We start from the raw sequence: 72,089 nt of genomic DNA, 5'->3' as shown, positions 1-72,089 counted from the left end.
TGTTCTCGTTCGTTTTTCTGGCTTGGATTTTGTGATTTTGGACATTGATTATGAGGGTGCAGGCACCTTTTTACACACAAGGTGGGAGATGGTGACGAAGGGTAAAGGTGATCCTGTGGCCAGGTGGAATTGAGGTTTGAAGGCTCCATGACCCAGGTGCAGTTGTTCAGTGGGTCATGGTCATTTGTGAGGGAGGGGGGGTTGTTGTTGATAGTTGCCTTGCCCTGCAGTGTGATGGGAACTCTGACATTGTAATGGTGGTATCCTATGTACATGTTGTGTTCTGCTGATCAATGACTGTTCATGTGTTGTGTTTTCCTTTCAGGTGCGAGGGGATAGTTGTGGTTTGACATGCTGGGGTGTACACATGGTGAATGTTCACATGTGATGTGTAGGGAACACTAATGGTCACTTGAGTGCACATGCATATGTGGAGTGCATGTCCTTGCAGAACCACACACTTGCACTCTGATGCACTACATGTACTCCCACCCTTGCATATCCACGTGCACACTGTTTGCCTTCTGGTGCCCACTGTGTCCCTGCAGCACATGTTCTGTGACCGATTATGGATCCTGTACATGCCTAATTTGCTGTTTGATGTGGTCTGTCACTTAGACGTGATGCTCAGGGTGTGCATCACACACAATGGCTGTTCACTGTGCTGTGCGCTGAGCAGTGTGTTCCAGGAGTAGGACACTGCACACATGAGCTGCAGTGTTGATTTTGCAATGCACAATGTGCATGTAGACAGGCATTCATTGTTATGTTATGTCTACAACTCTTGTAATGCATTTGGAAATGACTTATTTTGGGTGGGAGATTTTGTTGGTCTGTCATTTCATCTGTTTCCGGGTCAGGCATCATTGTCTGATGCAACTGTACATTTAGGACATGGCAATGTGTACCTTATCGTTACTGTGTTGGTGTATGGGTATTGCTTGCCATGTAATGTTGTGGTTTGGGAGGGTTTGAGTGACATGACAGTGATGGCCATGGCCTGTTTTGCAGGTGTGTGTGATGCACACCTTGCATGTCAGGGTCATCCGCTTCTCAGAGCAACTAGCTGGGGGTAGATTTCTCTCCGCTGCAGGGCCCTCCCCCTAGAACAGACTTCCTGCCTCACTTGAACTTGAGGGGAACCATCTCCAGTTCTGGAAGCACCTCAAGACCTTCCTCTTTGCTTCTGCTTTCTCTCTGCCTCTCCCTTGCAGAATTCTTCACTGGAACTGCACTGGAGCTGCAACTGGGCCACTCTCAATGACCTCGGTCCCTGGCCCAGCCACTCTCCACTTGCACTGCCTCCCTGGCAACCCCTGCACTGCGGTACTGTCTCTCGATCCCTACAGCCCACCCTTCCCAGCACTTGTCTGCACTTACCTTTGCAGTTGCCACCAGCCGACCTATGTATTTTTTTTTGGCCTACTTCCCCTGTACTGCACCCCCCCCCTTCCCCTTGCACTTTTCCCTTCCCCCTACCCCTGCACTTGCACAATCTCAATGACACCTGGCCTAGTAGTACCGTTGTCTGTCTTCCCTTGTTCTCCCCTCCCTGCCTCATCGCGCCTTGAAATACTTGTGTATGGGCCATATCATGTCATATGTCATATGTGTGCCTTTTGGTCACACAGGATAGCTTGTGTTTAAGTAGCTAGGGATGCAGACGATGTGGCACTTCCATGGCAACTATCTCAGGGTGGTAGGGTTGTGACAGTTGACTGTCTCTTTGTCATCATCGATTGTCACCTGGTATGTGCCAGGCCTGTGTGCACTCCGCAGGGGTTGGAGTTTAGATGAAAAATGTGGCCACAAGCTGGGTCTGGGCTTCCTCGCCACGTGCCCTGTCCCCTCCCATGGGCAGCGCCTGTGCCTGTGGTTGGGGAAGTGGGGGCACCACCATGTCCACCGGGACGCCCTGCCGTGTTGCAACATTGTGCAGGACACATGCTGCAACAATGATCCTGCACACTACTGGTGGTGCATAGAGTAGTTGCCCACCAGAGCGGTCAAGGGAGCTGAAACGTGACTTGAGCACTCCGAATGTGCGCTCCACTATGCCCCTGGTTGCAATATGGGCAGCGTTGTATCTAACCTGGGGTGGTGTGGTGGGGTTCCGGATTGGCGTCATCATGTGTTTGCTCAGAGGATAGGCACTGTCCCCTGGGGAGGTGATAATAGTTGAGATTATTAGGGTTTGGATATTTGTCTTTGTGTGACTTGCATGCATGTGCAAGGGCATTTGTACTGACCTAGGAGCCATGTGTCGCCATGCTGCCCAGCTTCCAGGGCCCGGCTCAGGGCGGACATTCTGTATATGAAACTGTCATGGGTGGAGCCAGTGTAGTTTGCATAGACAGAGGTGATGATTCCCTTTGCATCGCATACCACCTGTACATTGATGGAATGCCAGTGCTTGCGGTTTCGGTAGATGTGCTCAGTGGCCCTAGGTGGACGTAGGGCCACATGGGTGCCATCTATGGCACCGAGCACTTTGGGGAAGTGTGCCACCCTGAAAAAATCAAGGACAACGGCCTGCCTTTCTGCGGGTGTTCTGGGCATGTATATGTGCCTGCGGACTGAGGGGCGCGCTGTCATGATTTCCAGTACCTGGTGTAGGCAGCGTGACTGCGTGGCCTGTGAGACCCCCCCACTATGGCAGTGGTCCGCTGAAATGACCCAGTGGCCAAAAAATGCAGGACATTGAGCAGCTTCTCCAAGGGGCTCAATGCTTGGGAGCAAAGGGTGGGGGATGTAAGGTCATCTTCCCACTCCCTGACCAGGTCTAGGATGATATGGGGTGGAAACCTATACCTGCCGTAGACCTGGCCGTCAGGCATCCCAAAAAGGCTTGTCTGTGGTGCGAAAATGCGTGCCCTGGCTATTCTCCTCCTCCTGCGGTGTCCCACGATCAGTGCTGCGACAAATGGGGCATTCATCGTAGCTGTATATACGCGTTTGTTGTTTGCGCGCACTTTTATGCTGTGCGCGGGGATGCTTCCGCCTGCCTTCGTGTGGCGGACGCGTTGACGCCTGTGCACGTCTTTTGCTGTGCGCGGGTTTCCCATATTCGGAAACGTGGTAAAACTGTACGTCCGAGTGTCATCGCGTGTAATCGGAGGGAAGTGAGCGTACACGCGATTGGCCTGGGTACGTGTGTTTCCGGGTGCGCGCGAACTTTCACACGCGATTGGTGGAAATCCACGTGTGCTCTGTCATCACGTGTAATGAGGGGAACACCCGCGCGTGTCACATCACAGACGTGCTCACGCGCTAAGGGCCTTTCCTCGTATTACACGCGGACGTGCAGTTTTTCACACGCGCTTACGCGCATGGGCCCTTTCCTCGTATCACACGCGGACGTGCAGTTTTTCACGCGCGCTGAAATGCCCATGCATGCCTGTACGCGTCACATCACAGGGGCGCTTGCGCTTGAGGGGCCTTCTGTCCAATGAAAATGCATATGCGTGCAGACGCGCTTACGCGCTAAGGGCCTTTCCTCGAATTACACGCTGACGTGCAGATTTTTCACGTGCCAAATCACTCAGTATCAAGCTGGCCACGCGTAAGCACACGGAAGACCACGCTCCTGCCTAGAAGGCCGAACTACTGCCCCCCAGAGTCCCGAGCACGCTCCCACCTGTCATCTGCTGCTGCCTGACTGCCTGCTGCCCATGTGCCCTGCCATTTGCTGCCTGCACATCAGCCAGGGTGCTGTTGCTGTGACCACCCCTGTTGGAAACGAAGACTCCCGACTGGGATTCCATCGCTCCACAGCCCAGCCCCAGGACCCAGTTGCCCACCCACTCCTGCCTCTGGGGTTGTCATGTCGGGGCAAACACCATCTGAGACCACTGACAACCCCCGGCCAGAGAGGCAGAGGGGCACCAGCTTCGGTGCCACCGAAGTTGGTGTCCTGGTGGAGCAAGTCCTGGGGCAGTATGATGCCCTCTTCGGAAGTTCCTGCGCCGACAAGGAAGGACAGACTCGGATCTGGACTGACATTGTGACTGCCATCCACGCGGAGGGGGTGGCAGTCCGCGACTTACAACATGTCAAGAAGCGCTGGGAGGACTTCAGGTCCAGGACCCTGAACAAGGCCCGGCGCCTCTTGAAGGCAGCGGATGCCAAGGGGCGCCGGGGCCACTTGTTGGAAGAACAGATGAGGGTCCTGGAACGCATATCCCCAGCGCTCCACGTCCAGGTCCTTGAGAGGCAGACCCGTCTGGTGTCGAGCGGTAAGTGTACATGCATCCTGATTGTGAGATGTGTGTGTGGTGATTTTTCAGTAGTGTGCAGGTTGCACATCTGTTTGTATGGGGTCGAGTATGGGTGGGGGTGTACAGGGCCGTGGGGCTAACACATGCGAGGGTGGAATGTGTGAGACATGGATGGTGCTTGTGTGTGTAGGCTTGCATGCCAAATGCAGTTGTGTGGGCACACATGTTTGGATGAATGTGTATGTAAGTAGACATGTCCGTGATGTCACGCATGTATGTTGTTTTCAGCTGCATGTATCAGCACTGTGTACATGTGCATGTGTGTGTATTTGACAAGGGTACAACAGTGATGCAACATGGATGCATGTGACAGCGGCATGTGGAAGCCTGATCGGCAGATGTGACATGGATGCCCATCTGAACACTGCGACACTTGGCAGAGGTGTACACATGCATGCAAGTGTGGTGGTGTGTGTACATGTGTGGTGCACTTCCTGTGTTGCATGTGATGTCTGGCTCACCTTTGCCTGCTCATGCTGTTGTATGTGTATGGATGGTGCTGGCAGTTGCGATATGGCTGTGGTATGGCTCATGTGTGCGAGTTGAAATGACATGTGTGTTGGGGATTGTGATGACATGTCTGAGGTTTGCCAATGCCACTCATGTACAACTGTCATGTGTGTATGTGTCCATTATACAGTGCCCTGATGCCTGTGTTTTATTTCTCCCTGTCTGCAGCGTCAACTGATGAAGAGGGCGGAGAAGGTGCTGTGGAGCACAGCGGCGGGGATCCCACCGCCAGCCGGAGACGCAAGGCCCGGCTCCCCTCCCATGTTGTCATCTCGTCGGGGAGTGAGGAGTCCGGTGCCGCGTCCCAGGCCGCAGCTGCCAGGGGGAAGTCCAAGAGGCGGAGGTTGGAGTTGGACTCCTCGGCAGCAGAAGGGGCAGCTGGGACCCCACAGGGCCCAACGGGGGAAGATGGCACGGAGTCATCCAGGTTGGTGGGGGGTTTGGTGGAGGAGGAGGCCGTGCAAGCACCAGAGACGGGGTCTGGAGGTAGGGATCCCACTGGTGCTAGTGGTGCAGTGCAGGACCAGGGACAGGAGGCAGCACAGGCCGCCGCGGAGATGCCTGTGTGCAATCCTGTCCCTGATCCTGTCCCTGCATCATCTTGCACCAGCACGGATGCCTACGTCCAGACCTGTTTTCAGGCAGGTGATGAGCTCACGTCAACTGGCCTTCCTCTGCCTGCGGACGTGGCTATCCGGGTCCGGGTTGAGCCTGTTCTGAGTGGTGTGGCGTTGCGTCAACGGGCCATGCGAGGTGACCTGCAGTTTTTTCATGAGGAGAATGGCTCGTTGACCACGTCAGCCTGCTAGGACAGGTCACCCAGGCCAGATTCCTCCGTATGATGGGGCTTGCTACGACCCCCTCCTCAACTGAACCCCCTACGCGCCAGTCGTGCTCCGTGCCATCTTCCAACCCATCAGTCACCTGGGTGCCCTGTGGAGCTGCCTCCGATGGTGCGGCCAGGCTGGTGGAGGAGGCATCCCTGCCACAGTCGGGAGTCGGATGTCCAGCAGGGGTGGCCACATCAACGACTGCACCCCAGCCGGCGGAGGATGTGCAGGCAGCAGGAGGCAGTGCACGGGCAGAGGCACAGCAGCAGCAGCAACGTGGTGGGAGCCATGAAGGCTCGGGGCCTTCAACATCGGAGGGGCAGGCATCGGCCGGAGGGCAGGAGGACCCAAGACAGAGAGTGTCTTCCGTGTGGCAGCGGTTGGGCCACACCATAGATGCGGAGCGGCAGCGGGCGGAAGAGGCACGGCTCCCAATGGTCAGGGCGGAGAACTCTATGCGGAGGGCCCTGAGGCGGGCCGAGTGCCTTGAGGCAATCCGCAGGGGTTTGGAGGTGGACACGTCGACGGCCCTGCTGACCCTCGGGGCCATGGAGGAGGACCGCCTCCGGGACATTGAGCAGGAGTTCGATGATGCCCTGGCCCGGGACATCCACAAGTGAGCAGTCAAACTAGCCCGCTGCCCTTGTACATAGTTATGTAGGTAGTGTTAGGTTTCATTTTTTTTTTGGATTTATTTTGGACCTTTCGGACATTGGCCACATTTTTGTATATAGTTTATTTTATTAGTGTAGTTAGATCGGTTTCTTTTCTTTTGTTGGGATAATGGACCCTGGCTTGTTCCCATGTACATAGTTCACTGTTGGATTGTATTTTTCTTTCACATTTTAACCATGGAGCAATGGCTTTCTTTTTTATTTCCCATTGGATTTTGTTTTGTGGACAGTGACTTTGGACACCATTACTTTGGAATTTGATTTTTGATTTTGCTTTTTTTCACAGACATGGTTCTTTTCATTTTTGTACATTCACGTTTATGTTTCTTTATTTTTGATTCTATTTATGTTTGCTTTAATACATATTTTTTTTATCATACTTCAAATTGTAGTATCATCTCATTGGTTTCATGCATTTCATGATATGGGTTTTGAGATTCACTGACACCCATTGGGTGTATGTGAGGGAAATGTGTTTGTTTCGGAACTTGCAATTGGTGTTCTCTCATGTAATTGCCAATTATGAGTGGGTGGATGCAATACTCGGGTGGGTGTTTTGCATTTGGAGGCTGACCATAGGGACCAGGGATCTAGATTGTGATGACATGTTGGCTGGGGAACATGAGTTGGACATGGGTGGGGGCCTGCTGGCAGGTGCCCCACAGTGCTGGGGGGTGGGGGTGTTGGGAGACATGGGTGGGGGCCTGTTGGAGGGTGCCCCTGCACTGCTGGGAGGTGGGGGTGCTGGGAGACATGGGTGGGGGCCTGGTGGAGGGTGACCCTGCACTGCTGGGGGGTGGGGGTGGTAAGAGACATGGGTTGGGGCCTGCTGGCAGGTGCCCCACAGTGCTGGTGGGTGGGGGGGAGGGGAACTTGAGTTGGACATGGGTGGGGGCCTGCTGGCAGGTGCCCCACAGTGCTGGGGGGTGGAGGGGTGGGGAACATGAGTTGGACATGGGTGGGGGCCTGCTGACAGGTGCCCCACAGTGCTGGTGGGTGGGGGGTGGGGAACATGAGTTGAACATGGGTGGGGGCCTGCTGGCAGGTGCCCCACAGTGCTGGGGGGTGGGGGCGGTGGGAGACATGAGTGGGGGCCTGGTGGAGTGTGACCCTGCACTGCTGGGGGGTGGGGGTGGTGGGAGACATGGGTGGGGGCCTGGTGGAGGGTGCCCCTGCACTGCTGGGGGGTGGGGGGGTGGGGAACATGAGTTGGACATGGGTGGGGGCCTGGTGGAGGGTGACCCTGCACTGCTGGGGGGTGGGGGTGGTGGGAGACATGGGTGGGGGCCTGGTGGAGGGTGACCCTGCACTGCTGGTGGGTGGGGGTGGTGGGAGACATGGGTGGGGCCTGGTGGAGGGTGCCCCACAGTGCTGGGGGGTGGTGGGGTGGGAACATGATTTGGACATGGGTGGGGGCCTGCTGGCAGGTGCCCCACAGTGCTGGGGGATGGGAGACATGGGTGGGGGCCTGGTGGAGGGTGACCCTGCACTGCTGGGGGGTGGGGGTGGTGGGAGACATGGGTGGGGGCCTGCTGGCAGGTGCCCCACAGTGCTGGGGGGTGGGAGTGTGGGGAACATGAGTTGGACAGGGGTGGGGGCCTGCTGGCGGGTGCCCCTGGTGGCTGGGGGGTGGGGGTGGTGGGAGACAGGAGTTGGGGTCTGGTGGAGGCTGCCCCTGCACTGCTGGGGGGTGGGGGTGCTGGGAGACATGGTTGGGGGCCTGCTGGCAGGTGCCCCACAGTGCTGGCGGGTGGAGGGGTGGGGAACATGAGTTGGACATGGGTGGGGGCCTGGTGGAGGGTGACCCTGCACTGCTGGGGGGTGCGGGTGGTGGGAGACATGGGTGGGGGCCTGGTGGAGGGTGGCCCTGCACTGCTGGGGGGTGGGGGTGGTGGGAGACATGAGTTGGACATGGGTGGGGGCCTGCTGGCCGGTGCCCCACAGTGCTGGTGGGTGGGGGGGTGGGGAACAAGAGTTGGACATGGGTGGGGGCCTGCTGGCAGGTGCCCCACAGTGCTGGGCGTGGGGGGTGGGAGACATGGTGGGGGCCTGGTGGAGGGTGACCCTGCACTGCTGGGGGGTGGGGGTGGTGGGAGATAGGAGTGGGGGCCCGGTGGAGGCTGCCCCTGCACTGCTGGGGGGTGGGGGTGGTGGGAGACATGGGTGGGGGCCTGCTGGCAGGTACCCCACAGTGCTGGGGGGTGGGGGGGTGGGGAACATGAGTTGGACATGGGTGGGGGCCTGGTGGAGGGTGACCCTGCACTGCTGGGGGGTGGGGGTGGTGGGAGACATGGGTGGGGGCCTGGTGGAGGGTGACACTGCACTGCTGGGGGGTGGGGGTGGTGGGCGACATGGGTGGGGGCCTGGTGGAGGGTGCCCCACAGTGCTGGGGGGTGGGGGTGGTGGGAGACATGAGTTGGACATGGGTGGGGGCCTGCTGGCAGGTGCCCCACAGTGCTGGCGGGTAGGGGGGTGGGGAACATGAGTTGGACATGGGTGGGGGCCTGCTGGCAGGTGCCCCACAGTGCTGGGGGGTGGGGGTGGTGGGGACATGAGTTGGACATGGGTGGGGGGCCTGCTGGCAGGTGCCCCACAGTGCTGGGGGGTGGGGGTGGTGGGAGACATGGGTGGGGGCCTGGTGGAGGGTGCCCCTGCACTCCTGGGTGGTGGGGGTGGTGAGAGACATTGGTGGGGGCCTGGTGGAGGGTGGCCCTGCACTGCTGGGGGGTGGGGGTGGTGGGGAACATGAGTTGGACATGGGTGGGGGCCTGCTGGCAGGTGCCCCACAGTGCTTGGGGGTGGGGGGGTGGGTAACATGAGTTGGACATGGGTGGGGGCCTGGTGGCGGGTGCCCCTGCACTGTTGGGGGGTGGGGGTGGTGGGAGACATGGGTGGGGGGCTGGTGGAGGGTGCCCCTGCACTGCTGGGGGGTGGGGGGTGGCGAACATGAGTTGGACATGGGTGGGGGCCTGCTGGCGGGTGCCCCTGGTGGCTGGGGGGGTGGGGGTGGTGGGAGACAGGAGTGGGGGCCTGGTGGAGGCTGCCCCTGCACTGCTGGGGGGTGGGGGTGGTGGGAGACATGGGTGGGGGCCTGCTGGCAGGTGCCCCACAGTGCTGGGGGGTGGGGGTGGTGGGAGACATGGGTGGGGCCTGGTGGAGGGTGCCCCTGCACTGCTGGGGGTGCTGGGAGACATGGGTGGGGGCCTGGTGGAGGGTGACCCTGCACTGCTGGGGGGTGGGGGTGGTGGGAGACATGGGTGGGTGCCTGCTGGCAGGTGCTCCACAGTGCTGGGGGGTGGGGGAGGGTGGGGAACTTGAGCTGGACATGGGTGGGGGCCTGCTGGCCGGTGCCCCACAGTGCTGGGGGCTGGGGGGTGGGGAACATGAGTTGGACATGGGTGAGGGCCTGCTGGCAGGTGCCCCACAGTGCTGGGGGGGTGGGGTGGTGGGGAACATGAGTTGGACATCGGTGGGGGCCTGATGGCAGGTGCCCCACAGTGCTGGGGGGTGGGGGCGGTGGGAGACATGAGTTGGGGCCTGGTGGAGGGTGACCCTGCACTGCTGGGGGGTGGGGGTGGTGGGAGACATGGGTGGGGGCCTGGTGGAGGGTGACCCTGCACTGCTGGGGGGTGGGGGTGGTGGGAGACATGGGTGGGGGCCTGGTGGAGGGTGCCCCACAGTGCTGGGGGGTGGGGTGGTGGGAGACATGAGTTGGACATGGGTGGGGGCCTGCTGGCAGGTGCCCCACAGTGCTGGCGGGTAGGGGGGTGGGGAACATGAGTTGGACATGGGTGGGGGCCTGCTGGCAGGTGCCCCACAGTGCTGGGGGGTGGGGGTGGTGGGGACATGAGTTGGACATGGGTGGGGGGCCTGCTGGCAGGTGCCCCACAGTGCTGGGGGGTGGGGGTGGTGGGAGACATGGGAGGGGGCCTGGTGGAGGGTGCCCCTGCACTCCTGGGTGGTGGGGGTGGTGAGAGACATGGGTGGGGGCCTGGTGGAGGGTGGCCCTGCACTGCTGGGGGGTGGGGGTGGTGGGGAACATGAGTTGGACATGGGTGGGGGCCTGCTGGTAGGTGCCCCACAGTGCTTGGGGGTGGGGGGGTGGGGAACATGAGTTGGACATGGGTGGGGGCCTGGTGGCGGGTGCCCCTGCACTGCTGGGGGGTGGAGGTGGTGGGAGACATGGGTGGGGGCCTGGTGGAGGGTGCCCCTGCACTGCTGGGGGGTGGGGGGGTGGCGAACATGAGTTGGACATGGGTGGGGGCCTGCTGGCGGGTGCCCCTGGTGGCTGGGGGGTGGGGGTGGTGGGAGACAGGAGTGGGGGCCTGGTGGAGGCTGCCCCTGCACTGCTGGGGGGTGGGGGTGGTGGGAGACATGGGTGGGTGCCTGCTGGCAGGTGCCCCACAGTGCTGGGGGTGGGGGTGGTGGGAGACATGGGTGGGGCCTGGTGGAGGGTGCCCCTGCACTGCTGGGGGGTGGGGGTGCTGGGAGACATGGGTGGGGGCCTGGTGGAGGGTGACCCTGCACTGCTGGGGGGTGGGGGTGGTGGGAGACATGGGTGGGTGCCTGCTGGCAGGTGCTCCACAGTGCTGGGGGGTGGGGGAGGGTGGGGAACTTGAGCTGGACATGGGTGGGGGCCTGCTGGCCGGTGCCCCACAGTGCTGCGGGGTGGGGGGGTGGGGAAAATGAGTTGGACATGGGTGGGGGCCTGCTGGCAGGTGCCCCACAGTGCTGGGGGGTGGGGGCGGTGGGAGACATGAGTTGGGGCCTGGTGGAGGGTGACCCTGCACTGCTGGGGGGTGGGGGTGGTGGGAGACATGGGTGGGGGCCTGTTGGAGGGTGCCCCTGCACTGCTGGGGGGTGGGGGTGGTGGGGAACATGAGTTGGACATGGGTAGGGGCCTGCTGGCAGGTGCCCCACAGTGCTGGGGGGTGGGGATGGTGGGAGACATGGGTGGGGGCCTGGTGGAGGGTGACCCTGCATTGTTGGGCGGTGGGGGTGGTATGAGACATGGGTGGGGGCCCGCTGGAGGGTCACCCCGGCACTGATGGGGGGTGGGGGTGGTGGGAGACATGGGTGAGGGCCTGCTGGCAGGTGCCCCACAGTGCTGGGGGGTGGGGGGGTGGGGAACATGAGTTGGACATGGGTGGGGGCCTGGTGGAGGGTGACCCTGCACTGCTGGGGGGTGGGGGTGGTGGGAGACATGGGTGGGGGCCTGGTGGAGGGTGACCCTGCACTGCTGGGGGGTGGGGGTGGTGGGAGACATGGGTGGGGGCCTGGTGGAGGGTGCCCCACAGTGCTGGCGGGTAGGGGGGTGGGGAACATGAGTTGGACATGGGTGGGGGCCTGCTGGCAGGTGCCCCACAGTGCTGGGGGGTGGGGGTGGTGGGGACATGAGTTGGACATGGGTGGGGGGCCTGCTGGCAGGTGCCCCACAGTGCTGGGGGGTGGGGGTGGTGGGAGACATGGGTGGGGGCCTGGTGGAGGGTGCCCCTGCACTCCTGGGTGGTGGGGGTGGTGAGTGACATGGGTGGGGGCCTGGTGGAGGGTGGCCCTGCACTGCTGGGGGGTGGGGGTGGTGGGGAACATGAGTTGGACATGGGTGGGGGCCTGCTGGCAGGTGCCCCACAGTGCTTGGGGTTGGGGGGGTGGGGAACATGAGTTGGACATGGGTGGGGGCCTGGTGGCGGGTGCCCCTGCACTGCTGGGGGGTGGAGGTGGTGGGAGACATGGGTGGGGGCCTGGTGGAGGGTGCCCCTGCACTGCTGGGGGGTGGGGGGGTGGCGAACATGAGTTGGACATGGGTGGGGGCCTGCTGGCGGGTGCCCCTGGTGGCTGGGGGGTGGGGGTGGTGGGAGACAGGAGTGGGGGCCTGGTGGAGGCTGCCCCTGCACTGCTGGGGGGTGGGGGTGGTGGGAGACATGGGTGGGGGCCTGCTGGCAGGTGCCCCACAGTGCTGGGGGTGGGGGTGGTGGGAGACATGGGTGGGACCTGGTGGAGGGTGCCCCTGCACTGCTGGGGGGTGGGGGTGCTGGGAGACATGGGTGGGGGCCTGGTGGAGGGTGACCCTGCACTGCTGGGGGGTGGGGGTGGTGGGAGACATGGGTGGGTGCCTGCTGGCAGGTGCTCCACAGTGCTGGGGGGTGGGGGAGGGTGGGGAACTGAGCTGGACATGGGTGGGGGCCTGCTGGCCGGTGCCCCACAGTGCTGCGGGGTGGGGGGGTGGGGAACATGAGTTGGACATGGGTGGGGGCCTGCTGGCAGGTGCCCCACAGTGCTGGGGGGTGGGGGTGGTGGGGAACATGAGTTGGACATGGGTGGGGGCCTGATGGCAGGTGCCCCACAGAGCTGGGGGGTGGGGGCGGTGGGAGACATGGGTGGGGGCCTGGTGGAGTGTGCCCCTGCACTGCTGGGGGGTGGGGGTGGTGGGGAACATGAGTTGGACATGGGTAGGGGCCTGCTGGCAGGTGCCCCACAGTGCTGGGGGGTGGGGATGGTGGGAGACATGGGTGGGGGCCTGGTGGAGGGTGACCCTGCATTGTTGGGCGGTGGGGGTGGTATGAGACATGGGTGGGGGCCCGGTGGAGGGTCACCCCGGCACTGCTGGGGGGTGGGGGTGGTGGGAGACATGGGTGAGGGCCTGCTGGCAGGTGCCCCACAGTGCTGGGGGGTGGTGGGGTGGGGAACATGAGTTGGACATGGGTGGGGGCCTGGTGGAGGGTGACCCTGCACTGCTGGGGGGTGGGGGTGGTGGGAGACATGGGTGGGGGCCTGGTGGAGGGTGACCCTGCACTGCTGGGGGGTGGGGGTGGTGGAGATATGGGTGGGGGCCTGGTGGAGGGTGCCCCACAGTGCTGGGGGGTGGGGGTGGTGGGAGACATGAGTTGGACATGGGTGGGGGCCTGCTGGCAGGTGCCCCACAGTGCTGGTGGGTAGGGGGGTGGGGAACATGAGTTGGACATGGGTGGGGGCCTGCTGGCAGGTGCCCCACAGTGCTGGGGGGTGGGGGTGGTGGGGACATGAGTTGGACATGGGTAGGGGGCCTGCTGGCAGGTGCCCCACAGTGCTGGGGGGTGGGGGTGGTGGGAGACATGGGTGGGGGCCTGGTGGAGGGTGCCCCTGCACTCCTGGGTGGTGGGGGTGGTGAGAGACATGGGTGGGGGCCTGGTGGAGGGTGGCCCTGCACTGCTGGGGGGTGGGGGTGGTGGGGAACATGAGTTGGACATGGGTGGGGGCCTGCTGGCAGGTGCCCCACAGTGCTTGGGGGTGGGGGGGTGGGGAACATGAGTTGGACATGGGTGGGGGCCTGGTGGTGGGGGCCCCTGCACTGCTGGGGGGTGGGGGTGGTGGGAGACATGGGTGGGAGCCTGGTGGAGGGTGACCCTGCACTGCTGGGGGGTGGGGGGGTTGCGAACATGAGTTGGACATGGGTGGGGGCCTGCTGGTGGGTGCCCCTGGTGGCTGGGGGGTGGGGGTGGTGGGAGACAGGAGTGGGGGCCTGGTGGAGGCTGCCCCTGCACTGCTGGGGGGTGGGGGTGGTGGGAGACATGGGTGGGGGCCTGCTGGCAGGTGCCCCACAGTGCTGGGGGGTGGGGGTGGTGGGAGACATGGGTGGGGCCTGGTGGAGGGTGCCCCTGCACTGCTGGGGGGTGGGGGTGCTGGGAGACATGGGTGGGGGCCTGGTGGAGGGTGACCCTGCACTGCTGGGGGGTGGGGGTGGTGGGAGACATGGGTGGGTGGGTGCCTGCTGGCAGGTGCTCCTCAGTGCTGGGGGGTGGGGGAGGGTGGGGAACTTGAGCTGGACATGGGTGGGGGCTTGCTGGCCGGTGCCCCACAGTGCTGGGGGGTGGGGGGGTGGGGAACATGAGTTGGACATGGGTGGGGGCCTGCTGGCAGGTGCCCCACAGTGCTGGGGGGTGGGGGTGGTGGGGAACATGAGTTGGACATGGGTGGGGGCCTGATGGCAGGTGCCCCACAGTGCTGGGGGGTGGGGGCGGTGGGAGACATGAGTTGGGGCCTGGTGGAGGGTGACCCTGCACTGCTGGGGGGTGGGGGTGGTGGGAGACATGGGTGGGGGCCTGGTGGAGGGTGCCCCTGCACTGCTGGGGGGTGGGGGGGGTGGGGAACATGAGTTGGACATGGGTAGGGGCCTGGTGGCAGGTGCCCCACAGTGCTGGGGGGTGGGGATGGTGGGAGACATGGGTGGGGGCCTGGTGGAGGGTGACCCTGCATTGTTGGGCGGTGGGGGTGGTATGAGACATGGGTGGGGGCCCGGTGGAGGGTCACCCCGGCACTGCTGGGGGGTGGGGGTGGTGGGAGACATGGGTGAGGGCCTGCTGGCAGGTGCCCCACAGTGCTGGGGGGTGGGGGGGTGGGGAACATGAGTTGGACATGGGTGGGGGCCTGGTGGAGGGTGACCCTGCCCTGCTGGGGGGTGGGGGTGGTGGGAGACATGGGTGGGGGCCTGGTGGAGGGTGACCCTGCACTGCTGGTGGGTGGGGGTGGTGGGAGACATGGGTGGGGCCTGGTGGAGGGTGCCCCACAGTGCTGGGGGGTGGTGGGGTGGGGAACATGATTTGGACATGGGTGGGGGCCTGCTGGCAGGTGCCCCACAGTGCTGGGGAATGGGAGACATGGGTGGGGGCCTGGTGGAGGGTGACCCTGCACTGCTGGGGGGTGGGGGTGGTGGGAGACATGGGTGGGGGCCTGCTGGCAGGTGCCCCACAGTGCTGGGGGGTGGGGGTGTGGGGAACATGAGTTGGACAGGGGTGGGGGCCTGCTGGCGGGTGCCCCTGGTGGCTGGGGGGTGGGGGTGGTGGGAGACAGGAGTTGGGGCCTGGTGGAGGCTGCCCCTGCACTGCTGGGGGGTGGGGGTGGTGGGAGACATGGGTGGGGGCCTGCTGGCAGGTGCCCCACAGTGCTGGCGGGTGGAGGGGTGGGGAACATGAGTTGGACATGGGTTTGGGCCTGGTGGAGGGTGACCCTGCACTGCTGGGGGGTGGGGGTGGTGGGAGACATGGGTGGGGGCCTGGTGGAGGGTGGCCCTGCACTGCTGGGGGGTGGGGGTGGTGGGAGACATGAGTTGGACATGGGTGGGGGCATGCTGGCAGGTGCCCCACAGTGCTGGTGGGTGGGGGGTGGGGAACAAGAGTTGGACATGGGTGGGGGCCTGCTGGCAGGTGCCCCACAGTTCTGGGGGGTGGGGGGTGGGAGACATGGGTGGGGGCCTGGTGGAGGGTGACCCTGCACTGCTGGGGGGTGGGGGTGGTGGGAGACATGGGTTGGGGCCTGCTGGCAGGTGCCCCACAGTGCTGGGGGTTGGGGGGTGGGGAACATGAGTTGGACATGGGTGGGGGCCTGCTGGCGGGTGCCCCTGGTGCCTGGAGGGTGGGGGTGGTGGGAGATAGGAGTGGGGGCCTGGTGGAGGCTGCCCCTGCACTGCTGGGGGGTGGGGGTGGTGGGAGACATGGGTGGGGGCCTGGTGGAGGGTGACCTGCACTGCTGGGGGGTGGGGGTGGTGGGAGACATGGGTGGGGGCCTGGTGGAGGGTGCCCCACAGTGCTGGGGGGTGGGGGTGGTGGGAGACATGAGTTGGACATGGGTGGGGGCCTGCTGGCAGGTGCCCCACAGTGCTGGCGGGTCGGGGGGTGGGGAACATGAGTTGGACATGGGTGGGGGCCTGCTGGCAGGTGCCCCACAGTGCTGGGCGTGGGGGTGGTGGGGACATGAGTTGGCCATGGGTGGGGGGCCTGCTGGCAGGTGCCCCACAGTGCTGGGGGGTGGGGGTGGTGGGAGACATGGGTGGGGGCCTGGTGGAGGGTGCCCCTGCACTGCTGGGGGTTGGGGGTGGTGGGAGACATGGGTGGGGGCCTGGTGGAGGGTGCCCCTGCACTGCTGGGGGGTGGGGGTGTTGGGGTACATGAGTTGGACATGGGTGGGGGCCTGCTGGCAGGTGCCCCACAGTGCTGGGGGGTGGGGGGTGGGAGACATGGGTGGGGGCCTGGTGGAGGGTGCCCCTGCACTGCTGGGGGGTGGGGGTGGTGGGGTACATGAGTTGGACATGGGTGGGGGCCTGCTGGCAGGTGCCCCACAGTGCTGGAGGGTGGGGGGGTGGGGAACATGAGTTGGACATGGGTGGGGGCCTGGTGGCGGGTGCCCCTGTACTGCTGGGGGGTGGGGGTGGTGAGAGACATGGGTGGGGGCCTGGTGGAGGGTGCCTCTGCAGTGCTGGGGGGTGGGGGGGTGGGGAACATGAGTTGGACATGGGTGGGGGCCTGCTGGCAGGTGCCCCACAGTGCTGGGGGGTGGGGGGGTGGGAGACATGGGTGGGGGCCTGGTGGAGGGTGCCCCTGCACTGCTGGGGGGTGGGGGTGGTGGGGTACATGAGTTGGACATGGGTGGGGGCCTGCTGGCAGGTGCCCCACAGTGCTGGGGGGTGGGGGGGTGGGGAACATGAGTTGGACATGGGTGGGGGCCTGGTGGCGTGTGCCCCTGTACTGCTGGGGGGTGGGGGTGGTGGGAGACATGGATGGGGGCCTGGTGGAGGGTGCCCCTGCACTGCTGGGGGGTTTGGGGGTGGGAGACATGGGTGGGGGCCTGGTGGAGGGTGACCCTGCACTGCTGGGGGGTGGGGGTAGTGGGAGACATGGGTGGGGGCCTGCTGGCAGGTGCCCCATAGTGCTGGGGGGTGGGGGGGTGGCGAACATGAGTTGGACATGGGTGGGGGCCTGCTGGCGGGTGCCCCTGGTGGCTGGGGGGTGGGGGTGGTGGGAGATAGGAGTGGGGGCCTGGTGGAGGCTGCCCCTGCACTGCTGGGGGGTGGGGGTGGTGGGAGACATGAGTTGGACATGGGTGGGGGCCTGCTGGCAGGTGCCCCACAGTGCTGGCGGGTCGGGGGGTGGGGAACATGAGTTGGACATGGGTGGGGGCCTGCTGGCAGGTGCCCCACAGTGCTGGGGGTGGGGGTGGTGGGGACATGAGTTGGCCATGGGTGGGGGGCCTGCTGGCAGGTGCCCCACAGTGCTGGGGGGTGGGGGTGGTGGGAGACATGGGTGGGGGCCTGGTGGAGGGTGCCCCTGCACTGCTGGGGGTTGGGGGTGGTGGGAGACATGGGTGGGGGCCTGGTGGAGGGTGCCCCTGCACTGCTGGGGGGTGGGGGTGTTGGGGTACATGAGTTGGACATGGGTGGGGGCCTGCTGGCAGGTGCCCCACAGTGCTGGGGGGTGGGGGGGTGGGAGACATGGGTGGGGGCCTGGTGGAGGGTGCCCCTGCACTGCTGGGGGGTGGGGGTGGTGGGGTACATGAGTTGGACATGGGTGGGGGCCTGCTGGCAGGTGCCCCACAGTGCTGGAGGGTGGGGGGGTGGGGAACATGAGTTGGACATGGGTGGGGGCCTGGTGGCGGGTGCCCCTGTACTGCTGGCGGGTGGGGGTGGTGAGAGACATGGGTGGGGGCCTGGTGGAGGGTGCCTCTGCAGTGCTGGGGGGTGGGGGGGTGGGGAACATGAGTTGGACATGGGTGGGGGCCTGCTGGCAGGTGCCCCACAGTGCTGGGGGGTGGGGGGGTGGGAGACATGGGTGGGGGCATGGTGGAGGGTGCCCCTGCACTGCTGGGGGGTGGGGGTGGTGAAGTACATGAGTTGGACATGGGTGGGGGCCTGCTGGCAGGTGCCCCACAGTGCTGGGGGGTGGGGGGGGTGGGGAACATGAGTTGGACATGGGTGGGGGCCTGGTGGCGGGTGCCCCTGTACTGCTGGGGGGTGGGGGTGGTGGGAGACATGGATGGGGGCCTGGTGGAGGGTGCCCCTGCACTGCTGGGGGGTTTGGGGGTGGGAGACATGGGTGGGGGCCTGGTGAAGGGTGACCCTGCACTGCTGGGGGGTGGGGGTAGTGGAAGACATGGGTGGGGGCCTGCTGGCAGGTGCCCCATAGTGCTGGGGGGTGGGGGGGTGGCGAACATGAGTTGGACATGGGTGGGGGCCTGCTGGCGGGTGCCCCTGGTGGCTGGGGGGTGGGGGTGGTGGGAGACAGGAGTGGGGGCCTGGTGGAGGCTGCCCCTGCACTGCTGGGGGGTGGGGGTGGTGGGAGACATGGGTGGGGGCCTGCTGGCAGGTGCCCCACAGTGCTGGGGGGGTGGGGAACATGAGTTGGACATGGGTGGGGGCCTGGTGGAGGGTGACCCTGCACTGCTGGGGGGTGGGGGTGGTGGGACACATGGGTGGGGGCCTGGTGGAGGGTGACCCTGCACTGCTGGGGGGTGGGGGTGGTGGGAGACATGGGTGGGGGCCTGGTGGAGGGTGCCCCACAGTGCTGGGGGTGGGGGTGGTGGTAGACATGAGTTGGACATGGGTGGGGGCCTGCTGGCAGGTGCCCCACAGTGCTGGCGGGTGGGGGGGTGGGGAACATGAGTTGGACATGTGTGGGGGCCTGCTGGCAGGTGCCACACAGTGCTGGGGTGTAGGGGTGGTGGGGACATGAGTTGGACATGGGTGGGGGCCTGCTGGCAGGTGCCCCACAGTGCTGGGGGGTGGGGGTGGTGGGAGACATGGGTGGGGGCCTGGTGGAGGGTGCCCCACAGTGCTGGCGGGTGGGGGGGTGTTCAACATGAGTTGGACATGGGTGGGGACCTGCTGGCAGGTGCCCCACAGTGCTGGGGGTGGGGTGTTGGGGACATGAGCTGGACATGAGTGGGGGCCTGCTGGCAGGTGCCCCACAGTGCTGGGGGGGTGGGGAACATGAGTTGGACATGGGTGGGGGCCTGCTGGCAGGTGCCCCACAGTGCTGGGGGGTGGGGGTGGTGGGGAACATGAGTTGGACATGGGTGGGGGCCTGCTGGCAGGTGCCCCACAGTGCTGGGGGGTGGGGGTGGTGGGAGACATGGGTGGGGGCCTGGTGGAGGCTGCCCCTGCACTGCTCGGGGCCGGGGGTGGTGGGAGACATGGGTGGGGGCCTGGTGGAGGGTGCCCCACAGTGCTGGGGGGTGGGGGTGGTGGGAGACATGAGTTGGACATGGGTGTGGGCCTGCTGGCAGGTGCCCCACAGTGCTGGCGTGTGGGGGTGGTGGGAGACATGGGTGGGGGCCTGGTGGAGGGTGCCCCACAGTGCTGGGGTGTGGGGGGGTGGAAGACATGGGTGGGGGCATGGTGGAGGGTGACCCTGCACTGCTATGGGTGGGGGGTGGGAGACATGGGTGGGGGCCTGGTGGAGGCTGCCCCTGGTGGCTGGGGGGTGGGGGTGCTGGGAGACATGGGTGGGGGCCAGGTGGTGGGTGCCCCTGCACTGCTGGGGGGTGGGGGTGGTGGGAGACATGGGTGGGGGCCTGGTGGAGGGTGATCCTGCACTGCTGGGGGATGGGGGTGGTGGGAGACATGGGTGGGTGCCTGGTGGAGGGTGACCCTGCACTGCTGGGGGGTGGGGGTGGTGGGAGACATGGTTGGGGGCCTGGTAGAGGGTGCCCCTGGTGGCTGGGGGTGCAGGGGGACATGCGTTGGTGGGCAGTAGTGCAAGTTGACATGTGGGTTGGCTGGGGGGCATGGCCATGGTGGATGGGGTGCCTGCAGGACATGTGCAGGGTAGGCCCCTGTGGTGTGAGCCACCTGCAGGGGCCGTGGAGGGTGTAGAGGGAACACCTGGGTGGACCCACACGTGCAATTCACGCGTGGTGCTCCCCGCGCACCCCTGTAATACACGTACCCTGATGGAATCGCTTGTGGAACTTCCCGTGCACCCCTGAAATACGCGTACCCTGCTCGCACGGGGCCAATCGCGTGTGGAACTTCCCACGCACCCATGAAATACACGTACCCTGATGGAATCACGTGTGGAACTTCCCGCACACCCCTGGAATACACGCACCCTGCCGATGTCGCGTGAGTAACTTCCCCCGCACCCCGAAAAACACGTACCCTGCTGAAATCGCGTGTGGAACTTCCCGCGCACCCCTGAAATACACGTACCCTGCTGAAATCGCGTGTGGCACTTCCCGCGCACCCCTGAGATACGCGTACCCTGCTCACACGGGCCTAATCGAATGTGGAATTTCCCGCGCACCCCTGAAATACACGTACCCTGCTGAAATTCCGTGTGAAACTTGCCCCGCACCCCGAAATACATGTACCCTGCTGAAATCGCGTGTGGCACTTCCCGCGCACCCCTGACATACGCGTACCCTGCTCGCAAGGGCCCAATCGCGTGTGGAACTTCCCCCGCACCCCGAAATACACGTACCCTGCTGAAATCGCATGTGGAACTTCCCGCGCACCCCTGAAACACGCGTACGCTGCTCGCACGGGGCCAATCGCGTGAGGTACTTCCCGCGCACCCCAGTGATACACGCAGCCCGCTTGCCGTGCTGGTACAGGGTTAGCGCAGCCCTTTGCGCTGGATTGGGTATATTGATGGCTTTTCCCTGCGCGAGAGGCGTTTTTGGGGGCGTAACTGGCGCTGCTGCAGGGTCGCTGCGCCACTGTGCGCCACGGCTGGTTTTGGTGGCTGGAATCCATGAATACGCTGTGCGCGGAAATGGATTTTAGCGCACGCGGCTGGCGCAGGGATTCGCAAGCGCACACTGTGCGCCACTTGTGCGCTGAATTCTATGAATTACCCCCTAAACGTGTTGTCAGGATTGTTTGCTGCATTTCTGTGAAGTACTAACATTTGCAAACACAATGGGTCTTTACTCTGTAAGTAAATGTTCTCAACAATTGGTGGTAATTGAAATAGAATATTCATTGCTACATTTGCGTAGCAACTTACACCAACTATATTTGAGAGTTTAAATGGACCAGGTAGTTCTGAATCTGACAGCTTTTTTTGGAGTGTGTCTTCCTTCTTTGAAGAAGTACCTGGTTTACTTTCCCTAATTGATTCTTTTTTGCTTGTGGCACTTGATGAAGTATCACTTTCTTTTACTCTCTTTGGAGGATTTGCAGTGACATCCTGTTGCTTTTCTGTTTGATTTATTTTTCTTATATAATGTTTTACTTTTTGTGGAACAGAATATGTGTTTAGATGGGGAGTGTATAGTGAACAAAGTCTATTGTATTCTAAAATGCAAAGAATATCAGCGTTTATTTTACTTGCATCAAAGTTGATTAGAAATAAACCCTCAAGTGTACGTAAGCGTGATAGTGCTACGTAGCTCATGCCTTCTTTAAAGACTTTGTTACCAATGTCTATCATTGCTTTGTCTAGGGTAAGGCCTTGTGATTTATGAATGGTGACTGCGTATGCAAGTTAGAGAAAATTGTTCTCTGCATACAAACATGTCTTTGAAGAGAAGGAATCGAGCTGTTGAGCGTCCTATTCTTTTTACTTCTGAAAGTTTGTCAAAGAGAATATTGACAAACTGAATTTTGTTGTCACTTGGGTATGTTTGAAAGCCAACAACTGTACCCAGTGCTCCATTAACTAGCCCTTGGTCCACGTCAAGGTTACGTTTTAGCATTACTCTGCAATTTAAGGATAATTTTAATATCTTTGCCAAGCCTGCTGTGTTTGAGATTGATTTTTCTAAACTATTTAGTCTTGTTGTGGCATGGTCACACATGGGTAGTGTCATCTAGTTTGTCTGTGGTGCTAATTTCCATTATTGGTTGCATTTCTTTACTTAAAATTATTTAATTGAATTTGAAACAGCTTGCAAGAGTTGGCATTAAGGCCATACAATTGACATTTTTGTGGGCTAATTGTTCCATAACATCTGTAGCACATGCATTATCACCATAAAGTGCATGAATGTGCCGGGTTTTCAATATTCCTTCTGCTTCTTTAGAAAGTAAACCAACTCTGATACTTTTTAAGATGTTGGCATACGTGAGATCTGCAGATTGGCGCATGTTTTCTGTTAATTCTCTGTATTGTAAATGTTGTCAAAGGTTGACATTTCCAATGCTGCCAACAGTTTTACGACAGAGTTTGTGTCCTAATGTTTTAAAAATAGGTTCACCTTTTACTGGTGTCAATTGAAGAAGATCTCAGAAAACAATAATGTGTTTTCCTGCAAAGAGCTCTTCATAGTTTGTTTTGAGTACTTCTTGTAATCTGAGGTGAATCAAAGCGAACATTAGGTTGGACACCATGCTCACTTCATCTATTAGTAGCATTTTAATTTGTTTCAATACTCTGCGTAGTTCCATTACAGCTTCTGCAGAAAGTTTGTAATAATCTAATTTGTTTTGGTGTTCTACGGGCAGGAGTAGTAATCGGTGTAAAGTGACACCACCTATGTTTTAGGCAGCTAAATCTGTGGGGGCAGTGACAACAGCTGACAGTTTGTTGTTTGTCAATTGTTGAAGGAACTTACTGATGATTTTGATTAAGAATGTTTTGCCAGAACCAACTTCACCACTGACATACAATAGTATAGGTTTGTAATTTTGACAGGTGAATTTTTTGTTTTCATGTTGTACACCATGTGCAATTTATTTTGTTACTTCTTGAAAAATGCTACGTTGCTCATTGTTTAGCTTTGATTGTAATACAGTTAAGTCTTCTTTTTCTTCATACTGATACATGGTGTTTTCTACTTCTATCATAGCTATTTCTGCCTCATTGTTTATTAGTGGGTCTCCCAGTGGTTCTTGGCTTCCTGTGATAGAAGGTTGACTACTGTCAGGAGTGTCCTTATCTAGTTGGGCCTGGAGTTCTTCTCCGTGTTGCTGTTCATTGTGCAACATTGTTTTGTACTGTGCAAAGTTTACATCAGTTAAACTGCTTTCATTTGCTTTGAAAGTGTCTTCATATGAGTCATATTTATCTAGTATTGCTTCTTCTTTTCTCCATGGTTTAAAAAGTTGTAGCAGGGACATGTAATAAACATCTTTATGTTGAGGAGTCTTTAATGACAATTTGATATGATTAATTAAATTTGGTTTGGTGAGTTTTACTAAGCTGCCTTAACAGTTTGTCACTTTGTATTTACGGTTTTGTTCATCAGGTTTTATATTATTTTTGTATGTGTAGTTTTGGGCTATGTGGTATAGGCTCATGGTTTCCAAAGTGGTACTGCTATTTGGGTAGTATGTGTCTAATAAATTGTTTTTTAAAATGTCTTGGCTGTTGGGATCTTGTTTGGCTATTGTTTCTATAGCTTTGTATGATTTTAGAACTCTTTTTCTAGATTTAGCTGGACCAAGACTTAGCCATACTATATTTGCAGATTTACCATACAATGCAGTACCAGTTAATCGATCAGCTGCTTCATAGGATCCACATTCTCTATGGGACAGCATTTTTATGCCCAAGCTGTATAATTTCTGAGACACTGTTTTATCCGATGACAGGTCATTCCAGAGTTCTTGGAGCTCTGTCTTTTCTGATTTGGTTAAGTATGCTGTGACTTATCGTGCAACTGCAGTAGAATTGTCTACAATGTACTGCACGTCTATGTTTGCATTCCATAAGTGGGCAATGATTGCATTGTAATGATTGATATATTTGTCTTCTTCTTTTCTTTTAATGCAATATGTATTTTTAGGTGACTTACCTTTAAAACTATGTCTAACTGAAGACATGAGGTTGTTCACTTGACCTGTATTTGTAACTGGTCTAGGGAATCCAAATCGGCATTTGGTGTAGTATTTCCCTTTGTTTTTGTATTTGCAACGACAATATTTGCCACATTTGTGTCTTTGGAATTGTAAAACTTTTGCATGAAGATCACTACTTGCGGATTCTGATGGAATTTCACAAGTGACATATTTTTCAATAAACTGTAAAACAGTGGCATCACTGTCTTGACCAAATTTAGGAGCATCTTTAATCCATAAAAGCATGTGGACATGTGGTGCTCCTCTGGCTTGGTATTCTTTTCTCCATAAGAAGTGTTGCACTTCTCCAAGGGGAGGAACAGTTTTGTTACAAATAAAATGTAGCATAGCAATGAAGCGATGGTGAAAATATCTTGAAACATTAACAGGATCCTCTGAACAAAGTTCTCCAGGTGTTAGTATATCTATGTTTGTCTTGTTTTCGTTTGATAAGCGTAGGAAAGCATGTAAATCTTCCCATGCATATTCTGCACAACTTAATGTAACAAACCAAGTGGGTGGGCCAAGGTTTCTGATCATACAACGTACATCTCCATGACGTCGAAATCAGTACTCTTTGGTACCACGCATATTTGCTAATAGATTTGTAAGATTTGCTTGTAAAAACTTTTTGTAATAATTGTGTAGCTGTCATATTTTGAAAGTGTGATCCTGATTTTAATATGTGTGCAACTCCGTAACATAAAGTTGCTAGTTCACTTTCAAAGAGTAGGTGGAATATGTATTCCACATTTTGTCGGAATGTGGGATCTTCAGAATACATTTGTAATGAGTGATATTCTGATGCTGATATTTGAATAGGTCTATTATCGTATCTTCCTCAATTGCCAGTAGCAAAGAGTAGAGGAAAAGCACGTACTTCTATACTTTTTTCCCATATGCTGATTGGTGATCCTTTTGTTTGACGCATTTGGGACGTTTCCAGTGCATCTTCTATGGTGTCATTAGAGTGCAATGGATGAATTGTATAATGGTCTAAAGTGTTTGATATTGTTGCAGGATCTAGGAGCTCAAATTGACCAGCTTCTTGTGTCTCTTGAATTATTTCAGTTGTATCTTTCAAGTTTTCTTCAATATTAATTTCTTTGTAATATTCATTATTCTCTTTAAGATATTGCAGGGCTTCTCTAACTTTATGTAAATCTACCAGTTGTTGCCAAATTCTTTTGTCTTTTGTAGGTACTCCATTTACCAAGATAATTAAAGATTGCTGCATTAGACGTTGCACTCCTAGAGTGTGCACATTTTCTTTTATATCTAATGGTAAATACACTACTTTTCCACAAATACCTTTCACTAATTCAGAGGGAGGTAATTTTGCAGTTTTTGGTTGAAGGCATATTATTGCTTGAAATGGGTGCACTGTTTGAATTATGATGCTCTCATATAAATTAAGTTGTTGAAGGGGTTTTGGTAGTGGATATAATTTCAAGTTATTTCTGATAGCACGTGAAGGAGTTTGGTTGTTGTCAAGTTTTGTAGTGCAGTAACTGCAAAGTATTATGGGGTCAGTTATTTCGTATTCGTTTTCTGCTATAAGGTAGAGAGCTAATTGAAACCATTTAGAATCTTCATTGTCTTCTATTTTGTATGATAGGTCTTCAGTTTTTGTGTTACTTTTGTCAAAAGTTCTGTGGCAAAATACACACACGTGGTTTGGTACTTCAGCTGAAATACTTTCAAATTTTAGTATTTCTTTTTTGCATGTGTGTAGTGAAAGTTTGCCATGTGCAGATTTGTTTCGAAGTTGGTTTACAGCTAATTCATCTTGTAAGTGGGTTTCACTTTCAAAATATTTTGTCTGGATATAGTCGATTTCTTCTAGTAGGTCTTTTGCTGTACCATGTAGAAGAATTTTATTTAAATTAGCTAGTGCTAAAGCAGGACTTTTAGCATAGTACAGTTTATAAAGTAGATTTCTTATACTTGCATGATGTGTTGATATCCTTTTGATATCATGGAAGGGTGTTTTGCAAGTAGGTCCTGTGATGCAGGCCAATGAATGTCCTTGTAGTCCTGTGTACTTGCGTACTGGACAAGCATTCATATTTTGCAGTAGTTTAATTTTGATTTTGTCTTTGCTTTTCACATATTGATTGAGGAATTGGCGTAAAGACTTGAACATTTTTTTGGGAATGTTACACATTGACGTGCATGGCCATTTGTACACTAGATGTTCTGATTCAGTTGAATGGAGGGGTAAATATACGTTTCAGGGCATATTTTTGTAAGGAGTACTTCTTGTTCCATTATGGCATTATTAACTTTTTCATAACCTCGACCACTGCTATGTATGGCAATTGTATTTGTTTGCTTTTGTTTGTAGGCTTCTTCATTAAAGTATGGTTCTGTGCTTGTAGTGTGACTCCATTCACCTCCACAGATATTTAAGAAGTTATTTCTGTTGACATTCCGTTTATTTAGAAGTCTTTTTTGTAATTTAGTTATTAGTTTTGTTAGTGGTTTCATTCTGTTTAACACTAAAATAAATAACTTTCTTTTGAGAGGAAGTGCACTGTCTATCAACGCTTCTAAGATTACTTTACTACGATAGGTTTGAAGTGTTGAATCTGGTTTCTCTCCTGTTTTTATAAGACTTTGAAGGACTTTGTGACGGAACATTTTGGCTAAAATACTTTTCTTGGTATGCTTACTTTGTACTATATCAAGATTTATAGAAGAAGTTTTATTTGTAGTGATAGTTGATTTTCTGTTAATTGTTTTTTGGGTTGTTTTACTTTTTGATAGAGGAGGCAAAGTTTTTGTAATAGAAACGTCTTCTGTTTCACTACATGACTGTATTTGCTGTTGTGTTTCAACTTTTTTTAACAAATTCTGCTGTAGATGGATCTTTATGTTGTAGACTTTTCTTTAAATTTGCTCTACTTCTGTGTTCCTTTTTACAGAGTTGCATTTTGGTAGGCATGCTTTAGGGTCTGTTGAAAAAAATACAGAAGGTATGGGTTGGGGTGTTCTGCAATGCATGTGTGTTGTGTGCATGAGTGTTTGAGTGAGATGATAAAGATGTATGTAATGGTGTGTGATTGTGCATTGGGAAGTACAACTACTAGCGATGGGTATTCTTGAATTAATGTGTTAATAAACTGGGGTACAGATGACAGAAAAAAGTAAGCCAGTGGTGTGGAGAAGTATGAATAGTATATCTAAAGCTATACAATTAAAACAGTTGTTTCATCTACAACATTTAAATTCTAGTGGCTGAGTTGGGTAATTTGTGTGGCAAAAAATAGGAATTTGTGGGCCATTCTGCCAGTAAATCACTGTTTAAGATGTGAGGATCTTTGGTTAGAATGGTGCAGAATCTCTATTTTTAGGCACAGAAGTAGCATGAATTAACCTTAGAGTGTGATTGAGTAATAATTCAAATATTATGGTAACAATCTACTTACTTTTTTTCTAAAATGAGCAGTTTGCTTCTTAGTTGTTCTTTGTAATTCAAATTCGGCTGCTTATTTTCAGGAGAATGGTCTTCACTGCAATTGTAAAAGAAAGAAATTAGTAATTCATTTTGTATATAGCACTGTATTTAATTTAGACATAGATTTTTTTAATTGAAATGCTCAGCGCCTTCCTCAAAACCATTAAAACTATCTTATGACTAACTGTAGGAAAGAAAATATCTTTACTATGGCTTGTCAAAATCATAATGTACCACTGTATACCACTATTACTGTAACTAAGCTTTTCCACGTAATAGTGAGTCCATGTGATAGCCTGCTTTTCCACGTGAGAGGAAGTCAATGTCATAGCCTGCTTGTCCTATATAAATGTAAGAAATTATATAAACTAAAAAAATTAAAACCAAGTATGTGTTTGTACAAATATTATTCTTTGAGATTTGATGATAGAGTGTGCATGTAATTTTGTTTGATCATATGTAGTCTATATATTTTATTTCAAAAATGTTAGTTTAACATTATTTGCGTGTGTGTGTGTGTGTGTGTACGAAGAAATTAAACGGTATAAAGGTTTGTAAGTCACAGTTCATTTTAGGAGAATGAAAAAATGATCGTAGATTCATTTTACAGATTATACAAGGTAAGTCGGTTAGAAAATGTGTTCATGTACTGTATGGAAAATATGCATACCTGTAGTTTGTGTTCATGCATATGGATATGGACGAAGCTGCAAGTAGAAATCTTGGAGACTTGTCTAGTATTTCTCGTAGATCGTGCTTGCCAATGGTATGAGACTTGTTGTTCGAGAGATTCACCGTACATTTGCAGTGCTGATCTATGATGATGCAGTTATGATATGATATGATATGGCATTTGTAACGCGCCTATACACAAGTGTTTCAAGGCGCGACGAGGCAGGGAGGGGGAACAAGGGGAAGACAGACAACGATCCTACTAGGCCACGTGTCATTTAGATCGCGCAAGTGCAGGGGTAGGAGGGAGAGAAAGGGGAAGGGGGGAAGTGCAGTACAGGGTAAGTAGAATAAAAAATAAATAATAGGGCAAGCTGGTGGCAAGTGCAAGGTAAGTGCAGACAAGTGCTGGGGAGGGGGGGCTGTAGGGATACAGAGACAGTCCCGCAGTGCAAGGGTTGCCAGGGAGGCAGTGCAAGTGGAGAGTGGCTGGGCCAAGGACCGAGGTCGGAGAGAGTGGCCCAGTTGCAGATTCAGTGCAGTTTCAGTGAAGAATTTAGCAGGGGAGAGGGAGAGAGAAAGCAGAAGCAAAGAGGAAGGTTTTTAGGTGCTTCCGGAACCGGAGATGGTTCTCCTCAAGTTTCAGGGAGGCAGGAAGGCTGTTCCAGAGGGAAGCCCCTGCCGCGGAGAAAGATCTACCCCAACTCATTGCTTCGAGAAGCGGCTGAGCCTGAGGGAGTTGGAGACGGATGAGGGAAGGGCTCGGGAAGGAAGATATCTAGGAAGAGAGAGTTGAAGGTATTTAGGCCCCAGGCCCCAGAAGGCCTTGTGGACAATGAGAGGGTTTTGAACTTAATCCTCGCAGCCACTGGGAGCCAGTGTAGAGATTTCAGTCCTGGAGAGATACGGTCCCTGGGCTTGAGGCCAAGGACAAGTCTTGCAGTCCTGTTCTGGATGAGTTGCAGAGGGCGGAGAGTGGAGGCAGGCAGATTAAGATAGAGGCTGTTACAGTAGTCCAGCTTCGAGAGAACCAGGGCTCGGGAGACAGTGAGCTTCTGGAGGAAGGAGAGGAAGGGAAGAATACCTCTGAGGAGGTGCAGCTGGTAGTGTGACTTCTTAGAGACATCAGATATATGAGGAGAGAAGGAGAGTGTGGAGTCGAAGATGACCCTGAGGTTTTTTGCCTTGCAGGTAGGAGCAGCAAGAGGGCCAAGAGAGCTGGCCAGAGAGCTGCAGGGAAGGAGGGAGTGGGTGTGCCGATGAGTAGAATCTCAGTCTTACTGGCATTAAGGCAGAGGTCATTGGCAGCACACCATTCCTGGATAGCAGACAGACAGTCAGAGATGAGGGAAGGAGAGGAGGAGGCAGAGGGTAGCCTGAAAATTAGCTGGGTATTGTCTGCATAGCACTGAAAGTTGGGGCAGAGAGCGGCGATGCGGTGGGCAAGGAGTGCCAGATACGGCCAGGGAGAGAGATTAGATCCCTGGGGGACACCACAGGTAGAGAAAAAGATGTCAGAGAGGAAGGACCCCAGTTGGACCTGGGAGGGTCGATTGGAAAGGAAAGAGGTCAGCCACGCCAGAGCCTGACCAGTGATACCCAGGTTATCACGAAGTCGGTTGAGCAGGATGGCATGGTTGACAGTGTCAATGGCAGAAGAGAGATCGAGCAGAATGAGAACACACGGAGTGTTTGAGTCGAGGTTCGAGAGCAGGTCCTCACGGATGTTCAGGAGAGCAGTTTCCATGCTTCTGGCAGCTCTGAAGCCAGATTGATGGTCATGAAGACTACCAACAGATTCAGCATGAAGGTTAAGCTGGGAGATGGCCAGTTTCTCCAGGAGCTTGCCCAGGAAGGGAGTGATGGAGATTGGGCGATAGGTAGCCGGGCAGGAGGGGTCGGAAGAGGGTTTCTTAAGAAGAGGGTGCACAAGGGAGTGCTTAAGGGGGGATGGGAAGACGCCAGAGGCGAAGGAGTGGTTGCAAAAGTCAGCCAGGGCAGGAGCCAGGGAGTCAATGTGGTCCTAGATAGTTTCGGAGGAACAGGGGTGAAACTGTTTAGACGAGACTTTCATAGATCGGACTTGTCTGGAAACCTCGTCAGCAGAGAAAAGGGGAAAGGCAGAGAAGGAGGGAGGAGGGGTGGCTGCAGAAGGGCCGGAGGAAGAGCCGGGAAGAGAGGGAGGGAGGTGATAGGAGGAGAGTGAGGACAGGATGTCCTGAGTTTTAGAGATGAAGTGAGAGGCCAGTGCAGTGCAGAGGGCATGGGAGGGGACAGGAGAGGTAGAGACTGCATCAGGGTTGGCAAGCTCCTTGCAGATTTTAAAGAGTTCGGCCGAATTGTTAGATGCCGCAGAGATGCGGGCTTGATAAGGGCTCTCTACTTGGTGAGAACGGAGAGACGGTATTGCCTTTGGAGCAGGCGGCAGGCCAGTTTGTCAGAGGATGAACATGAAGCACGCCATTTCCTCTCTGCCACCCTGCACTTGCGTTTTAGGGTGACAAGATCCGAGTCATACCAGGAGTTACATTTGGCTTTGGGATTCAGGCGGATTCTCATGACAGGGGCAAGGATATCAAGAGTACAGGGTGGGAGTCAGCTGAAGGAGGAGGGGGGGTGAGAAGGTGGCAACGAAAGCCTCAACTGACACATGCTTCATGGGTCGGATGACCGAGAAGGTGGGTGGCAGTGATGAGGTTGGCTTTGCCTGTGGGGTAGGGAGGGTGAGGTGGGAGGATAGGAGAAAGTGATCACTCCAGGAGAGAGGAGTGGAGAGAGGGATGGAGAGGGGAAGGTCAGAAGAGATCAGAGCATCGGAGAGGGGAAGGTCAGAAGAGATCAGAGCATCAAGAGTGTGCCCTGCAGAATGAGTAGGCCCAGACGGGAGAATAGAGAGTGAGAGAGAGTCGCAGAGGTCACAAAAGAGTCCAGAGGGGGGACAGGAGGCATCCAGGTGGATGTTGAAGTCACCAAGAAAGAGGAGTTGAGTGGTTGAGGACAGGAGTGAGGAGGAGAGGTCAGCCCACTCAGAGAGGACAGAGGAAATTTGACCAGGTGGCCGATAGATAGTAGCCATGGTAAGGGAATGGCTAGGAGAAAGAGAGAGTCGGCAGACAAGACATTCAAAAGAGGAGTAGGTCTGCGTAGGAGTGACAGTGGCAGGAATCCACTCAGGGAAGATAAGGGCCACACGCCCCCGAACGGTTGGGCCTGGGCACGGAGAGGATATTGTAACAGTCAGGTAGGAGTGTGTCAAAGCTGGTGACAGAGCTGGCCGTGTACCATGTCTCAGTGAGACCGAGGACGTCAAGGTCCAGTTCCTCAAGAAGGCGACAGATATCAGAGGAATGTTTGGTGGCAGAGCGAGAGTTAAGAGTGGCAATGTGGAGAAGGTTGCCATCCTTGAAGGACTTCCGGGGAGGGGTACAGATCAGAGGTACGCCCTGCGGAGGTGAAGAAGAAGGAGGTGAAGAAGGAGCAAGAGAGGGGGCAGGGAGGGAGGGTAGGGGCAAGGTAGCCGAGGACAGAGGAGGGGGACAGCAGGAGAGGAAAGGAAGTTGATGAGGCGTGGGAAGCGTCTATCAAAGAGGTGAAGGTTGCCTGAAGGCCTTGGACCAAGATGGTCCCATTAGTGTAGACATTAATGATGGCCTTAGAGGAGTGGAAGGGGGCCAAGAGGACATCCCAACGGGTGCCACCATTAATGGGAGAAGAGGGGAAAGGAGAGAGCACATAGACCATATGAAGGGTCCATAGGTCAGGCAAAGGCACGAAAAAGAGGATGTCAGTGAGAGTTTCCTTGGAGCAGGCACTAGTGTAGGTGTCAGCAATAGGGAGGCCTGGGTTGGAGACCAGGATGTCCTTTTAAAACTTTTTCCTTTTGTGATGTCATATTTGATGTCGTGGGTGTTAGTCTTAGCAGTGCACGGTGGTGGCGCGAGTTATGGTTGTTCAGCTTACCATAACTGGCGAATTTCAGGGGTTTTGCGGTTTTACTTGGAACCATAACGTCCCTTTAACAAAATGTTTTCATTGAATTTCATAGGTTTTTAGTAGTGCAACTTAACCATAATGTCCCTTTAACAAAGGTTTTTTACTGAATTTCATAGGTTTTTTGTAGCGCAACTTAACAATAATAACTCTGACTTTATGTACAAGTAACATAGAACATACTGAACCCCCTCTACTGAATTTGATGTCCGCAAACTCTTTTAATGTCCGCGGACAACAGCACTACTACCCAAAAAGTCTGGGAGGTATGTTTAATTTTTACATCATAACATATGAACATTTTACAAATTCACAAAGCAGCACACATACACATTATGTGTAGTAATAAATAAGAATTGTAACCCATATATATAACAGACTAACCATTCATTTAAATACAGTATGTTCTAAAATGGAATATACCACAAGAAGAAAGATAGTCTTCCAACATGATTACCTCACAGAAACTCCACAGCTAAGAGCAACAGCAGATCTACAGACCACTCAGAACACACCTTACCAGAAGCTAGTAAGTGTACTGCACTTTACTCATATATTTGTAAACTTTCTGTATTAGATACAAAAAAAATGATATTATGTTTTTTTTTTCTCAAAGAAATGTCTAGTACTCTGGAGTGGCTAGAGGAGCATTTCCCACGTGAGGAAATGTCAGAAGATAGTGAACCTAATGGTAGACACTTTACTATACAAACCAATTAATAAATATTATTTTATATACATTTAACATATGTATTTTTTTTGTACCGACCATACAAAAATTGAAAATACTAAAGAAAAAGCAGTATTGGATAAGACTCTTAAGCACATAGAAGAAAAAATTGACCTACTCTTGGCAAATTTTAATAATTTAAAAAACTTTGTGGAGGATCACTTGAAACAAACAACTACATACCATTGTCCCCACATGTACCTGTCCCCCTCACCATATCCCTCTCAATTATCCACAAACCCTCTCCATGAACCAAAACGTTTTGATGAGACTTCCATCCTTTCTTCACCTCATATAAATCCTATTGAAACCCCCAATTCTCCTGTTTTTGTTTCAGTTTCTGCCTCACCTTCTCTGTCATAAATTTAACATACATGTAAAATAAAGTAAAATTATTATATTGTGTCCTAATTCATTTCTTGTTTTTTTTCAAAAAGCAGTTCAGGTGTCCGCGGACAGCGCGGTGTCCGGAATGTCCGTGAAGAAAGGAAAATGGATGTGTCCTAAGAACACTATATCTGTCCGTACTGTTCGCTAGCAAGTTGAAACTGTTCTAAGAACAAACAGGGTGTCCTGAAATGTTCGTAAAGAAACAAAATGGGGGTGTCCTGAGGACACTATACCTGCCCGTACTGTTCGTAGGCAAGTTGAAACTGTTCTAAGAACACAGGCTGTGTCCTGAAATGTTCACAAATAAACAAAATGGGGTGTTCTGAGGACACTATACCTGCCCTTACTGTTCGTAGACAGGTTGAAACTGTTCTAAGAACACATCAAGTGTCCTGGGATGTTTGTAAGTAAACAAAATGGGGGTGTCCTGAGGACGCTATGCCTGTCCGTATTGTTCGCAGGCAAGTTGAAACTGTTCTAAGAACAAACGCCTGTCCGTAACTGTTCATTTTACTTGTGATGCACTTTTAATCACTTCAGGACCCGAACAGTGCCCGTAGAAAACCAACGCGCATGAGCGAAACAGTTTCACTGCATTTGGTGTCCTGCGGACACCCGCTCCCTTCGCGAACATGTTCGCGAACCTAGCATGTGACCGCGCCCATGATGAGCGTATGTTCTGATTGCGAACACTCTTCGTGTCCCCGAACAATTTAAAACTACATTTTCAAGTATTCTACAATATTTTTCAATAAAAACTCACCATAGAAATCCTGAGTTTCTACATACTTTTTGTGACTTTTTGAACCCTTTTTTCTGTTCGATCTGTCCCGGACAGCGCGCATGTCCGCGAACCGCGCACAAGCACCCCTACAAAAGACCATGCCCTAGAGCTCATTCTCATTGAGTTTCTGGCTATCCTACAGAAAACAGCGAATTTTGCTGCCAATTTGCAGATTTTCATCTCCAAGCTGATGGCTTCCATGCCTCCACTCATGCCACCTGGTGCTGTATCTGCCTCAGCACCACTCCCACCCCCTCCACCACCACCACCTCCCCAAGGGCCTGAAGAGGGGAACAGGAGTGAAGATGCACAGGAGGATGAAGAGGATGACGAGAATGAGGTAGTGGAAGTCCCTACTACCAGCACTCGGCGTGAGTCTTGGGTGTGGCAGTTATTTACCATTCGTGGTCATGGTCCAAAGGCGCGTGCGAACCAAGTCACCTGCAATGAGTGCAAAATGGTACTCAGTCGCGGGAGACATGGTTCATACAGCTTTGGGACAACTACCATGAAGCGACACCTAAAGTCATTCCACACTGGGGCCATTTGCAAGGTTGTACCTTGCGAGGAGCGTAGCAGGTTGACTTCCTCTAGTTCATCCTCCGTTTCCGATGCTGTCACCACAAGGAACACTCTTGTGGGACAGCGAATTCCTCAAGCTGACTCACAGGCCATACGCAATACTGATGACCCTTACCTTTCGAGGGTCACAGTTGTGTGTATGTACTGCAACGCAGTACTGCGCAGGGGTGAGAGACTTCATAGTGCTTTTGAGGCTATCGTCTCAGAGCACGAGAAGATCTGCTCACTACCCAAGTAAAACCCACTCTACATCTTCCTCTCTCAGCTCGCCCTTTCTTATCCCCGTGGTTGGTGTCCCCCCTTAACCTCCTTTCCCCTCCTCTCCTAGTGTGTCTTGTATAAAAAACAAAAAAATATATAAAACAACAAAAATAAAAAAGGCTCTTTTCAGAGCCGCCTTTCACAGTTAAAAAAAAGAAGTGAAAATAAATGAAGTAGGGCTCTGTGTATTTTTTAGAAGTCCGCGGTCAGTCCGTGGACATCTAAAATTTGGGGTGCTGCCCTATCATAACCATTGCAGTTTTATCTGGGAGGAAGTGGTGGCTCTGAAAAGAGACTTTTGGTGGTGTTTGTTTGTGTTTGAAAAATTTGAAATGCTCAACACCTACTACAAAATGGATGCTGTAATTCCAAAAAAGGTTGCAATGCATTTTGTACATTTCTCAGAAAAATCTGATTGCCAGCATAAGTAAGATGGACTCCATCTCTGCGAAAAATGTATGTACTACGAAACATAATATTTTCATTGTGAAAAGAGGACATGCCAAAATCTCTGAGAAAAGGCTCAAACAGCCTTATTGACATTGTGCCTTGCTTTCTCCATTTGTGGACCAAATGAAGAAGAAGAACAAAGCCACATTTGTCTCTGTGAAATCTGTGAAAAAATTACTTGAGAATTTGGAAACATGTCCATGACCTTCCCAAGTTCTTCTTTTATTGCAAATTGTAAAGAAATTCCAGACACATGTCCTAAACTGTTCCCTCCACAATGAATTACAATTATGTCTGGATGTTGCTCTGTCTCCAAAGTAGCACAGAGAGGTAGCAAGTCCAACCACTTCATTCCACGTACTCCATGCCAGTGCACTTCCACATGTGGGAATTCAAGATCTACAGCTACTCCACAGCTTTCTGCATGCACCTTCAACCAATGTATCCACGAGTCTCCCAAAATCCAAACAATCTGTTTTCTGAAACACACAACCATAGCTATTTGTTCTTCTCTCAGCAAAACGAGTAGCTGAGAAACTCTCTCCTGGCACAACACACCCACTAAGCTTTCCTGACCAATCCCTTTCTCTGCTCATTCTCATTTGCATGGCTCCCCAACCCAAAATCCCCGGATGTAACACGCGATGTCCGCGGACTTCCGCCATGTCCGCGGACTACCGCCATGTCCGCGGACATATTGTAACATGGACAGTCCATCTACCATTTCCATTTCACTTTCTGTGCCATTCCCTCATTGGATATAGCTAGGAAATCACATGACCATCCACCAATCACACCCAAGACCTCTACATCTAATTGCATCATCATAGATCAGCACTTCAAATGTACCGTTAATCTCTCTGTGTACAATTGCCATATCATTGGAAAGCACCTTCTACCAGAAATACTGTACAAGTCTCCAAGATTTCTACTTGCAGCTGCATGCATATCCATATGCATGAACACAAACTACAGGTATGCATATTTTCTGTATAGTACATGTACAATTCTTATAGATTCATATAAACAGATTAACTGACTTTTAGCTTGTATAATCTATAAAATGAATTTACTGTCATTTTTTCCATCTCCTAAAATCAACTGACACTTCCAAACTTATCTGCTGTTTAATTTCTTTTTACACACACATTTTCAAAGCATGTTGAACTAACATATTTAAAGTACAATGTGAAGAGTTAACATTCTCAAACAAAATTGCATGCACACAGTATGTTCAAATATCAAACAACAATACTTGTACAAAAACAGAAACATTTATATACTTATATTTATATACTGCGCAAGCAGCCCATGGCATTGAGGCGCTGTTACTTACAAGAGCTTGGTTACAGAAATAGTGGTATTCAGTGGTACATTATGAATTCCACAAGGCATACACATGATATGTTGGTTGGTACAGTTAGTCATTACAATACAGTTTATGCATTAAGAACATACGATATGTATTCAACTGGTGCGACACATCTTAAGTGAATAAGATAGTTTTCAAGATTTTGAGGAAGGCATTGAGGGTCAATGTCAATTAAAAATTCAATGTCTAAATTAAAAACAGTGCTATATACAAACAAAATTACTAATTTGTTTCCTTTACAATTGCAGTGAAGACCATTCTCTTGAAAAGAAACAGCCAAATTTGAAGTACAAAGAACAACTAAGAAGAAAGCTGCTCATTTCAGAAAAAAAGTAAGTTGAATACCACCATATTAGTTGCACTATTATTCAAACACACTGTAAGGTTAAATCATGCTATTTCTGTGCCTAAAAATAGAGATTGTGCACCATTCTGTGACAAATCCCCATTTCTTAAACAGAAATTTACAGGCAGAATGGCGCACAATTTCATATTTTTCAACACCCAACTCAGCCCCTAGAATTTGAATATTATAGAACAAACAAATGCTTTAATTGTATACCATTAGATTTACTATTTGTGCTTCTCCTCACCACTAGCTTACTTTCTACTGTCATCTGAACCCCAGTTTAGTAGCACATACATTCAAGAATACCCATCCCAACTAGTTGTAGTTGCCCAATGCACAATCACTCATCATTACATAGATCTTTATCATCATACTCAGACACTCATGCACACAGCACACATCCCTTGCAGAACACCCCAACCCATACCTTCTTTATTTTTTTCAACAGACCCTAAAGAAAGCCGACCAAAAATCAAGTCTGTAGAAAGCAACGGAGAAGCAGAGCAAATGAAAATATAAGTGTCCAAAACAAGCATCCATCTCTAGCAGAATTTGTTAAAAACAGTTAAAACAAAACAGCTAATACAGTCATTTAGCAAAACAAAACAAGCTTCAACTACAGAAACGTTGCCTCCTCTATCAAAATGTAAAACGAACCACAAAACAATTAACAACAAATCAGCTGCCACTACAGATAAAACTGCTCCTATAAATCTTGATATAGTGCAAAGTAAGCATACCAAAAAAAGTATTTTAGCAAAAATGTTCCGTCACAGAGTCCTTCAAAATCTTATAAAAACAGGAGAGAAATCAGGCTCAGCCTTTAAAACCTATTGTAGGAAATTAATTTTAGAAGCGTTGATAGACAGTTCAATCCTTCTCAAAAGAAAGTTATTTATTTTAGTGTTGAAGAAAATGAAACCACTAACAAAACTAATGACTAAATTACAAAAAAGACTTCTCAATAAACAAAATGTCAACAGAAATAACTTCTTAAGTATCTGTGGCGGTGAATGGAGTCACACTATGAGCACAGAACCATACTTTAATGAAGAAGCATACAAACAAAAGCGAACAAATACAATTGCCATACATAGCAGTGGACAAGGTTATGAAAAAGCTAATAATACCATAATGGAACAAGAAATACTGCTTACAAAAATATCCCCAGAAAACTTAGAATTACCTCTCCATTCAACTGAATCAGAACGTCTAGTATACAAATGGCCATGCACGTCAATGTGTAACATTCCCAAAAAATCTTTCAAGTCTTTACGCCAATTCCTCAATGAATATGTGAAAGGCAAAGACAAAATCAAAATTAAACTACTGCAAAATATGGATACCTGTCCAGTGCGCAAGTACACAGGACTAAAAGGACATTCATTGGCCTGCATTTCAGGACCTACTTGCAAAACCACCTTCTAATATATCAAAATGATATCAACACATCATTCAACTATAAGAAATGTAGTCTATAAACTGTACTATGTTAAAAGTCCTGCTTTAGCACTAGCCAATTTAAATAACATTCTTCTGCATGGTACAGCAAAAGACCTACTTGAAGAAATCGTCTATATCCAGAAAAAATATTTTGGAAGTGAAAGCCACTTACAGAATGAAATAGCTTTAAAGCAAATTAGCACCAATTCTAGGCATGGCAACCTTCTACTACACACATACAAAAAAGAAATACTGAAATTTAAAAGTACATCTGCTGAAATACCAAACCATGTGTGTGTATGTTGCCGTAGAACTTTTTCTATGGTAAAAAGTAACACAAAAACTGTAGACCTAACATACAAAATAGAAGACAATGAAGATTCTAAATGGTTTGAATTACCTCTCTACCTTATAGCAGAAAACAAATACGAAATAACTGACCCCTTAATACTTTGCAGTTACTGCACTACAAAACTTGACAACAACCAAACTCCTTCACGTGCTATCACAAATAATTTGGAATTATTTCCACTACCAAAACCCCTACAACAACTCAATTTATATGAGAGCATCATAATTCAAACAGTGCACCCATTTCAAGCAATAATAGGCCTTCAACCAAAAACAGCAAAATTACCTCCCTCTGAATTAGTGAAAGGTATTCGGGGAAAAGTAGTGTATTTACCATTCGATCTAAAAGAAAATGTGTACATTCTAGGAGTGCAACGTCCAATGGAGCAATCTTTAATTATCTTAGTAAATGGTGTACCTACAAAAGACAAAAACATTTAGCAAAAACTGGTAGATTTACATAAAGTTAGACAAGCCTTGCAATATCTAAAAGACAATAATGAATACTACATAGAAATTAATTTTAAAGAAATCTTGAAGGATACCACTGAAATATTTCCAGAGACACAAGAAGCTGGTCAATTTGAGCACCTAGATCAAGCTACAATATCCAATACTTTAGACCATTATACAATTCACCCATTGCACTCTAATGACACCATAGAAGATGCACTAGAAACTTACCAAATGCGTGAAACAAAAGGATCACCAATCAGCATATGGGAAAAAAGTATAGAAGCACTTGCTTTTACTCTCCTCTTTCCTACTGGCAAAGGAGGAAGGTACGATGATAGGCTTATTCAAATAACAGCATCAGAATACCGCTCATTACGGATGTATTCTGAAGATCCCAGATTTAGACAAAATGTGGAATACAAGTTCCACCTACTCTTTGAAAGTGAACTAGCAACTTTATGTTACAGAGTTGCACACACATTAAAATCAGGATCCCACTTTCAAAATATGTCAGCTACACAATTATTACAAAAAGTGTAACAAAAAGATGAGGTTTTACAATCAAATATTAAACATCTATTAGCAAATATGCATGGTACTAAAGAGTACTGGTTTCGACGTCATGGAGATGTACATTGTATGATAAGAAACCTTGGCCCCCCCACTTGGTTTGTTACATTAAGTTGTGCAGAATATGCATGGGAAGATTTACATGATTTCCTACGCATATCAAACAAAAACAAAACAAACATAGATATACTAACACCTGGAGGACTTTGTTTTCTAGATCCTGTTAATGTTTCTAGATATTTTTACCATCGCTTCATTGCTATGCTACACTTTATTTGTAAGAAAACTGCTCCTCCCCTCGGAGAAGTGCAACACTTCTTTTGGAGAAAAGAATACCAAGCCAGAGGAGCACCACATATCCACATGCTTTTATGGATTAAAGATGCTCCTAAATTTGGTCAAGACAGTGATGCCACTGTTTTACAGTTTATTGAAAAATATGTCACTTGTGAAATTCCATCAGAAGCAACAAATAGTGATCTTCATGCACACATCTTACAATTTCAAAGACACAAATGTGGCAAATATTGTTGTCGCAAATACAAAAACAAAGGGAAATACTACACCAAATGCCGCTTTGGTTTCCCTAGACCGGTTACAAAAACAGGTCAAGTGAACAACTTCATGTCTTCAGTTCGACATAGTGTTAAAGGTAAATCACCTAAAAATACATATTACATAAAAAGAAGAGAAGAAGAAAAATATATCAATCATTACAATGCAATCATTGCCCTCTTATGGAATGCAAACATAGATGTGCAGTACATTGCAGACAATTCCACTGCAGCTGCACAATATGATACAGCATACTTAACAAAAGCAGAAAAAACAGAGCTTCAAGACCTCTGGAATGACCTGTCATCAGACAAAACACTGGGCCTCATTACACGGACGGCGGTAAGGGTTTACCGGTACCGGTAAGGGCACCGGTACCGGTAAACCCTTACCGCCTTACTACGAGGTTCCTTTTGGGGGTAGGTACTTTAACGCCTGCTGTTTAGCAAGCATTAAAAACCAACCTGCAAAGGGACCAGGGTGCTAATTACGGTACCGCAATTTGCGGCACCGTAATTAGTGCCTTCCCCATTCCCATAGAGCCCTATGGGGCAAAAATGGGAATGGGGAAGGGCAATGGACCAAGGTGCTAATAGCACCTTGGTCCTCAGCCTACCATGTCATGTGGCCCACTGTCTCAGAAAGCTTGGGCATAAACATGCTTTCCCATAGAGAATGTGACTCCTATGAAGCAGCAGATCATTTAACTAGTACCACTGTGTATGGAAAGTCTGAAAATATAGTATGGCTAAGTCTTGGTCCTGCTAAATCTAGAAAAAGAGTTCTAAAATCATACGAAGATGTAGAAACAATAGCCAAACATGATCCCAACAGCCAAGACATTTTAAAAAACAATTTACTGGACACATACTACCCAAACAGGAGTAACACTTTGGAAACCATGTGTCTATACCACATAGCCCAAAAATTCACATACAAAAATAATATAAAACCCGATGAAAAAAAAGGTAAATACAGAGTGACAAATTGTGAAGGCAGCTTGGTAAAATTCACCAAACGAAATGTAATTAATCATATCAAATTGTCATTAAAGTCTCCTCAACATAAAGAGCTATATTACATGTCCCTGCTACAACTCTTTAAACCATGGAGAAAAGAAGAAGAAATACTAGATAACTATGACTCATATGAAGACGCTTTCAAAGCAATTGAAAGCACTATAACTGATGTAAACTTTACACAGTACAAACCAATGTTGCACAATGAACAGCAACACGAAGAAGAACTCCAGGCCCAACTAGATAAGGACACTCCTGACAGTAGTCAACCTGCTGTAACAGGAAGCCAAGAACCACTGGGAGAGCCACTAATAACAAATGAGGCAGAATTAGCTATGACAGAAGTAGAAAACCCCATGTGTCAGTATGAAGATAAAGAAGACTTAACTATACTACAATCAAAACTAAACAATGAGCAACGTCTCATTTTTCAAGAAGTAAAAAATGAAATTGCACATGGTGTACAACATGAAAACAAAGAATGCATCTGTCAAAATTACAAACCTATACTACTGTACGTCAGTGGTGAAGCTGGTTCTGCCAAAACATTCTTAATCAAAATCATCAGTAAGTTCCTTCAACAATTGACAAACAACAAACTGTCAGCTGTTGTCACTGCCCCCACAGGTTTATCTGCCTACAACATAGGTGGTGTCACTTTACACCGATTACTACTGCTGCCAGTAGAACACCAAAACAAATTAGACTATTACAAACTTTCTACAGAAGCTGCAATGGAACTACGCAGAGTATTAAAACAAATGAAAATGCTACTAATAGATGAAGTGAGCATGGTCTCCAACCTAATGTTGGCTTTGATTCACCTCAGATTACAAGAAGTACTCAAAACAAACTACTAAGAGTTCTTTGCAGGAAAACACATTATCGTTTTCGGAGATCTTCTTCAATTGACACCAGTGAAAGGTGAGCCTATTTTTAAATCCTTAGGACAGGAACTCTGCCGTAAAACTTTTGGCAGCATAGGAAATGTCAACTTTTGGCAACATTTCCAATACAGAGAATTAACAGAAAACATGCGGCAATCTGCAGATCTCACTATTGCCAACATCTTAAAAAGTATTAGAGTTGGTATACTATCTCAAGAAGCACAATCAATATTGTAAACCCGGCACAATCATGCACTTTATGGCGATAATGCATGTGCTACAGATGTTATGGAACAATTAGCCCACAAAAATGTCAATTGTATGGCCTTAATGCCAACTCTTGCAAGCTGTTTAAAATTCAATGAAACAATGTTAAAAAAAGAAATGCAACCAATATTGGAAATTAGCGCCACAGACAAACTAGACGTACATGGTATGACACTACCCATGTGTGAACAAGCCACAACAAGACTAAATAGTTTAGAAAATTCAATCTCCAACACAGCTGGATTGGAAAAATATTTAAATGATCTTTAAATTGCAGAGGAATGCTTAAACGTAACCTTGACGTGGACCAAGGACTAGTTAATGGAGCACTGGGTACAGTTGTTGGCTTTCAAACATACCCACGTGACAACAACATTCAGTTTGTCAATATTCTCTTTGACAAACTTTCAGAAGTAAAAAGGATAGGACGCTCAACAGCTTGATTCCTTCTCTTCAAAGACATGTATGTACGCAGAGAACAATTTTCTCTAACTTTTTGCATACGCAGTCACCATTCATAAATCACAAGGTCTTACCATAGACAAAGCATTAATAGACATTGGTAACACAGTCTTTAAAGAAGGCATGAGCTACGTAGTACTATCACGCTTACGTACACTTGACGGTCTATTTCTAATCAACTTTGATGCAAGTAAAGTAAACGCTGTTATTCCTTGCATTTTAGAATACAATAGACTTTGTTCACTATACAACCCCCATCTAAAAACATATCCTGTTCCACAAAAAGTAAAATGTTGTAAAAGAAAACAAAATCAAACAAACAGAAATACAACAGGATATCACTGTAAATCCTCCAAAGAGAGTCAAAGAAACTCATACCTCATCAAGTACCACAAGCAAAAAAGAACCAATTAGGGAAAGTAAACCAGGTACTTCGTCAAAGAAGGAAGACAAACTCAAAAAAAAAATCACTCAGATACAGAATTACCTGGTCCATTTAAACTCTCAAATATAATTGGTGTAAGTTGCTAAGCAAATGTAGCAATGAATATTCTATTTCAATCACCACCAATTGTTGACAACATATGCTTACACAGTACAGACCAATTGTGTTTGCAAATGTTAGTACTTCATAGAAATGCAACAAACAATCCTAATTACACAAGGGTAATTCATAGAATTTCGCACAAATCTGGCGCACGCGGCTGGCGAACAGTGTGCGAATGTCTGCGCCAGCCGCGTGCGCTAAAATCGATTTCCGTGCACAGCGTATTCATGGATTTTAGCCTCCAAAAGCAGCCGTGGCGCAGACTGGCGCAGCGACCCTGCAGCAGCGCCAGTTACACCCCCAAGAACGCCCTCGCGCAAGGAAAAGCCATCAAAATTCCCAATTCAGCGCAAAGGGCTGCGCTAACCCTGTGCCAGTATACAGGGCTGCCAAACAGCAAACGCCAAGCGGGGAACGTGTATTACTGGGCTGCGCGGGAAGTTCCACACGCCATTTCAGCAGGGTACGTGTATTTCTAAGGTGCGGGGAAGTTTAACACGCGATTTCAGCATGGTACGTGTATTACTGGGGTGCGCGGGAAGTTCCACACACGATTTCAGCAGGGTACATGTATTTCTGGGGTGCGGGGAAGTTTAACACGCGATTTCAGCAGGGTACGTGTATTATTGGGGTGCGCGGGAAGTTCCACACGCGATTTCAGCAGGGTACGTGTATTTCTGGGGAGCGGGGAAGTTTAACATGCAATTTCAGCAGGGTACGTGTATTACTGGGGTGCGCGGGAAGTTCCACACGCGATTTCAGCAGGGTACATGTATTTCTGGGGAGCGGGGAAGTTTAACACGTGATTACAGCAGGGTACTTGTATTACTGGGGTGCGCAGGAAGTTCCACACGCGATTTCAGCAGGGTACGTTTATTTCTATGGTGCGGGGAAGTTTAACACGCAATTTCAGCAGGGTACGTGTATTACTGGGGTGCGCGGGAAGTTACACACACGATTTCAGCAGGGTATGTGTATTTCTGGGGTGCGGGGAAGTTTAACACGCGATTTCAGCAGGGTACGTGTATTACTGGGGTGCGCGGGAAGTTCCTCACGCAATTTCAGCAGGGTACGTGTATTTCTGGGGAGCGGGGAAGTTTAACACGTGATTTCAGCAGGGTACGTGTATTACTGGGGTGCGCGGGAAGTTCCACACGTGATTTCAGCAGGGTACGTGTATTTCTGGGGAGTGGGGAAGTTTAACACGCGATTTCAGCAGGGTACGTGTATTTCTGGTGTGCGCAGGAAGTTCCACACGCAATTTCAGCTGGGTACGTGTATTTCTGGGGTGCAAGGGAGTCCTACATGTGAATTGCCAGTGTGGGTCCTCCCAGGTGTTCCCTCTACACCCTCCACGGCTCCTGCAGGCAGCCCACACCACAGGGGACTAACCTGCACCCCTGGTCATGTCCCGCAGGCAGCCCATCCACCATGGGCATGCCCCCCCAGCCAAGCCACATGTCACCTTGCACTAGTGATCACCAACACATTACCCTCTTAAACCCCCACCCCCCAGCAGTGCAGTGCACCTGCCAGCAGGCTCCCACTCGTGTCCCCCAGCACCCCCACCCCCAGCAGTGCAGGGCACCTTCCAGCAGCCCCCCACTCATGTCCCCTTGCACCCCCACCCCCAAGCAGTGCAGGGCATCTGCCAGCAGGCCCCCACTCATGTCCCACTCATGTCCTCTTGCACCCCCACCCCCCAGCAGTGCAGGGCACCTGCCAGCAGGCCCCCACTCATGTCCCCTTGCACCCCCACCCCCCAAGCAGTTCAGGGCACCTGCCAGCAGGCCCCCACTCATGTCTCCCAGCACCCCCACCCCCCAGCAGTGCAGGGCACCTGCCAGCAGGCCCCCACTCATGTCCCACTCATGTCCTTTGCACCCCCACCCCCCCAGCAGTGCAGGGCACCTGCCAGCAGGCCCCCATCCATGTCCCACTCATGTCCCCTTGCACCCCCATCCCCCAGCAGTGCAGGGCACCTGCCAGCAGGCCCCCACTCATGTCTCCCAGCACCCCCACGCCCCAGCAGTGCAGGGCACCAGCCAGCAGGCCCCCACTAATGTCCCCCTGCACCCTACCCCCAAGCAGTGCAGGGCACGTGCCAGCAGGCCCCGACACATGTCCCCCAGCCAACATGTCATCACAATCTAGATCCCGGCCCTTATGGCCAGCCTCCACAGGCCAAAGACCTACCCAAGTATTACATCCACCCACATAGAAATGCCAATTACATGATATAACCCCAATGGCAAGTATGTAAATGAACACATGTCCGTCACACACACACAATGGGTGCAAGTGAAAGTCAAAACCCATATCATGACATGCATGAAACCAATGAGATAATACCACAAATGGAAGTATACAAAATATATATTAATGATAACATGAACGTAAATAAAATTAAACACACAACAATGGGAATAACAAAAGAAATGGTCCATGTCCGATAAATGATGAAAATCAAGAAAACATAAGCAAAAGAAATCAAAAAAGAAATGTTGTCCGAAGTCACAGTCCATTGCTCCATGATGAACACAAAAAAAATATTAAAAAATATGAATCCAATGTAGAACTATGTACAATTGAAGAATCCAGGGTCCATGAGCCCAACTTAAGAAATGAAACCTACCAAAAACTACTACCTAATGAAAAAACTATATACAAAAATGTGGTGCATTGTCCAAGCGGTCCAAAATAAAGAAAAAACTAAAGGAAAACTAATACTAACTAACTAACTATTTACAAGGGCAGCGGGCAAGTCCAATGGCTCACTTGTTGATGTCCTGGGCCAGGGCATCATCGAACTCCTGCTCGATGTCCCGGAGGCGGTCCTCTTCCATGGCCCCGAGGGTTCACAGGGACGATGACATCTGGATCTCCAGGTCCCTGCGAATGGACTTGTGGCACTCGGCCTGCCTCAGGGCCCTACGCATGGAGTTCTCCGCCCTGACCATCGTGAGCCGTACCTCTTCTGCCCGCTGCCACTCCGCATCTTTCGCATGGCCCAACCGCTGCCACACGGAAGACACTTCCCATCCAGGGTCTTCCTGCTTTCCGGCTGATGCCTGCCCCTCTGATGATGAAGGCCCAGAGCCATCATGGCTCCCACCTTGTTGCTGCTGCTGCTGTGCCGCTGCCTGTGCCCTGGATCCTGCTGCCTGCTCATCCTCCTCCAGCTGGGGTGCAGTTGTTGAGGTGGCCACCCCTGCTGGACGTCCGACTCCCGACTGTGGCAGGGATGTGTCCTCCACGAGCCTGGCCGCAGGGTCAGAGGCAGCTCCACAGGGCACCCAGGTGAAACATGGGTGGGAAGATGGCACAGAGGACGACTGGCGCATAGGGGGTTCAGTTGAGGAGGGGGTCGGAACAAGGTCCAGAAAACAGAGGAATCGGCCCTGGTGAGCTGTCCCAGTGGGTCAACGCGGTCAACGAGCCATGCGAGAAGACGTGCAGTCTCCTCATGAAAAGACTGCAGGTCAGCTCGCATGGCACGTTGAGGCAACACCACCCCACTCAGGACAGGCTCAACCCGGTGCCGGATAGCCACATCTGCAGGGAGAGGAAAGCCAGTTGGTGTAAGCCGATCCCCTCCCTGAGAACGGGTCTGGACGTAGGTATCCCTGCTGGTGCAAGATGATGCAGACACAGGATCGGGGACAGTATTACACACAGGCACCTCTGCGGTGGCCTGTGCTGCCTCCTGTCCCTACCCCTGCACTGCACCACTAGCACCAGTGGAATCCCCATCTCCAGACCCCATCTCTGTCCCTTGCATGGCCTCCTCCTCCACCAAACCCCCCACCAACTTGGATGACTCCATGGCATCTTCCTCCGTCGGGCCCTGTGGGGTCTCAGCTGCCCCTTCGGCTTCCGAGGAGTCCAACCCCAACCTCTGCCTCTTGGACCTCCCCTCGGCAGCTGCGACCTGGGATGCGGCACCGGACTCCTCACTCCCCAACGAGATGACAACCTGGGAGGGGAGCCGGGCCTTGCGTCTCCGGCTGGCGGTGCGATCCCTGCCGCTGTGCACCACAGCACCCTCTCCGTCCTCTTCATCAGTCGACGCTGCAGACAGGGAGAGATAGGACACAGGCATCAGAGCACTGTACAATGGACTCATACACACATGACAGTTGCACACGAGTGTCACTGTCAAACTTCAGACATGGCATCACAATCCCCAACACACATGTCATTTCAAATCACACACATGAGCTATTCCACAGCCATATCGCAACAGCCAGCACCTTCCATACACATACAACAGCATGAGCAGGCAAAGGTGAGCCAGACATCACATGAGACACAGGGAGTGCACTAGACATGCACACACGCCACCACACTTACATGCATGTGTACACCTCCACCAAGTGCCGCATTGATGAGAACGGCATCCATGTCACATCTGGCAATCAGTCTTCTACATATCAGTCTCATATGCATCCATGATGCATGACAGTTGCACACTTGTCAGATACACATACATGCACATGTACACAGTGCAGATACATGCAGCTGGAACCAACATCCATGTGTGACACCACAACCTTGACAACTGACATACACAGTCATTCAAAAATGTTTGCTCACACATCTGCATTCGGCCTGCATGCTTACCCACAAATACACCATCGATGTGTCTCATACATGAAAGGACTCGCATGTGTCAGCCTCACGGCCCTGTACATACACATCCATACATGGCCCTACAAAACCACATGTGCAACCTGCACACTACTGGCACACCACCACACGCACAGCTTCCAATCAGTATGCATGTACACTTACCGCTCGACTCCAGATGGGTCAGCCTCTCAAGGACATGGACGTGGAGCGCTGGGCATACGCGTTCCAGGACCCTCATTTGGTCTTCCGACAGGTGGCCCCGGCGCCCCTTAGCATCCGCTGCCTTCAAGAGGCGCCGGGCCTTGTTGAGGGTCCTGGACCTGAAGTCCTCCCCGAGCTTCTTGACATGATGGAATTTGCAGACTGCCACCCCCTCCGCGTTGATGGCAGTCACGATGTCCTTCCAGATAATGGTCCGTCCTTCCTTGTCGGCGCGTGACCTTCCGAAGAGGGCATCATACTGCCCCAGGACTTGCTCCACCAGGACACCAACTTCGGTGGCATTGAAGCTGGTGGCCCTCTGCCTCTCTGGCTGGGGGTTGCCAGTGGTCTCAGATGGTGGTGTGCCCGACATGGCAACCCCAGAGGCAGGAGTGGGTGGGCAACTGGGTCCTGGGGCTGGGCTGTGGAGTGATGGAATCCCAGTCGGGAGTCTTCGGTTCCAGCAGGGGTGGTCACAGCAACAGCACCCCTGGCTGATGTGCAGGCAGCAAATGGCAGGGCACGTGGGCAGCAGGCAATCAGGCAGCAGCAGATGGCAGGTGGGAGCATGCTCGGGGCCCTGGGGGGCAGTAATTCGGCCTTCTGGGCTGGAGCGTGGTCTTCCGTGTGTGAATGCGTAGCCAGCTTGATACAGAGTATTTGGCTCGTGAAAATCTTGCACGTCAGCATGTAATTCGAGGAAAGGCCCTTCGCACGTAAGCGTGTCAGCGCACGTACGCGAGTTCATTGGACCAAAGGCCCTTAGCGTGTAAGCGTGTCTGTGACGTGATGCGCGCGGGTGTTTCCCTCATAGCACATGATGAGAGAGCACACGTGAAAAAGCTGCACGTCCGAGTGTCAGCGTGTGTAATTGGAGGAAAGGGCACGCACACGCGTAAGTGACGTGTACGTATGGGCCGGTTTAAAAGGTACGTGTAGGACGCCATTTCCTTATACATGCTTTTTGTGGAGAGCAAGTGGGTGGATTCTGTACTTTTTGGCGGTTCACACGCAATTACTTCACAGCGTTTCAAGTTCGTACTCCCTGTTACCTCTGACAGCTTTCATTTTTCTACTTTTTTTGGGCCTGTTTCCTGAAACAGTGTTCACTTCTCCTTTTGTCCTGTCTCCTCAGACAGCGTACAATTCTTCTTTTGGCAGGCGTGTTGCCAACGCACGTTCTTCTTCCAGGCAGACGGTGAGTTCCGCACGTACTTAGCAACTGTGCTTGTCCCGTGTGTCGCGTACCCCTTCAGAGGTCATTTTAGGCTGCGTGTATCACGCGTACGCTTATTTTTGGGTTTCTGGGTGCCACAGCGTAGTGCGGGTTCATTTTTCCACGCACGTGGTCTACGAGGGGTTGCGTGCACTTTTGTTTTTGGGCTGCCTGTGCGTTGCGTGACCCGTCATCTTCCCCCAGGGGTCACAGACAGCCTTGTTAGAGCACTAGGGTATGAATTCCATCTAGTACCCTACCCCTTTGACCCCCAATTGCCCAGGACAATAGTTTACTGCTCCTCCCATACGCACAAGAACATCAGTGCCATGGTTGGGAGGCGACCAAGGGGTAAGGGAGGCAAAGGTGGCCGACCTTCAAAAGGTGGACGTGGTGGGTGCGGTAGGGGACATGGCCAGGATTTGCAGGGTGCCCCTAGACCCCCATGTGTGGAGGACCAATCAGGGACACCCATGCTCCCCCTCATGGTTGAGGGAAACGTGGCTGAGACCATCCCAGTTAAGCTCCTGTTGGACCAGCCCATTGTGGTACCTGACCTGGCACAGGATGACTACCTGGCTGACTTCCAGTTCAGCAAGTCTAGGCCACGTGTTGCGGTGCAAGTTGTCACCAAGGCATGTGGCTCTGGGGCAGCTATATCATCTACTGCCCCAAGTATGTAGGGTGGTGAGGCTGCAGGGGCAGCTGCAGCTCCATCCACCCCAGTTCTGACTCTCCCAGCCAGGACAGTGTTGGTCCTGTCCATCACACTGATGTTCCCCCTGCCAACATCACACTTCAGACAATGCCTGCACCAAGTCCCATGGTCAATGTGCATTCGCACACTCCAACAACCTAGTCCACCGGTGATTCAGCCCCTACTGACCAGAGCGGCGTTAGCCACTCTGGCTCCGCTCCACCTTCTAAAAAGAGGAAGAAGGGTGCTCTGGCCCCAGGCACGGCTTCACCCTCCGGCACGTCAAGGAAGCCTTGCTTTAATGACGCAGAGCTTAATGCACTTGTGAGCTATGTGTTGCAACATAGCCACGAAATGGTGGTGACTGCAGGGTCCAAGACCACACCTGGTCAACGTAAAGCACACTGGCAGACCATCGCCAACCACATAAGTGCCCTTGGATTTGTAAGGCACTCAGCTGATGATTGCTACAAGCGGTGGAACAACCTGAAACGCAGAGCAAAGGACAAGCTGGCCTCAAGTCATGCCTCTACTCTGGTGACTGGCGGTGGGTCTCCACAAGAGGACAACAAACTCACTGAACATGAGTCTGTTGCTGGGACCTTCATCACAGAGGAACAGATCCGAGGTGTGGGAGAACTACCCGATTATGACACATTGTCCGGTGAGTGCCCATGCGTGTGTGTGTAATGCATGTGTATGTTGTTTGGGTGACAGGTTCTGTTTGAGTGCCAGGTGAGGGAGTGTGTGACTGAGTAGTATGGGTCACCCATGTGCTTCATCCAAAACATTCTGCGGCCTTGAATTTGGGTGTGACACTATCCCTTCTGCCCACAGTAGTAATTTAGCGCAACATTACGGCAGTTGCCCTTGAGGTGGCATCATGCAACAACATTGTTTGTATTTTTCAGTGTTCTTTAAGGCTGATTGTGTCAATTCTCCCACTTTTGCAACAAATTACTCAGCCCTATTGTCACATAAGCGACATGCTTCTGTCAGAGAAGAACCCCACTAAGGCCCACATGTGTCACCTTGGTAGTTGAAAGATTTGACCATTCAGGCTGAATGAGTATTGTCCTGATCACATGATGTTTTGGGGCCTGTTTGAATGTGGAACATGCTAGTTGTTTCCTGTCATGTTGAAGTGCACAACCATTGATGTGTACATGGCCCTGCAATCACTGTATTTTTGTACACTGGATGTGTTGCAGTGTGTGGCACATGGCGTATCTTTTCACACTATGTGGCATTTTTCATCTCTTCATGTCCATCTCACATGGATGGGTGACAGTACTCATTCACTGACATATGGATGTACTTGTGGAATGTACCATGGCTATGGTACATGCCATCTGTGTGATGGCATGTGACATTTATGTGTATAGGACATGCCACTCACAGGCCAATGTGTGATGGCAGTGCTACCCAGCATGCAGCAAATGTGTTGCTCTTCCATCTTGGTGTCATCAGTGTCAGACTTTTGCCTCCCCTTCAAACTCTGTGACAGTGCATGCATGGGAGGGTTATAGTCATGTGGGACATGTGTAAATCATGTACTGGTTCTGTAGCTTGTCAGGCCTATTTGTGTGCTATGGTGCTAATGCCTGTTTCCATTTTTTGTCCTTCATGTTTTTGCAGGGGATGATGCACTTGATGCTGGTGAGATTGAGGAGATGGTGCAGGCACAACTGGCCACCAGTGGGGGACGTGATGTGGTGGTGGGTGAGAACCCACTCTTGCTGCAGACGATACTGTCAAGGGGTGTCTCTGGGTGCACCTCCCCAGACCTCTATTCAGGTGTTGATTTGGATGATGAGACCTATGTGGCGTCGCAGGTAAGTGTTTCTGGAAGGGGATCTGTTCTGTCCAACCCACCTGCACCAGGGGTTGAACCCTCATTGGGGATTTGTCAGTGTTGGTTAGTCAGCCTTTGGCGGTTACGGGTGCAGGGTCAAACTCCACAACATCTGATCCTGTTCCTGGGCCAGCAGATCAGAGGGGGAATGCAGTCTTGCAGCCTCAGGCAGTGCCGGCACAGCAAGGAGCAAATTGCCTTGCCCCAAAGAGGTGTGGTGCCCGCCGACGGGGTGGCCGTACGCCACCAGGCAATACCGCATGGGAACAATCCATTTACAGTAAGGCAACCCAATAGGCAGCATCAGTTGAGATGATGGCTCAAGCAATGGAGAGAGTGGCCACTTCCATTGTCCCCCCTGAAAGGCAGATGGAGCTACTACAGCAGGCAACAGACTCCATTTGCCAATCACACAGGGAGGACATGTTGGCGTCCAACAGGGACAGATGGGCGGCACTGGAGACTCTACACCAATGGATATCAATAGAGTCCCAGGGCCACAGGGAAGCCCTGAGGGTAGAACTCCATCACCTCAGGGAGACTCTTGTTGACCTTGAGAGTTCCACTAACTTGAGGACAGAACAGCAGCTGGAGAGGCTCACACGTTTGCTCTCAGCTGAGATGCAGGCAACTCGGGAGGAGATCCGGGCATCATGTCAGGTGCTGCATGGGGATCTCTGCACTATAATCCTCCAGAACGAGACCTTCCACACCTGCATGCTTGCTGCCATGGAGGACCATACCAGGGCTTTGCGTGTGCTGCCTCCCATAGCACCACCACCTCCTGTGGCAGCAGCAGAGGGTGTTCAGAGCGACAGCAGCAGTTCTCCCACATTGGCATAGCCGTGCAGGCCATGAGCCCATGGAGGTGTTTATTTTTCCCAACATCACACAGGCGGCTGTTGGTGCGCACCCTGTCCTCGGACCTCCTGGGTGGCCTCCCCCCCCTGGCCCCCACATGGCCATTTTTGATTTTTGATTTTTGATTTTTGCTTTTGATTTTTGATTTTTGATTATTTTTGAACAGTGTGTTGCCTTGTGTGGCTCACGTGGGCATCCACTGTATTCCGGCTGGGCACATGCAGGCTTGTCCTGAGTTTGGGTTCGATGCTTGGGTTCGTGAGATACACACCCCTCCTGCTTCCCATTTCCATGGGCTTGCAAAGGGTGTGACCAAGTGACAGTGATGTTCGGCTCCCATGAGCTGCGTGGGCAGTCTGTAGTCAATACTGTGTAGACATTCCTTGTGTATATTGTTGTTGTATTGTACACTGCATGTTGGAATTATGTATGCTTCTGCTTCCATGTCTCCCTCTGAATTTGCAGGTTCATTCCTCATGTCTTCACAAGGCCGTCTACTTTGGAGATGGAGTTCATGTTGTATGCAGTACACAGACAAGTTTTGAAGCCTGCAAGACTACAGTTGGAAGGGGGCGATGTGGTGGCATATTCAGGTTGTAAGACTACGACTACTTTAACTTAGTACTGTCATGTTTTAGTTATGTTTGAGCTTGTGTAGCTGCATTGTATTGTTGGTAAGTATTTGGTCATGTGTGTTGTTAGTTCAAAATTACTGGGAGCATATTGTTTGTGGCCAGTTTCCATTAGGGACACTGTACTTTGTGACACATGTGTCAGGTTTTCGGGATTGCTTTGTTTGCTCTCACATAGCATGACATGCCATGGTGTGTTGGGTGGTGGTGCTGGGGAGGGGTTGGGTGACATGGCACTGTTCCCATGTTGTATTTTGCAAGGGGGTAATGCATTTAGCAGCATATGTGTCTTTTGATGACACAGCATTGTTGGTGTTTCTGTAGGTAGGGATGCACACATTGTGACACTTCCAGGTGACGAATCTCAGGCTGGTATGGTTGTGACAGTTCACTGTCCCTTGTGTCATCATCGATTGTCAGCTGATATGTGGCAGGGCTGTGTGCACTCCACAGTGGTGTGATTCTAAGTGAAGTAATTAGCCACCAGCTGCGTTCAGGCTGCCTCACCCCGTGCCCTTTCCCCTCCCATGCGCAGCGGGCGTGCATGTTGTTTGGGATGTGGGGGCACCACCATGTCCACCGGCAGGTTGCAACGTTGTGCATGACACATGCTGCCACTATGATCCTGCACACTACTGGGGGAGCGTATAACAGCTGCCCGCCAGAACAGTCAAGTGAGAGAAAGCATGACCTGAGCACTCCAAATGTATCTTACCTCGGGTGGCGTGGTGGGGTTCCGAATTGGCGTCATCATGTGGGTGCTCAGAGGGTAGGCACATTCCCCTGGGGAGGTGGTGATGGGTATCATTAGTAGGGTTGTGACATTACTCAGTATCTGGCATGCATGCATGTGCTGTGGCATTTATACTCACCGAGCAGCCATGTATCGCCATGCCGCCCAGTGTCTAGGTCCCAGTTTAGGGTTGACATTCTGTAAATGAACTGTCGTGGGCGGACCCTGGATAGTTGGCATATACTGAGGTGATGATTCCCTTGGCATCACATACTACCTGGACGTTGATGGAATGCCAGTGCTTGCGGTTTCTATGGATGTGCTCTGATGCCCTGGGAGGATGTAGAGCAACATGGGTGCAATCAATGCCACCTAGGACTTTGGGGAATTGTGCCATCCCGTAGAAATCCTGGACAGCAGCCTGCCTTTCTGCAGGTGTTCTGGGCAGGTATATGTGCCTGTTGACTGATGGGCATGCAGTCATGATGGCCAAGACCTGGTGTAGGCAGCGTGACTGCGTGGCCTGTGACACCCCCCCCCACTATGGCACTTGTCCGCAGAAATGATCCGGTGGCCAAAAAGTGCAGTACATTGAGGACCTTCTCCAGGGGGCTGAGTGCTTGGGAGCAGAGGGAGGGTGATATGAGGTCATCCTCCCACTCACTGACCAGGTCGAGTATTATGTGAGGTGGAAACCTGTACCTCCCTTACAAATGGTCATCAGGCATGCCAAAAAGGCTGGTTCTGGGTGTGAAAACTCTGGGCCTGACTAATCTGCTCCTCCTCCTGCGGTATCCCACGACCACTGCTGCTAGGAATGGTATGTTCATCCTGGCGTCTGAGCTTGCTTGTTGTTTGCGCGCACTTTTATGCTGCGCGGGTCCACGTACGCCTGCTTCCTGTTGGCGTACGTGTTTCTGGATTAGCGCGTCTTTTTTGGCACGTGCGTGTGGGCGTTCCACACATTTGCCTCCTGTACTTCCCCGCCCACCCCAGCAATACACGTAACCTGCTCGCCCAGGCCCAATCGAGTGTAAAAGTTCCCGCAAGCCCCTGAAGTACACGTACCCCGCTCACCCAGGCACAATCGCGTGTAAAACTTCCAGCGAGCCCCTTAAGTACACGTACCCCGCTCGACCAGGCACAATCGCGTGTGAAATTTCCTGCGCACCCCTGCAATACACGCTATTTTTGACACAGCGGGTGTCCGTGTTTGTCGCGTACCCGTTTGTACATCATTTGTCCTAGAGGGCCACAGTATGGGACATTCATCAGAGCTGTATATACAGGCTTTTTGTTAGCGCAGGGAGGCTACCGCCTGCCTTTGTGTGACGGACATGTGTTGATGTACATAGTTGACTTTTGGTTTGTGTCATGAGATCGCTATTTCACTGCTGGGGCGTGGGGGTGCAAGGGGACATGATTGAGACATGAGTGGGGGCCTTCTGGCAGGTGCCCCTCAGTGCTGGGGGGTGGGGGTGCAAATGGACATGAGTGGGGGTCTGCTGGCAGGTGCCCTGCACTGCTGGGAGGTGGGGGTGCAAGGGGACATGAGTGGGGGCCTGCTGGCAGGTGCCCTGCACTGCTGGGGGGTGGGGGTGCAAGGGGAAATGAGTGGGGGCCTGCTGGCAGGTGCCCCTCAGTGCTGGGGGGTGGGGGTGCAAGGGGACATGAGTGGGGGCCTGTTGGCAGGTGCCCCTCATTGCTGGGAGGTGGGTGTGCAAGGGGACATGAGTGGGGGTCTGCTGGCAGGTGCCCCTCAGTGCTGGGGGGTGGGGGTGCAAGGAGACATGAGTAGGACATGAGTGGGGGCCTGCTGGCAGGTGCCCCGCACTGCTGGGGGGTGGGGGTGCAAGGGGACATGAGTGGGACCTGTGTGGGGGCCTGCTGGCAGGTGCCCTGCACTGCTGGGGGGTGGAGGTGGAAGGGGACATGAGTGGGACCTGAGTGGGGGCCTGCTGGCAGGTGCCCCTCAGTGCTGGGGGGTGGGGGTGCAAGAGGACATGAGTGGGGGCCTGCTGGCTGGTGCCCTGCACTGCTGGGAGAGGGGGTGCAAAGGGACATGAGTGGGACATGAGTGGGGGCCTGCTGGCAGGTGCCCCTCAGTGCCGGTGGTTGGGGGTGCAATGGGACATGAGTGGGGGCCTGCTGGCAGGTGGCCTGCACTGCTGGGGGGTGGGGGTGCAAGGGGACATGAGTGGGGGGCCTTCTGGCAGGTGCCCCTCAGTGCTGGGGGGTGGGGGTGCAATGGGACATGAGTGGGGGCCTGCTGGCAGGTGCCCTGCACTGCTGGGGGGTGGGGGTGCAAGGGGACATGAGTGGGGGCCTGCTGGCAGGTGCCCTGCACTGCTGGGGGGTGGGGGTGCAAGGGGAAATGAGTGGGGGCCTGCTGGCAGGTGCCCCTCATTGCTGGGAGGTGGGTGTGCAAGGGGACATGAGTGGGGGTCTGCTGGCAGGTGCCCCTCAGTGCTGGGGGGTGGGGGTGCAAGGGGACATGAATAGGACATGAGTGGGGGCCTGCTGGCAGGTGCCCCACACTGCTGGGGGGTGGGGCTGCAAGGGGACATGAGTGGGACCTGTGTGGGGGCCTGCTGGCAGGTGCCCTGCACTGCTGGGGGGTGGGGATGCAAGGGGATATGAGATTGACCTGAGTGGAGTCCTGCTGGCAGGTGCCCCTCAGTGCTGGGGGTGGGGGTGCAAGAGGACATGAGTGGGGGCCTGCTGGCAGGTGCCCTGCACTGCTGGGAGAGGGGGTGCAAGGGGACATGAGTGGGACATGAGTAGGGGCCTGCTGGCAGGTGCCCCTCAGTGCCGGGGGTTGGGGGTGCAACGGGACATGAGTGGGGGCCTGCTGGCAGGTGGCCTGCACTGCTGGGGGGTGGGGGTGCAATGGGACATGAGTGGGGGCCTGCTGGCAGGTGCCCCTCAGTGCGGGGGTGGGGGTGCAAGGGGAAATGAGTGGGGGCCTGCTGGCAGGTGCCCTGTACTGCTGGGGGGTGGGGGTGCAAGCGGACATGAGTGGGGGCCTGCTAGCAGATGCCCCTCAGTGCTGGGGGATGGGGGTGCAAGGGGACATGAGTGGGGGCCTGTTGCCAGGTGTCCCCTCAGTGCTGGGGGGTGGGGGCACAGGGGGACATGAGTGGGGGCCTGCTGGCAGGTGCCCTGCACTGCTGGGGGGTGGGGGTGCAAGGGGAAATGAGTGGGGGCCTTCTGGCAGGTGCCCCTCATTGCTGGGAGGTGGGTGTGCAAGGGGACATGAGTGGGGGTCTGCTGGCAGGTGCCCCTCAGTGCTGGGGGGTGGGGGTGCAAGGGGACATGAGTAGGACATGAGTGGGGGCCTGCTGGCAGGTGCCCCACACTGCTGGGGGGTGGGGGTGCAAGGGGACATGAGTAGGACATGAGTGGGGGCCTGCTGGCAGGTGCCCCACACTGCTGGGGGGTGGGGCTGCAAGGGGACATGAGTGGGACCTGTGTGGGGGCCTGCTGGCAGGTGCCCTGCACTGCTGGGGGGTGGGGATGCAAGGGGATATGAGATTGACCTGAGTGGAGTCCTGCTGGCAGGTGCCCCTCAGTGCTGGGGGTGGGGGTGCAAGAGGACATGAGTGGGGGCCTGCTGGCAGGTGCCCTGCACTGCTGGGAGAGGGGGTGCAAGGGGACATGAGTGGGACATGAGTGGGGGCCTGCTGGCAGATGCCCCTCAGTGCCGGGGGTTGGGGGTGCAACGGGACATGAGTGGGGGCCTGCTGGCAGGTGGCCTGCACTGCTGGGGGGTGGGGGTGCAATGGGACATGAGTGGGGGCCTGCTGGCAGGTGCCCCTCAGTGCGGGGGTGGGGGTGCAAGCGGACATGAGTGGGGGCCTGCTAGCAGGTGCCCCTCAGTGCTGGGGGATGGGGGTGCAAGGGGACATGAGTGGGGGCCTGTTGCCAGGTGTCCCCTCAGTGCTGGGGGGTGGGGGCACAGGGGGACATGAGTGGGGGCCTGTTGGCAGGTGCCCCTCAGTGCTGGGAGGTGGGTGTGCAAGGGGACATGAGTGGGGGCCTGCTGGCAGGTGCCCGTCAGTGCTTGGGGGTGGGGGTGCAAGGGGACATGAGTCGGACCTGAGTGGGGGCCTGCTGGCAGGTGCCCTGCACTGCTGGGTGGTGGGGGTGCAAGGGGACATGAGTGGGACATGAGTGGGGGCCTGCTGGCAGGTGCCCCTCAGTGCTGGGGGTGGGGTGCAAGAGGACATGAGTGGGGGCCTGCTGGCAGGTGCCCTGCACTGCTGGGGGTGGGGGTGCAATGGGACATGAGTGGGGGCCTGCTGGCAGGTGGCCTGCACTGCTGGGGGGTGGGGGTGCAAGGGGACATGAGCGGGGCCTGCTGGCAGGTGCCCCTCAGTGCATGGGGTGGGGGTGCAGGGGGACATGGGTGGGGCCCTGCTGGCAGGTGCCCTGCACTGCTGTGGGGGGCAAGGGGAAATGATTGGGGGCCTGCTGGCAGGTGCCCCTCAGTGCTGGGGGGTGGGGTGCAAGGGGACATGAGTGGGGGCCTGCTGGCAGGTGCCCCTCAGTGCTGGGGTCTGGGGGTGCAAGGGGACATGAGTGGCACATGAGTGGGGGCCTGCTGGCAGGTCCCCTGCACTGCTGGGGGGTGGGGGTGCAAGGGGACATGAGTGGGACATGAGTGGGGGACTGCTGGCAGGTGCCCTGTGTTAGGGAGAATTCTCTGTTTAGGCTGAATTTCCTAACCTAGGTAGTCCCCCAGCAGCTTTGCTGGATTTCTGGAGTTTGTTTTTTTCCATTCTGCCAAGAGTGAGACTCTTTTTCTCCCACTCTTGGACATGAATGTGTGTAATTCCTTTTAATGTCAATGTGTTCGATGGGCTATGGGGTCTTTTACTCCATAGGGTCTCATATGGTTTTCTATGTGTGTTACACCGCACCCTCTGTGCCGTAACACTGGGGCGTCCTAACGGACCACCATCATAGACTCCATACCCGGGGACCGACTACTGTCTCCCCGGGCATGTAAAGTCACCATTGGCTTTACTAGACCTAAATTTACTAACAGAACTAGTACAAACCATCCTATTGTGGACATACTAGTAGGGGTAATTCGATTACTCCGGGGTCTGTTATTCGAGGGGGCACTGTCCGGTCCCCCCTCGTCGAGTTTTGGCTGGTGGCAGTGGAAACTACTGGTTATATTCGACCCCGAATATAACCCTATGGGATTCTTCCCATTGTTGGAGATTAATACTTTTTCTCGTTAATCTCTAACATACCACCGGTTTACTTATCTTAAATAAGTCTATTGGGTGGTATTTTCTGCCAGAACTCGGTTTTTAAAATGGCGTCTGTGTTCGTCTCTGTGACTCCTAAACCAAAGGTTGAGCCCTTTGTTCCACTTTTGGCGGGCTTCTGTACAGAGGCCCTCCAAAGTGGTGCCATTCTGTCTGGGTACCACAGGGGGTGTGGGAGGGGGTTTAGGCACCCTGGACTGAGTTGCCTTGCCAACTCCAGTCGCACTCTTGTGTGATTGGGCCAAGTGGTGAGCCACCCCGCTCACCATTAAACGTGTTTTGATTGACAGCTAGGTTGAATGAACGGGGGTTTTCTGCATAAAAGCAGGGCTTTTGGGAATGGATCTTCAGAAGTCGCCACAGGACCTAACAATCCGACGAGGGTAAAACTGAGCCGACCTGCAACGATGACACCTCCGGTGGAGCCCTGCTGAACCGACTCACCACTTCCCGACGACAGAGGAGACCTCCCCGCCGGAGAGTCTCTTCCCCTGACTGGTGGGAACAACCAGTCCCCTTTGCTTTTTCTTCGCTTCAGGACACAGTGGTCGAAATTGCCCGTGCAGAGCACAGCGGCAACCGGATAGCCACTAGCCCTGTACCGCGACCAAAAGGTGGTGCCTTGTGACGGAGCACTCCGCGGCTGGTCTCTTCCCTGGTGGTGCACCGGACTTCACTTTTCTTCGACGACGAGTTCCTCTCTACTCTTGGCAAAGACCCGACGTGCATCCACCACCAGGAACAACTGCCCCCGCCGGAGCTGTCTCTCCACAGACAAGGTACTGTGTCCGCCTGGCTTCCCTTGTTGCCGGATAGAGTGGGGTGTCTTAATCCTCGCCTCTCCATAGGGTCGCCTCCAAGCTTCTATAACGTTTTGTTCTGAACTGGTCCAATCTGCCTATAACAATTTGCGACAAAGACTTGAAGCGCATTTCCACTAAGATACTTTTTGGGACATATCACCTTGCCTCTCTCCGAGTGGGCCTGGCCTCTGAACCTTGTAATCTACAGTGGTTCCTGTCTTCTTGCCTTGCATCTTTGTTCTTAAAAGTATTTGTATCGAGTTGATTTCTTAACCCGCCTTTTTCTCTCCCGTCCTAACGAATACTAGAGTGCCACCTAGGTTAATGCGTACACCTCTCTCTGCAAATAAGTGATGCCGTTGAACCTAGACTTGTCGAACTATTGTTAGGGGGATTGATCTTTTTCTTATAGTAATTGCGATTGAAGTTGTTTGCCATATTAGTGCCCGAGTGTTTTCCATAGATGTGTTGTTATAAATAAATACCTTTATATCTTTACACCGAAGCCTTGTTGCGTGTTTGCTTGTCTTACTGTGTAGAATTGCCCTATGTTGTATACTCCACATACTGCCTAACTCTTCTTGAGAGAAGTCTGACTGCTCAGTCAAAGCTGCCAAGTGAATCTGTGTGGTACAGACTGCTACCAAGTGGGTTTACTGCCAAGCACCTGTAGTCCTAAATCTTTTGCAGTGGTCCCAGAGGGAACTGCACAGGTTTCCGCCTAACACTGGTGTACAGCGGTGGGATTTGTATCGAGTATACAGTTTAGGGTGCTTTTCGGCACTTTACGATAACTAACCACAAAGCTTAGCACTAAAAAGCAACTTTCAAAAACATGTCTACTATGGAAGTTTACAGTCAAGAGTCCTTGTCAGGTGAAAATACTGAGAGTTTACGAGCCCTCCTTAGACAAGAGAATCTTTCTGTAAAAGGCAAGAAAGTGGAACTGATAGCGAGATTGCTGGCGAACCAAAGTCTGGGTACTGGTTCAGAGGAACCAACTTCTCCAGCAAATATAGATAACAGTAATGGTGTTGATCTAAATCAAAGTAATGATAGTGATGAAGAGGCGGAAGAGGAAGGAGAGGCTAACAAAACTGTCTCCCCTGCTCCTCTACCTGCCTTACCAGCTGTACCTACGGGGCCCATACCAGGTCCCACATGTAACCCTGCTTATTTTGAACTTGAAAAAATGAAGCTCGAATTAGAATACAAACGGTTCTTGGCTCAATCTGAAAGAAATCAAGAGCTCGAGTTCAGACGGATGAATGCCCAGGCTGAGCAGAAGCAAGCTGAGTTAAGGCTCAGGGAAATAGAACTTAATCACGAGTTAGAGATGAAAAAGTTGTCTGTGGAAAATGCTTCTCTCTCCTCTGGTTCCTCGAGGAGCTCCAGTCCCAAAAGACCCCGGATGCCGAAGGAATTAGTGGGTATGTATGAACCGAGATTGGATGTGTTGGATTGGTTAAAGCTGTTTGAGTACAATCATGGGCTCCAGGACATCACTGGGAATGATTTACTTCGCTGGTTGTTCTCTAGGCTCCCCCCCTGTTGCGACTGATGTGGTAATGGAGTTGGGGGAGGCGGATAAGACGGATTACAAAGTGTGAAACTAGCTTTGATAGCTAGATTCGGGAAGACCCCTTCCCAGTATCTTAAGAGGTTTAGAACCCTCAAAAAGCATGATGGTACCCCTTGGGCTACCTGAGTGAGTGAAGGGTTAAAAAACTTAGAGGGATGGATTAAGGGTTACAAAGTGAACACTTATGAGGGTATGAAGAATCATTTTATGTTGGAGTCTATTTATGATGCCTATTCTCCTGAGCTCAGACAGCACTTGGCGTATTCGAAGGAATTGGATTCCCGGAAGCTAGCGAAGGCTGCTGACTTATGGGTTGCCAACAGGGCTACTCATAAGGATTCTGGGGCAACTCAGAAAAAAGGATGAGGGAAAACAGCCTAAAAAAGACTCAAAAGAGAATTCGAATAACTCAAATTCCAAAGAGGGCCCCAAACAAAACCAGAAGGATAAGCCACAAGGAAAACCTCAGCAGAATAGTGTTTCTTCTGGTGCCAAACCGGAAGGAGGCCAGAACAAGCCACCATTCCAGAAAGTATTCGGTAAATGCTTTGTTTGTGGCTCGACTGACCACGTGAAAGGAGATACCAGATGTAATGGTAAACCTTCAGGGGTCCAGCTTGTCTCCTTAGCCTTCGCTCCATAGGAGGAAGTCCAAATGGCAAGTGGAAACTTTCTACTGCTAGCTGATGAACCCATTGGAGTCTCAGCCAGCGTTTCTTTAGTATCTCTGGGGTTGTGGGAACAACAGAATTTAGATGTCTATAATTCTATCCCCGATAATACTAAAGAGTATTATAAGGACAGTGTCCAGGTGAATGGTCAGGAGACTCCTGCCATTAGGGACACTGGGGCCAGCATAACTGTGGTGGATAAATCGTTTTTTTCAGTCTGAGGATGTTGCTAAGGCTCCCAAACGCCTCAACAAGTTAGCTGGAGGGCCTGTGCAGATGCTTCCCCAATTACCAGTTCTCATCCAGTGTAACGACATGACTGTGAAGATACCTGTCAGCATACAGAGTGAGGTACCAGGACGCGTTCTGTTGGGTAAAGATTTGAAAACTCTCGAAGTTGTATCACACACCCCCAGACCTCCTAGTAAACGGTTACAGGAGCTAACCAGACCTGCAAGAGAGAGGACCATGCGCGGTACTCTCCAGGAGATTGAAGAAAGAAATCACTCCTGCTCCACTGGAATTGTCGGCAGCTGTCTCGAAGAAATCAGAAGCGAAAGGGAAACCTAAGACTTCTACCCCGAAACCAGCAGCCAGCATTTCAATGCAGCCAACAAGGACTTCCCCGCGGTTGTCCAAAGTTACACCCGTAACTCCACCTCCAGCTGAGGCTGAGAGGGAGGTACAACCCTGTGTGGTAGAATTAGACTCTGAGGAAGAGGTAATGGAAGGCCAGGAACACATTGGAGATCTGTATCCTGTTGACCATCCTGAGCTGCAGTCTTTACTGGAAAAAGGTGGACCCAACACGGCAGACTTCAGTAAGGGACAGAGAGAATGTCCAACTCTGGAAGGTCTTCGCCACCAGGCAGAAGCTCAGGCTGAAGGGCAAGAGCCTGGGAAATTCAGGTTGCACTGGGAAGATGGCCTCTTCTACAGTGAACCGACCGAGTCTGCACTTGGAGACTACAAACGACTTGTAGTACCCCAAGAGAACAGACCACAGTTCTTGCAGTTAGCCCACGAGATTCCTTTGGCTGGTCACTTGAGTTTCAAGAAGACTAAGGAAAGGCTCTCTCTCTACTTCTATTGGCCGAAGATGAGGGCCGAAGTGGAAAAACACTGCAGGAGCTGCCACACCTGCCAGACCTCTGGTAAGGTTGGCTCCAAGAATGTTGCACCTTTAGTGCCTCTCCCAGTTGTGGGAGTCCCATTTGAGAGAGTAGGGATTGACATTGTTGGTCCCCTTGATCCTCCAACCTCCTCAGGCAACAGGTTTATACTTGTTGTAGTAGACCATGCTACTAGGTACCCTGAGGCAATTCCTATGAGGACTGTTACAGCTCCGGCTGTGGCTAAGGCCCTCCTTGGTATTTTTACCAGGGTCGGGTTTCCTAAGGAAGTAATCTCTGACAGCTGTCAAACTTTATGTCACACTACATGAAAGCCATGTGGAAAACCTGTGGAGTTACTTACAAGTTCTCAACGGCGTACCACCCACAAACCAATGGGTTGGTAGAACGGTTCAACCGAACCATGAAGAGCATGATAGGTGCTTTAGAGGAACCCCTTAAGCGTAAGTGGGACCTTCTACTGCCATGCCTTCTCTTTGCTTATAGAGAAGTCCCTCAGGAGGGAGTAGGTTATTCTCTCTTCAAGCTTCTCTATGGTCATCCCGTCAGAGGTCCCTTGGCCCTGATTAAGGAGGGGTTGGAGAGTGCTCCTTCCCCCAAGCCAGTCAGAGTGACTGACTACGTGATAGGTGTCCGGAGGAGAATGTTGCACATGATGACAGAAGCAAGCGATAACTTGAAAGCTGGACAAGCTTTGGTCAAGCACTGGCACGATCAAAAGGCTAACATGGTTGAGTTCGCTCAAGACCAGCTTGTTCTCGTTATGATCCCAACAAGGCAGAGGGCCTTGCAAGACAAATGGATGGGACCCTTCAGAGTTGTGGGTAAACTCGGAGAGGTCAACTATCTGGTGGACTTGGGCAACCCCAAGGAGGCTCCGACAGTCTTCCACAACAACCGACTCAAAGCGTATGTCTCAAGACCTGATGTATGAGCGTTGCTTCTAGAATCAACCGAGGAAGAAGAAGAGAGTGAAGCTCTTCCGGATCTCCCCAGAGGCTTACCTTTGGACGAAAAAGTTGAAGGAGTAAATCTCTCTTCAAATCTGACACCCGAGCAACAAGAAGAGTGCAAATCTATGTTGAATCAGTTTGTCTCTCTGTTCTCGCTCTCACCAGGCTTGACCCCTTGGGGCCAGCATGACATACTCACTGGTGACTGTCTGCCAGTCAAAAGCAGAGGATACCGAATGTCAGAAAATGTACGAACCCACATCAAAGGTGAGGTCAACAAGATGCTTGATCTCGGGGTAATAGAGCCCTCTACTTGTCCATGGTCTAGCCCAGTTGTGTTAGTACCAAAGGCCGGATCTAAAGAGCTTAGATTCTGCGTGGATTATAGAGCTCTTAATGCAGTCACCAAGACTGATGCCCACCCTTTGCCAAGAACAGATGAGTTGGTGGACAAACTTGGCGCAGCCAAGTTCCTCAGCACATCTGACTTGACGTCAGGCTATTGGCAAATAGCCCTGACAGACCATGCCAAGGAGAAAACTGCATTTTCTACCCCCGTTGGCTTATACCAGTTTAAGGTAATGCCTTTCGGACTGAAGAATGCACCTGCTACATTTCAACGGATGGTAAACCAGGTTCTGATTGGGATGGATGACTTCTGCATGGCATACTTGGATGACATAGCAGTGTTCAGCAATTCCTGGGAAGAACATGTAACCCACCTGAGAGATGTTTTGCAGTCTCTTGGACGAGCCAATCTGACCATAAAGGCGAGTAAATGCCAAATTGGACAGAGTAAGGTAGTCTATCTTGGACATGAGGTAGGAGGTGGAGAAATAAGGCCTTTGCTCAGTAAGATTGAAGCTGTGAAAAATTGGACAACACCTACTACTCAAACCCAAGTGAGAGCCTTCCTAGGCCTCACTGGGTATTACAGGAATTTCATTGAGAACTATGGGACCATAGCTTCTCCACTGAATGTCATCTCCTCCCCCAAATTTCCTAAGAAGGTTAGATGGAACGAGGAGTGCAATCAGGCTTTTGAAAACCTGAAAAAGGCTCTTTGCCAAGCCCCAGTAATCAGAGCTCCTGATTACCGCCAACACTTCATTGTGCAGACAGATGCTTCAAATGTAGGAATAGGTGCCGTACTCAGTCAACTGGATGGGAAAGGTAGGGAGCACCCCGTTTGCTTCATCAGCCGCAAGCTGAAGGCTCCTGAAACAAGGTGGGCAACAATCGAAAGAGAGTGCTTTGCTATCGTGTGGGCTCTGAAGAAGTTTAGGCCGTACTTGTATGGTTCTACTTTCGTCATTCAGACTGACCACCAACCCTTGAGATGGTTAATGCAAATGAAAGGGGAAAACCCAAAACTATTGAGATGGTCGATCTGCCTGCAAGGGTTTGATTTCACCATTGAGCACAGGTCAGGGTGTCACCACCAAAATGCTGATGGTCTCTCTAGGATGTATGTCGTCGACTAGAGGTATGAGATTCATCCAGGAGTGGATTAAATCCTCCTGTCCCTTAGTCTGGGGGGGGGAGTGTTAGGCAGAATTCTCTGTTTAGGCTGAATTTCCTAACCTAGTGAGTCCCCCAGCAGCTTTGCTGGATTTCTTGAGTTTTTTTTTTCCATCCTGCCTAGAGTGAGACTCTTTTTCTCCCACTCTTGGAAATGAATGTGTGTAATTCCTTTTAATGTCAATGTGTTCGATGGGCTATGGGGTCTTTTACTCCAGAGGGTCTCATATGTTTTTCTATGTGTGTTACACCGCACCCTCCGTGCCGTAACACTGGGGCGTCCTAACGGACCTCCATCATAGACTCCATACCCGGGGACCGACTACTGTCTCCCCGGGCATGTAAAGTCACCATTGGCTTTACTAGACCTAAATTTACTAACAGAACTAGTACAAACCACCCTATTGTGGACGAACTAGTAGGGTTAGTTTGATTACTCCGGGGTCTGTTATTCGAGGGGGCACTGTCCCGTCCCCCCTCGTCGAGTTTTGGCTGGTGGCAGTGGAAACTACTTATTATATTCGACCCCGAATATAACCCTATGGGATTCTTCCCATTGTTGGAGATTAATACTTTTTCTCGTTAATCTCAAACATACCACCGGTTTACTTATCTTAAATAAGTCTATTGGGTGGTATTTTCTGCCAGAACTTGGTTTTTAAAATGGTGTCAGTGTTCATCTCTGTGACTCCTAAACCAAAGGTTGAGCCCTTTGTTCCACTTTTGGTGGGCCTCTACACAGAGGCCCTCCAAAGTGGTGCCATTCTGTCTGGGTACCACAGGGGGTGTGGGAGGGGGTTTAGGAACCCTGGACTGAGTTGCCTTGCCAACTCAAGTCACACTCTGGTGTGATTGGCCCAAGTGGTGAGTCACCCCGCTCACCACTTAGCGTGTTTTGATTGACAGCTAGGCTGAATGAATGGGGATTTTCTGCATAAAAGCAGGGCTTTTGGGACTGGATCTTCAGACGTCGCCACAGGACCTAAGAATCTGACGAGGGTAAAGTTCAGCCGACCTGCAATGACGACACCTCCAGTGGAGCCCTGCTGAACCAACTCACCACTTCCCGACGACAGAGGAGATCTCCCCGCCGGAGAGTCTCTTCCCCTGACTGGTGGGAACAACCAGTCCCCTTTGCTTTTTCTTCGCTTCAGGACACAGTGGTCCAAATTGCCCGTGCAGAGCACAGCGGCAACCGGATAGCCACTACCCCTGTAATGCGACCAAAAGGTGGTGCCTTGTGATGGAGCACTCCGCGGCTGGTCTCTTCCCTGGTGGTGCACCGAACCTCAACTTTCCTTCGACGACAAGATAATCTCTTCTCTTGGCAAAGACCCGACGTGCATCCACCACCAGGAACAACTGCCCCCACCGGAGCTGTCTCTCCACAAACAAGGAACTGTGTCCGCCTGGCTTCCCTTGTTGCCGGATAGAGTGGGGTGTCTTAATCCTCGCCTCTCCATAGGGTCGCCTCCAAGCTTCTATAATGTTTTGTTCTGAACTGGTCCAATCTGCCTATAACAATTTGCGACAAAGACTCGAAGCACATTTCCACTAAGATACTTTTTGGGACATATCGCCTTGCCTCTCTCCGAGTGGGCCTGGCCTCTGAACTTTGGAATCTACAGTGGTTCCTGTCTTCTTGCCTTGCATGTTTGTTCTTAAAAGTATTGGTATCGAGTTGATTTCTTAACCCGCCTTTTTCTCTCCCGTCCTAACAAATACTAGAGTGCCACCTAGGTTAAAGCATACACCTCTGTCTGCAAATAAGTGATGCCGTTGAACCTAGACTTGTCGAACTATTGTTAGGGGGATTGATCTTTTTCTTATAGTAATTGCGATTGACGTTGTTTGCCGTATTAGTGCCCAAGTGTTTTCCATAGATGTGTTGTTATAAATAAATACCTTTATATCTTTACACCGAAGCCTTGTTGCGTGTTTGCTTGTCTTACTGTGTAGAATTGCCCTATGTTGTATACTCCACATACTGTCTAACTCTTCTTGAGAGAAGTCTGACTGCTCAGCCACAGCTACCAAGTGAATCTGTGTGGTACAGACTGCCACCCAGTGGGTTTGCTGCCAAGCACCTGTAGTCCTAAATCTTTTGCAGTGGACCCAGAGGAAACTGCACAGGTTTCCGCCTAACACCCTGCACTGCTGGGGGGTGGGAGTGCAATGGGACATGAGTGGGACATGAGTGGGGGCCTGCTAGCAGGTGCCCTGCACTGGCGGGAGGTGGGGGTGCAAGGGGACATGAGTGGGACATGAGTGGGGGCCTGCTGGCAGGTGCCCCTCAGTGCTGGGGGGTGGGGGTGCAAGGGGACATGAGTGGGGGCCTGCTGGCAGGTGCCCTGCACTGCTGAGGGGTGGGGGTGCAAGGGGACAAGAGTGGGACATGAGTGGGGGCCTGCTGGCAGGTGCCCCTCATTGCTTGGGGGTGGGGGTGCAATGGGGCATGAGTGGTGGACTGCTGGCAGGTGCCCTGCACTGCTGGGGAGTGGGGGTGCAAGGGGACATGAGTGGGGGCCTGCTGGCAGGTGGCCTGCACTGCTGGGGGTGGGAGTGCAAGGGGACATGTGTGGGGGCCTGCTGGCAGGTGCCCCTCAGTGCTGGGGGGTGGGGGTGCAAGGGGACATGAGTGGGGGCCTGCTGGCAGGTACCCCTCAGTGCTGGGGGTGGGGGTGCAAGGGGACATGAGTGGGAACCTGTTGGCAGGTGCCCCTCAGTGCTGGGAGGTGGGTGTGCAAGGGGACATGAGTGGGGCCTGCTGGCAGGTGCCCCTCAGTGCTGGGGGGTGGGGGTGCAAGGGGAGATGTGTAGGACATGAGTGGGGGCCTGCTGGCAGGTGCCCCGCACTGCTGGGGGGTGGGGGTGCAAGGGGAAATGAGTGGGATCTGAGCGGGGGCCTGCTGGCAGGTGCCCTGCACTGCTGGGGGGTGGGGGTGCAAGGGGACATGAGTGGGGGCCTGCTGGCAGGTACCCCTCAGTGCTGGGGATGGGGGTGCAAGGGGACATGAGTGGGAACCTATTGGCAGGTGCCCCTCAGTGCTGGGAGGTGGGTGTGCAAGGGGACATGAGTGGGGCCTGCTGGCAGGTGCCCCTCAGTGCTGGGGGGTGGGGGTGCAAGGGGAGATGTGTAGGACATGAGTTGGGGCCTGCTGGCAGGTGCCCCGCACTCCTGGGGGGTGGGGGTGCAAGGGGACATGAGTGGGATCTGAGCGGGGGCCTGCTGGCAGGTGCCCTCCACTGCTGGGGGGTGGGGTGCAAGAGGACATGAGTGGGACATGAGTGGGGGCCTGCTGGCAGGTGCCCCTCAGTGCTGGGGGGTGGGGGTGCAATGGGACATGAGTGGGGGCCTGCTGGCAGGTGGTCTGCACTGCTGGGGGGGGTGGGGGTGCAAGGGGACATGAGTGGGGGCCTGCTGTCAGGTGCCCCTCAGTGCAGGGGGTGGGGGCGCAAGGGGACATGAGTGGGGGCCTGCTGGCAGGTGCCCTGCACTGCTGGGGGGTGGGGGTGCAAGGGGAAATGATTGGGGGCCTGCTGGCAGGTGCCCTCAGTGCTGGGGGGTGGGGGTGCAAGGGGACATGAGTGGGGGCCTGTTGGCAGGTGCCCCTCAGTGCTGGGGGGTTGGTGTGCAAGGGGACATGAGTGGGGGCCTGCTGGCAGGTGCCCCTCAGTGCTGGGGTCTGGGGGTGCAAGGGGACATGAGTGGGACATGAGTGGGGGCCTGCTGGCAGGTGCCCCGCACTGCTGGTGGGTGGGGGTGCAAGGGGACATGAGTGCGACATGAGTGGGGGCCTGCTGGCAGGTGCCCTGCACTGCTGGGGGGTGGGGTGCAAGGGGACATGAGTGGGACATGAGTGGGGGCCTGCTGGCAGGTGCACCTCAGTGCTGGGGGGTGGGGGTGCAAGGGGACATGAGTGGGGGCCTGCTGGCAGGTGCCCTGCACTGCTGGGGGTGCTAGGGGACATAAGTGGGACATGAGTGGGGGCCTGCTGGCAGGTGCCTGCACTGCTGGGGGGTGGGGGTGCAATGGGACATGAGTGGGACATGAGTGGGGGCCTGCTAGCAGGTGCCCTTCACTTCTGGGAGGTGGGGGTGCAAGGGGACATGAGTGGGGGCCTGCTGGCAGGTGCCCTGCACTGCTGTGGGGTGGGCGTGCAAGGGGACAAGAGTGGGACATGAGTGGGGGCCTGCTGGCAGGTGCCCCTCCGTGCTTGGGGGTGGGGGTGCAATGGGGCATGAGTTGGGGACTGCTGGCAGGTGCCCTGCACTGCTGGGGGGTGGGGGTGCAAGGGGACATGAGTGTGTTAGGGAGAATTCTCTGTTTAGGCTGAATTTCCTAACCTAGTGAGTCCCCCAGCAGCTTTACTGGATTTCTGGAGTTTGTTTTTTTCCATCCTGCCAAGAGTGAGACTCTTTTTTTCCCATTCTTGGACATGAATGTGTGTAATTCCTTGAGATGGCAATGTGTTCTGTGGGCTATGGGGTCTCTTACTCCATTGGGTCTCATATGTTTTTTCTATGTGTGTTACACCGCACCCTACGTGCCGTAACACTGGGGCGTCCTAGCGGACCTCCATCATAGACTCCATACCCGGGGACTGACTACTGTCTCCCCGGGCATGTAAAGTCACCATTGGCTTTACTAGACCTAAATTTACTAACAGAACCAATACAAACCATCCTATTGTGGACGTACTAGTGTGGGTAATTCGATTACTCCTGGATCTGTTATTCGAGGGGGCACTGTCCCGGCCCCCCTCGTCGAGTTTTGGCTGGTGGCAGTGGAAACTACTTGTTATATTCGACCCCGAGTATAACACTATGGGATTCTTCCCATTGTTGGAGATTGATACCTTTTTCCCGTTAATCTCTAACGTACCACCGGTTTACTTATCTTAAATAAGTCTATCGGATGGTATTTTCTGCCAGAACTCGGTTTTTAAAATGGCGTGTTCGTCTCTGTGACTCCTAAACCAAAGGTTGAGCCCTTTGTTCCACTTTTGGCGGGCTTCTGTACCGAGACCCTCCAAAGTGGTGCCATTCTGTCTGGGTTACCACAGGGGTGTGGGAGGGGGTTTAGGCACCCTGGACCGAGTTGTCTTGCCAACTCCGGTCGCACTCTGGTGTGATTGGCCCAAGTGGTGAGCCATCCCGCTCACCACTTAGCGTGTTTTGAGTGACAGCTAGGCTGAATGAATGGGGGTTTTCTGCATAAAAGCAGGGCTTTTGGGACTGGATCTTCAGAAGACGCCACAGGACCTAAGAATCCGACGAGGGTAAAGCTGAGCCGACCTGCAACAACGACACCTCCGGTGGAGCCCTGCTGAACCGACTCACCACTTCCTGACGACAGATGAGATCTCCCTGCCGGAGAGTCTCTTCCCCTGACTGGTGGGAACAACCAGTCACCTTTGCTTTTTCTTCGCCCAGGAAGCAGTGGTTGAATTGCCCGTGCAGAGCACAGCGGCAACCGGATAGCCACTACCCCTGTACCGTGACCAAAAGGTGGTGCATTGTGACGGAGCACTCCGCGGCTGGTCTCTTCCCTGGTGGTGCACCGGACTTCACTTTTCTTCGACAACGAGATCCTCTCTACTCTTGGCAAAGACCCGACGTGCATCCACCACCAGGAACAACTGCCCCCGCCGGAGCTGTCTCTCCACAAACAAGGTACCGTACCCGCCTGGCTTCCCGTTCTGCCGGATCGAGTGAGGTGTCTTAATCCTCGCCTTTCGCTTGGGTCGCCTCAAAGCTTTCTTTAACTTTTCTGTTCTGAACTGGTCCAACCTTTCCATAACAATTTGCGATAAAGACTCGAAGCGCATTTCCACTGAGACACTTTTGGACATATCGCCTTGCCTCTCTCCGAGTGGGCCTGGCCTCTGAACTTTGTGAT

This window comes from Ambystoma mexicanum, chromosome 7q, assembly GCF_040938575.1.
Source record: "Ambystoma mexicanum isolate Mex_15411 chromosome 7q, UKY_AmexF1_1, whole genome shotgun sequence".
NCBI lineage: Eukaryota > Metazoa > Chordata > Amphibia > Caudata > Ambystomatidae > Ambystoma > Ambystoma mexicanum.
This window is presented reverse-complemented; position numbering follows the sequence as displayed.